Here is a 72,089-nt window from a genome sequence, read left to right on the forward strand (position 1 = left end):
AATCAATCATTTACTCACACTCAACTTGTTCCAGAAGTTTCTCTCTTCTGTTGAACACAAAATAATCTATTTTGTAGAATGTTGAGCCATTGACTCCTAAAGTATTTTTTGCAACCATGGATGCCAATTCCTAATGGTTTCTAACATTCTTCAAAGTATCTTCTTCTGTGTTCAACAGGAGAAAACTGGTATTTATTAAGAACTTTAACTACTTGAGGGTGATTAAATGGTATGTAAATGTTCATTTTTTTGGGTTACGCTGAATTCATGCTGAATTGTTCTCTGGCGTCCCACAAAGATTTTTAAGGACACTCTATCCCTTAAACTCAATGCCATTACATTGCTTGGACATCTTTATTGCAAAGCAATATTACATATTTATGCATATATTTAGAAAATATAATGGGGTATAATCAACAAAGCTCTGAATTTATCACTTACATACATGGCCAGAGTTCTGTATATGCCAAAATGAACCAATACCCCCTTGCATGTTTTAAACTGACAACAGTGATGAGTGATTTTAGAGTCCAGTGACAGGGAAGCCAAATTTCACTCTATTCCCAAATAACCAAAATATCCAAATCCCAGTTTGTGGCCTCAGTGCACATTTACGAGTTCCAATAAGAAATCAAGGGGAAATCCTAAAAACTCCCCAGATGTCCGCAAGATTGTAGTATATGGATTCCGCAGAGGTCATCAAATCCCTGTGGTCGGCAGGAGTCTCGAGAAAGAAATCTATAGTAAGCCACGATCTCCAAAAGAGTTGACCACGCTCATGCTGCCACAGTGAGTGTGAACAGAGAAAACTTTCCATTTTGTGCTTTCCAAAACTCAATTTTCCCACATGTCATTTCCCCACATACCAGGAAAATGACGGTTCATTGTAAATCATTGGTTTTAGGAAAGCATGGTACCTTGGAGTTGTTCTCGATTGCTTCCGTTCTTTGATGGATAAGAGTAAAACACATAGAGGAGGACAGAAAACATCATTTATGTCAATAGTTTGGGGCTGGGACTTTGGAATTGTTCTGAGAGTCTTTGACAGCCCTGCTGCCCGCTTCAGTTGACAGTGGGTACCTGGTTCAGGCTGTATTCTTTGGCTTTCAGTCTCAGGTTGGCAATACTGTTGGCCATATTCATGCCCTGGGCTGTGGTGTTGTTGGCGCACGAGGGAGAATAAGTTGCCATGGCACTGTAATAAAGAGGACAGACTGTCACGATCAGATTTCACACTTTAGTAAATAATTCAATGAATCCGAACATCAGAAGCACATGTTTTTTGTATCTATTCCTTTTTAAGAAAAGATGCATATATATATATATATATATATATATATATATATATATATATATATATATATATATATATATATATATATATATATTGTACTATTCTTGGTAGTTTCAACTTTATGCATATAGACGGCAATTTAAAAAAAATTGTTTAATAATAGTTTTTATAATTTCAACCTCCTCTTTTTGGATTCTTTTACATTAATGTAAACAAAAATGTAAGGAGATTTGTATTTTTTTATTTTTGGTTGCTTTGAGAACATGTAAGTGTACTTGCTTAAATGGGCTGAGGTTCATGGGTGAGTTTAGGGATATGGGTTAATCGATATGAGTTTAGGGATAAATAAATAAATGATCAAATAAAATATAATAAATAGTGATGGTCAAAGTTTAATCATATCTAAATTCAAAATTGTTTTGACATAATATATGTGTGTGTGTACTATGTATATTTATTACATATATAAATACACACATGCATAGGCATGGGACGATAACCGGTTTCAAGATTTACCATGGCTTGGTAAATTCATGGTTTTAAAATGTTGTCAAATACGATTTCATTTTATTTATTTAGGGAAACAGCATAAACAGCAGCAAATGAGCATCCACATTCAACAAATGTATTTATATCCACAGAAAAGAAAGAGATTTTTAAGTTGTAAAAGACATCTGTGTGTTTGAAACGTTTGACGTGTACTGTTCAAAAGTATTATAAATATTTCTTAAAATGTGTTCAATGGGGGAAACGTTGTTTATTACCACAACATTTAAAAAGAACATATTTTAGAGCAGTAATAACAATACCATGAAACCGTAAGATTTTTATCCAAGGTTACCATAACATCTTTCATACAATCTTGTACCAGCCCGCATGCATATATTAGATTTTTTATACATATTTAGACATAATATAAATATGCATATGACATAATTATCTAAATTAAAATATCTTTGTAACAAAACTGTTTTCTATAGTTGTGTTTTATGTGTGTATCATATATATAGTGCTCAGCATATATAAGTTCACCCTTCACAAATCTCTCCTTTAAATTGATATTTTTAATAGGAAGCTGTACAATATTATATTTGTGCATATACATTAGATTAGTCAGTACTGAAGCCAAATCTGGAGCTTATCTAACAAAATAACTAATGATAACGGCCCAGAAACTAGGACACCCAAATTTAAATGTTATAGAAGAATATTAAATACAAATTTATAAAAGAGGAAAAAGCAAGAGAAGGAAAAAAATGAAACATATAGTTGAAATTTTGTAGGTTGTAATTATTTTTTTTGCAATATTTTGCTTGAATTTAATTGTATTATCTTTCAATTTCTAAATGTATATATATATATATATATATATATATATATATATATATATATATATATATATATATATATATATATATAAATGTTTAATAAATCTGTTTTGTTTAAATGCACCATAATACATTGCCTTTATTCACTGAGAAATGGAAAAAAATATTCAATTTCAAAACGGGGTGTACTTAATTATGCTGAGCACAGTATATGATAGATATATATATAATTCACAGACATACGTCAAAACAAACTTTTATTTTGGATGCGATTAATATTTGCCCAGAACTAATAACAAAAGTATTTATAAATTACATTTTTTACATTTCACTTATGGTTTTTACTCAAGCAGTCTAAATAAACAAGTTTTCTAATTTATGTTTTTTGATGTAAGTTAAACAGAGCTTTATGATCATTTAAACAGATTTTCAGAATTATTAGGCCCCCTTTGACTTTTTTTTTCTTTTTTAAATATTTCCCAAATTATGTTGAACAGAGCAAAGAAATTTTCACAGTATGTCTGATAATATTTTTTCTCCTGGAGAAAGTCTTATTTGTTTTATTTCAGCTAGAATAAAAGCAGTTTTTAGTTTTTTTTAAACCATTTTAGGGACAAAATTATTAGCCCCTTTGAGCTATTTTTTTCGATAGTCTACAGAACAAACCATCGTTATACAATAACTTGCCTAATTACCTAACCTGCCTAGTTAACCTAATTAACCTAGTTAAGCCTTTAAATGTCACTTTAAGCTGTATAGAAGTGTCTTGAATAATATCTAGTCAAATATTATTTACTGTCATCATGGCAAAGATAAAATAAATCAGTTATTAGAGATGAGTTATTAAAACTATTATGTTTAGAAATGTGTTGAAAAAATCTTCTCTCCGTAACACAGAAATTGGGGAAAAAAAATAAACACGGGGGCGAATAATTCAGGGGGGCTAATAATTCTGACTTCAACTGCATATCTGCACTTTTATTTAAAGCTGCTTGCGCCACACATTGTTTAACACTTTACAAGAAAGTCCTGTTAAATACCAGTAGTTAAGCATTGGGTGAAATTAGAATAAGCAATACATTTGTTGTGTTTATTCCTCAGTGCATGTTCATTACGCATTAACAACATTTTTAATTCAGTAGTTTAGTATGTTAAATTGAATGTGAACTAAAATTAATATACTCTTTTTGTTGATAGTTCATGTAAACTCATAGTCTACCAATATTAACAAATGGAATCTTATTGATAATTTTTCCCAGTTATTATATATATGTTTTTAATTCAACCTTTGACTTTGAGCTGCAGGTTAATTTGTGTTAAAATACTTTGCACATTTTTCATTATGATATGATATGTTTTATACATTTATCCACAAGTACATTGCATTCACATTTTTCGTTAATATGCTAAAGTTGCTGTCCATTATCATACATTTATGAATAACCTAGGAAATCCAGCACTACAAATATTTCCACTGATGAAATAATGGCGAATTTAGGCAGAGTCATATAAAAAGTGTTGGATTTCCTACCTGTATGACGGTGAGCTTCCCCAGGACAGGTAGTCATTGGGTCTGGGTGCGGGTCGCGGGACAATGGGCTGCTCTATGGCTGTCACTTCTCCTGAGAAAGACTTGAGCAACGAAGCATTTTTACTTGCCAGCATTGCACGTTCATTTCGTCGAAACTTGGCTCGTCGATTTTGAAACCATACCTGGAAATTGAAGAAAGGTGTTGAGCTTGTCATGCATAGATGGAGATCTATCAATAGAGACCATCAGAAAGGAGAAGGTCGAACACAGGCTAATACAAATCTCTAACCTGCACTCGTGCTTCAGTGAGGTTGACCCGGCGTGCTAAATCCTCCCTGACGAAAGCATCGGGGTAATGCGTCCTCTCAAACACTCTCTCTAAGGCCTGCAGCTGACTGCTGTTGAACGTGGTTCTGTTCCGCCTCTGTTTACGCTTCTTTTTCTCCTCTGCGTTGAGCTGCTCGTCTGGAGGCACACAAACAGTCAAATATTATCATGATGTGAATATCCAAATTATACAGTGGGTCAGATTCTTACACTGTAAAAAAGGCTGGGTTCCACACAATCTGGATTTATGTTGAGACTACACAAGGAATTAAGTTAACTCATTCTTTTTAACAATTTAAATGGATTGAACATAAAACAATTAAGTTGTCCCAACCCCCCCCCCCCCCCCCCCCCCAAAAAAAAATTTTGTCCCAAAAATTGTGTTGTTGCAGCTCATTCTAAATAAGTATTTGAACAAAAGCAGGTATTCTTTTTTAAAATTCAGTAAATCCTAATGAAACAGTTTTTATGTAGGAAATTCAACCAAAAGAAACAAACATTTCTTAAACGAACTGGGAGTGTTTAATAATTATTAAATAGGCAATCAGAATTAGATTATACTTAAGGCAATATAAATGTGTATATACATGTATATGCTAGGTTTCAACCAGAATTTGGGTAAATTATGAACCCTACCACTGGGTTAAACATTTACATTTACACACACTATATTTTTCCTTTTTTAAAATAAATGAAACATAAAAATACTAACGAAGAAAAAATTACAACAAAGCACAAAGCAGCTGAGCTAATAATGCCTACAATCATTTTGTAATCTATTTTGGGTCCGGCCATAATCATTTATAAGCACATCAACAAAATTATTATTATAAGTAATTGTTTATTTTCTATCGTGATGTTTCTTGATTTTTCTGCAGAATTTTAGAGAGATTTAAAGTTCATGTTTATGATGTTTGCTGCTTTGGTCTGCAAAACAGATTTGATTGTACATGTAGACTACAAAATAATAAATAATTGATGTGTTAATATTTTATGTTCTACAGTCTTATGCTTCTCTTGCATAAATTAAATTGCACCAACAGAAATGGATCATAAAACGACGAAATTATACAGTTATTATTAATATACAGATTTTGTTAACTTGCAGTCTCTTATATAAATTGTCTTCTATACTTTTGCTTCTTTATTCTACTTTTTCTTTCTATACTTTTTAACTGAGGTAAAATGCCAATTATAATATCGAGGCTTTTATTTGGTGCAGGAAAACGCAACTCGTTGTAGACTCGCTCCTCTTTGGATGCATCAACCAGTTCTTAAATCGCCCCATAAAACCTCCCGGAGAGAGAGAGAGAGAGAGAGGGGGGGGGGAGAAAACACCCCAGTGACGAATTGATTCGCCCCATTTTTTCCAAGGCCGTAAAGTCGAGAAGTTGAAAGCAGAGGTTATCAGTACTGCAGGCCTAGAGCTTGAACAGCTCTACATTTGACAGCGAAAAACATTTCAACTTTATCGTCTTTTGCCAACTGATAGCCTATGCGCTTATAGGTCTATAAGGTGATCTTCAGCTAAATGGTTTCTCAGAAATCATTCATGCAACACATCAACACTCCTGTCTAAAATGTTGGCTAAATTATTTTACAAAATAACTAGGCAACAAGAATAAACATATTAATAAAATACAAACGCCTAAATACATTCGTTGCCTAAATCGTGTTGCTGGAGGCCTAGTCTGTATTGTCCGACGGAAAACACGCGTACAGCTCTTTTATTATTTAGGACACTTAGAATTATTTCGTTTTAATCTTAGTGGTTCGGTTGAGGCAAAATACCTTAAATGTGTGCTTTAACAAACAAAAACAAAAAAATCATGTTTACACAATTATAGTTTGTCAAACAAATAAGACTATTTGGTTTATTTCATGGATGCTCTCTTATTTGAATAAATTTCCATAAAGTTTCAAATAAAATAATGTCCGTTATGAAAGTAACGACATGGAATTATAGTTTTTTATATCTTATAAAACGCAGTTAAACTATTTTTATTGAATGTAATTCAGAAAGATATGCATCCATTGCAATTTACAGCATCGTCTGAAAACAGGCCAAAGACGATTTCAACTGTTTTATTATTGTGAATTTTGCAGATCTTCTATTGTTTTCTACACTGAGAAGAAATTATTAAATACATATAAATGGGCCTACTTCAATTTAACAGGCCCTCGTGACTTCCATACATACAGTAGTAGGCCTACTAGAAGTCTGCAGAAGTAATTAATATATACATTTATATTTTTAAAAGATATTTTATTTTATCAAGCCTAGAAATTGAAGAATATATTCGCTACGTTTTACGTAGGCTTATTTTAAACGTGTAGTTACAGTTTGAATAGTCTATACCATTTTGAAACACTTTTATTAATTAGTTAAATTGGTTACCAATTGCATATGGAGTAAACGAAGAAGAAGGTGTTGTAATTCTTACTGTCATTCAGTGTTGGAAATTGTGTCCCTACAGAATAGTGTATGCCAATAAAATGACCCTAATAATGGTGCCTATCATTCTCATGCATCTGCTAATGTGATAATCACATCTATTACCTCATGTAACATCTACACTAGATAACAATCAAAGTATATTAGCATGTACAAATTATTTGTAAATATTTCCTGTTTTTAGGAGATCATAAATTACATGCGTAATTTAAGAAGTGGCCACACTTTCTCCTATGACTTTTTGAAGTTCAAATCTTGCTCGGCTAAGTTAAAAATAATAATTTGGAAAACCCATTGACTATAATCCAGATTCTACTTATTTTAAAAGTTTGAGGCTCGTATTTTTGTTCTCCAGCACTTACTCTCCTGCTGCGTGGTGTCGCTGCCGCTGGTGAGTCCCGGAGACTCCAGCATACTCCTGCCCGCCTCTCCTGCGCTCTCCTCCGCTTGAGCTCCCACCATCTCCCGCGCTTCCTCCAGATCCAACAGGTGGCTCACGGAGAAGTTCTTTTTAGCCTGTAAATGATCCTGATTCGCGGTGATCGCAGTCTCCAGTCGGTTTGGTAGCGTGGCTTGTCTGTCCATTACATGAGCATAGCTGGAAGTCATGACGCAAGCTTACGAAACCCAAGATATCCTCTACCTACAACCAACATGGGTTACGTTTCGACCATAAACAGCCACTCTATACTCGACAAATTGATCGATTTCTGTTTTTACATCCGTAGATCGGCGTCTTGTGACTCCAAACAGGCGTATTTGCTAGCTCTCTTTTATTTGAAAATCATGCGTCTTCATGGGAAACTGCATCACAGAACAAACATCTCCAGTTCAAGAGCTCCAAAGTTTCCAAAGTTTTGCTGATGACTCCAATCTTAATTCTGCAGCAGAGACTTTCCCCTCTCATTCCCAGTGTGAGGGAATGAGTAAACTGGCGAGGAAGGTTTGATGGCACAGATGAAGGATTTACGCCCAATGGTAGGAGGCCGGACGAGCTTCTCTCAGCTTCTTTCTCCGGTACTTCAAACGGCGCACACTGGCTCTGAGGGGGGAGCCTGAGAGCCAAATACACGAAAATTTGAAGCCCTTGGGAAGGATGATACACACAAGAAGCCCTAATTACGTGGCGATGTTTTTGTCTGTGTTTTAAACGTTTAACGTCTCTTTTCTCCACCTCCACTGAAATAATGATGTGATATAAATAATTACAGAATTTAAGAAATATATAAAAAATGCGTTTCATGCATAAACTGTCTTGAATACAACAGCAAATATGATTTACATATTTCAGAATTTGTTTAACAGGCTATATAGTCTGTATAGAATTATTGTTTTAATAAGCATTATTGTTGTCGTCTTTCTTCAACCCAAACTGTAAAATAAACATTTTAAGAAGGCAATTTTTGGAAAATGAACATTAAACATTTGAAAATTTCACTATATTTTTTCACAGCCGTTTTCTTGTTTAATTTTTTTTGAATAGCCTAATAATATTTTTAAAAATTCTAGAACTTTTTTGTTATATGCAATTCTGTTGTTTCTTTGAATAAACAGTTTTAGAGGTCAAATTTTTTCGCACTGCTCACGCTGGGTTTTGTTGTCACATGACAAGAAAACCAGTAGGCCTACCAAGTAATTAATGGGTGAATGACGTAATACACTTTGAACGTGATAAACATTAGATAATTTTAAGTAGGCTAACTGATTTCCAATATAAGTTTATTTTATTTATTTCTCAATTTAATTGCTATTAGCCTATCAATATCACATACTTAAACGTCTTAATCAGATTCTGGAATTCAGTCATGCTATTATTATTATTATTAGGCTATTATTATTATTATTATTTTGACTTATTTTAGTCTAGCAGAATATCTGGAACATTATTTGTCAGTAAATCTAGTTGCGTTCAGCAGTTGCCCAAGCATTTTTTGTTTTTAAAAGATGTCTTAGATGTGTAGCCCAAATTTAGCCTTGTGTTATCCAATACGACTGTCAGTGAAACTCTATATAAGAATAGGCCAAAACTAGATTAGTCATCAAATAAACATAAATGAATGTCTACACATAAAGTCTGTCTAATCTGTCTATTTGACTAGTCTAGTTTTGGGCTATTCTTGCCCCTGTTTTCACTGACTGAGTTTAGCCTTGTTTTAGCCCGTCTGTCTACTTTAGATGTCTATTAGACGTCTATTAAACACAAAATTGTTTGCTGGGTGGGATTACCATCTAACTGAACATGCATTTTGTGTTTCCAAGCAGCATTCTTCCACTTCACCAAATCATGGTGTGGTGGAGAAAAGTTTGAATCAAGAAATAACGGCCTTGTTAGGCTCAAGTGATCTTAAGTAACACAAACCCTTAAAATGAGCAAAGTTATAAACGCTGGCGAAGCTCTCTTGAGTGTCGTGCGTTCAGCACTGGTGTCAGCTCATGATGTGACACTAAAATGTTGTTCTTTTTCAGTGGGTTTACAGAGCATTGCGTGCGTGCACTTTTAAAGAGCCTCTCGACAGGAGGGAATCGAGCTCCGCATGTGTCGCAATGACATGAGTTCAGGCTCCAGGCTGCATGTGTGCCTCTGTCAGCCTCCGAGGTCTGGGAAAAGAACACTTGATGCCATCAAAGGGGCGCAGATTGAATCCAGATGTGCAGAGCCTCTCTCCTTCTTTCCGTGCATTTAATTAAGGCGCTTGGATTGAGGAGATCTTTCTTCATCATTAGTTTTCCCCCAAGATCCCATTTCTTTCTCGAAGCCCAGCTCGCTGCCCGGTGCCAGCGCGAGACTTTGCTTTTATTATTATTATTTTACTCTGCCCATAAATCTGCCACATATCGAAACCCCGAGTTGTTGTGAAGAATGAGGGGTTTTGCCTTTTTTGAAGAACGCAAGGAAAAAACAGGCCTGTATATGGTAGGCTATACAAGAAAAGTTTTTAATCAGCCCATGTTACATGATTTTCTTTATGAGCTGGATTTAAGAGTGGGCTAATCTGTGAATACAGATAAAGCAATACATTTCTGCCCAAAAACAAAATTACAGTATAGGTTAATAAAACGTCAACGTCTAGCAAGCTATATTTTACTGAAATGTAGGCAATAAAATAAAATTGTAATATAGACTGTATAAAGTAATATAATCAGCATTGGAAAGGTTAAAGAGAAGCCTATTTGTTGGCATATGATAAAATATGACAGCGGTTGCTTTTAATAAGCCGTACTTAAATGCAGTGCATTATTAGGAGGTAAAAGAAATATTGGTCGTGTGGGAATGCTAATAACAGTTAAGATATAGCTAGCTATAAAAACAGACTATTTTTGTTCACTTCAAATAGGCTACATTTTGTATCTTGCCATTAGGTTTGTGGCAAACCGTCATACTTTTTCCTTGCATAATTGTAAAATTGGCTAGGCCTGAAAATCTGAATGAAGTGAAAACTTTGAAACACTGATCTAAACATTGATATTTTTAACGATATTTTTAATGACAATAACAGACACGTATATCAGACACAGACAATAATGTAAGTCGTAAATACTGATTTGATTATTGTTACAATTGTTGCCTCATAACTAACATTTCACGAACGTTGCAGTCAGGGTAAAGAAATATTGCTAGATAAACATATGAAATATTAACGTATTCTAGTTTTTTATATTATAGGCTTTCATATCTATATGAGTATTCTTTAATCAGTTTAGACTTTTCGATCAATCACACGCCTAGCCTACATTTAGGTTGGCCTAAATCATTTGGTATATTAGGTTACAATCTAGGCTCTTAATTAATGTTATTTAGCTAAATTACATTTTCATATTTTTTCCTCTTGTTTTTTTTTTTTTTTTTCTCTCAGCTTGATATGCTTTGTCAACAACACGGAGCACGATATGCTATCATAAAATCAAACCCGTTTTGTAGCAGTTCTGCGCAGATTATTTGTCACAAAGATCAAACTACACTCATCAAAATCAATTGGCGCTTATCATGATACCTAATAATTACGATCTCACAAGGATCCCGATGTAAAAGGTTCCAGAACTGTTTATAATAATTGTAATATTTAATAGGCCTAGTGTGCATTACAAAAAAGCCGATCTTATAGGCTATCCCGTTACTCACAACATGCTTTTATAGAATAGATGCACATTATATTTGGAGAAATGCATAACATTAAATAAAACAAGTGTATAAATTCAGTAGCCTAGTAAAAAAATAATATGGTTATTTGTTTAGCATTTTAGCCCCAGGCCTATGTAATCTTAGAAAATAAAAAATACTTTTAGGATTGTTATCTAATTTTAGACATTACTAAAACTAAATTCAAAGCACTTTATGAACCGCAATTACATTTGATAAATGTCTCGCCGTTTACATTGTCCAGCTGTCCTGACTTTAAGTCTTCTCCAAATGCACGTAATAAAGATGTAATTTTCCCTTTTAGCACGCGATGTAACTTGTCCAGTAGTTATTAATGATTTATTGTAATCCAATTATTTTAACTAATTTAGTTTACATACTGTGTCAAAAGCTACAATATATAACTAATGCGTGGCCAGCGGCGTTACTGCGCTGTATTTATCCCAGTATTTATCCCACAGTCTTTTTACGTCTCATGTTACACTTTTTTCCAAGTTGTCTGGAGAGAAAGCCGCTAAATTAAAACCAGATCTTGTAGAGTGCTTCTCTAAGAAGATGAAATACTGCTGCAGCAAGCAAATATCTCACACTTAATTTTAAAAATTTGAATAAAATAATGAAATAATTTTGATCAATCCTTTAAAAAGAACTATTTACACGATGAAATAAGTAAAGCAGTCTTGGAGTTGCCTCAAAAGCTTATGAGTTATGAATAATCAAATTTCAATTATGATTTGCAGAGCAAGTAGGTGATTTTATAAGTTTAAATCTTAAAACTTTAAATCTAAATTGAACATTTAAATGTATTTTTATAAAGGGCGTCTTATAACATGTTAAGTGATATAAAATGATAAATTAAAGTAGCATAAATTAACAACTACACTGGAAAAAATGACTGATTGGATTTACAAAACAAAATCCCCCTTTGTTTTTATTGATTTTAATTATATGGTGTACTATATAATAAGTGGCTTGACATAAAATAACAAAATGTAAAAAACAAAAAAGTGTTCATTGAAAAAAAAATAAAATAAAAAATATATATAAAAAAAGTAAATTGATGAAAAGTGGTCAGTGGAGAACCTCTTCCTTTCTACTGACTGAAAAGCATGCCACAAAAATAATAATCTTTATGAAAACAATACCAAATCCAAAACAACAAACAACATCTCAAATACAGAGATTGATCTTAATAATGTTTTGTTATTCTCTGACCTCAGTACTGCAATGTAGAGCAAATGGGCCAATAACAACTCCAACTGCAGAGCTGAAACACAGCAACAACGCTCATTTACTTTATATTATCCTCTCGACTGTCTTTGTCCATGATATATTGATCGTCTTGGCCTGGACAGCAACATTTAAGCATCACCTCTTCACATTCCAGATAGCTCACGGGACTTGAAGCTGTTTGGAAATTAGGCTCATTCTTATATTAACCCTCTGACCCTGCGGGCCGAAGGACTGAGGCCGTGAAAAGGCAGGCCAGGGTGGCTAATTGATGGCTGTCGCAGAGGGGAGAGAGCATGAAAAGATAAACAAAATTAAGAGCGATGATGAATATCACCTCTGAAGGAGCGAGAGGCCAGGAGGAGCAGTCATTTATTAATGGGAAGTGTTAGGCCATTAGCCCAGTTATTGAGTGATGAAGGCCGATGGCAGCGTGGAGGACTCAGATCACAGGCGGTGATACGAGCAGTGCAGTTTCCCAAAAACAGATGTAAGATGACTGCGCAGATTGCAACGCTAATCCAATTTTCCCTCATTTGTCTATTAAATTCTGATTTTATCAGCAGGCTTGGTTTCAAAGCTTTCCTCTTTTGGCTTTGGGTTTTTATGGTTTCAGGAGGAAAGCCTGTAACTTAGACAGAGATGCAAGACAGTTGTTGTGGATCAGGGTCAGAGAATTACTTTTCTATAAGTGGGCAATTTATGCCCCCTGGAAGTGATTTTTGGGGGCATTTTTTATTTTTGTACAATTTTCGTTAATATTTAAGTGTTTTCTATTAAGTCAAATACTATAAATTGTTTACAGAAAACTATAAACAGTTACAAATTCACTTTCCGGAAATACAAACAATAACATTCATTCATCCATTTTCCTTTGGCTTAGTCTCTTTATTTATCAGAGGTTGCCACAGCGGAATGAACCGCCAACTTATCCACCATATGTTTTACGCAGCGGATGCCCTTCCAGCTGCAATCTAGTACTGGGAATATACATACACACTCACTCAAACACATACACCACGGCTAATTTAGTTTATTCAATTCACCTATCGTGCATGTCTTTGGACTGTGGGGGAAACCGGAGCACTCGGATGAAACCCATGCAAACATGGGGAGAACATGCAAACTCCTCACAGAAATGCCAACTGGCCCAGCCAGGACTCGAACCAGCAACCCTCTTGCTGTGAGCCAACAGTGCTAACCCCTGAGCCACTGTGTTGCCCCAATCAACAGTGTTTACTAAACTAGTGCAGGTGGGAGATTGATTTATTGAAATATTGATTGGTAAAGCATTGATATATCCCACTAAACATTAAATGTCTGATCATTTTTATCCCAGTGGGCACCTTGACGGGTGCACATGCAAGCTGGGACTGCATGCAATGCTTTTAATTAATCCTGCCCCTAACAGTACCCCCTTACAGGGACATTACTAGTTCTATTGAGTGCATGTGTCTCAGCTTGCATGTGCAAGTTTGCAGCCAGATACTGTTGGCTTAATGTCAAACCGAGACAATGTCAAGCATGATGTCAAAATGCAAAACAATTTAATGTAGAACAATGACGTTCATATAACATCCACACAATGGTCTCCTGTTGATCACCAAAATAACAACACAAAAATCATTATAATGTAAGAACAATTTTCTGAAAGGTTCAGCTCCAGATTCCTAATGTACACTGGATTTTGTATCCTTACAATGCATGTAAACGTGGATGTCAAAACTATATTAAATTCACTGTCCAGTTTTGACTTCAAGTTGCTTGTTGGGATATTGCATCTCGCCATTCTCTTCTCCTCTTCTTTGGGAAGACTGGCATCACTTCTCTTGTTGCCCTTAAACCTGTTACTGCAATCGAATTGTACACAATGTTGTCCGTATTTATAAGTTTTTGATTTGTGTTGAAGTAAAAACATCAATATGTACAGTAACCGCAATAGATCACTGAATGCAATCATTTGGAATCAACGATGCAGAGTGTAACCCATGCCTACTAAACAATCGTGTCCCATTTAGTCCAAAATGTATAAAAGGATGATTTTTATAAAATAATGTCAATCTTTTATGTCTAATTCTACTAAATATTTCAGTAAGAGATTACATTTCAATTTATTAAGCCATACAAGACTTCCTTTTACGATGTTTGTCATTTCACACAGTTTGGAATTTATAATGTGGACACACTACCTGATTTATTTAAAACCAGAACTGAATAGTGTATAGTTGTGTGATCTGCAGTCAGTGTTTTAGGATGCTACTCAAGCGTCAAACCTAACATTAATGCAAATTGATTGATTGATGTTTCCCATTCAGAAGGATCAGAGCTGCACTTGAAACTGAGAAATGGCAGAGGCCTTTAAGTGTAAGCAAACTTGACTTTAAGGGGCTTTGATTCAATGAAGCTTAATTTCCCAAATGATGTTTAACAGAGCAAGGACATTTTCAAAGTATGTCTGATATTTTTTCTTCTGGAGAAAGTCTTATTTGTTTTATTTCGGCTAGAATAAAAGCAGTTTTTAATTGTTTAATTGTTTTAAGAACAAACTATCTTTATACAATAACTTGCCTAATTACTATATCCTGCCTAATTAACCTAACTTAACCTAGTTAAGCCTTTAACTGTGACTTTAAGCTTTAAAGTGTCTTGAAAATATCTAGTCAAATATTATTTACTGTCATCATCGCAAAGATAAAATAAATCAGTTATTAGAAATGAGTTATTAAAACTATTATGTGTAGAAATGTGTTGAAAAAATTGGGACAAAAAATAAACAGGGGGGCTAATAATTCAGGGGGGCAAATGCTTCTGATTGCAACTGTATGTATGTGTGTGTATATATATATATATATATATATATATATATATATATATATATATATATATATATATATATATATATATATATATATATATATATATATATATATATATACACACTACCTGCCTACAAATAATAACTGGACTTCTAGTTGATCATTTGGTATCAGAAGTGGCTTATATGAAAGGCAAAGGCCTCTAGATTATGCGTATTAATATGATTATGCCTTGATTTTGAATTATTTAATTAGGACAGTAAGGTCTGACTTTGACATTTCTGACAAAAGTCTTGTCACCTAAAGGAAATAAAGTACAGAATAGAATATAAAGTCATGGTGCAGTTGAAAAAAAATAATATTGTGTATGACTCCCATGAGCTTGCGGACTGCATCCATACATCTCTGCAATGACTCAGATAATTTATTAATAAAGTCATTTGGAATGGCAAAGAAAGCGTTCTTGCAGGACTCCCAGAGTTCATCAAGATTCTTTGGATTCATCTTCAATGTTGTTTTAGTCTCCTGAACTGGGTTCTCTTCATTTATTATTTTTTCCAACAAATGCCTCCTCCTTCATCTTACTCCCAGACATGTTCAATAATTTTCATATCTGGTGATTGGGCTGACCAATCATGGAGCACCTTGACCTTCTTTGCTTTCAAGAACTTTGATGTGGAGGCTGAAGTATGAGAAGGAGCGCTATCCTGCTGAAGAATTTGCCCTCTCCTGTGGTTTGTAATGTAATGGGCAGCACAAATGTCTTGATACCTCAGGCTGTTGATGTTGCCATCCACTCCACAGACGCCCCCATACTGAATGTAACCCCAACCCATGATTTTTTTCTTCACCAAACTTAACTGATTTCTGTGAGAATCTTTGGTTCATATGGGCTCCAATGGGTCCTCTCCAGTATTTGTGATGATTGGGATGCAGTTCAACAGATGATTCACTTGAAAAAAATCTACCTTCTGCCACTTTTTCAAATGATCAACAAGAAATCAAGTTATTATTTGCTGCTCTTACAACTGGGATTGACTACAAGACTTTTGTCAGGTATATTATATTTTATTTTATATATAATTATTATTATTACTATTTTTTAACAATAACACCTGCCATAATGTATTCATTGTGCAGGGATTTTTTTGCTTTCTTTTCTTGAATTTGTTCTTAATTTTTGTTAATTTTGTTGCTATTTTTGTAACACACCCAAATTAATTTGTATGGGATTATTTGGGAAAGTGAGCAGTTTTGAGCATGTTAGAACTTTGAAAAAACAGCTGACACCCAAGGTTCAACTTCACAGCGCTGCCTATTAATATCTAATAAAGATTCCTGCAGACAGAACGAGTGTTAGTCACAGTGTGAGGACTTTCTCTGCGCCAGACTGTGCTGGCACAATGAGGAGATCTGATGGAAAACACATGGCTCCATCAATGAAAATATGATAATTGTGTTTCTAAGACTGAATACATTACTAGTGTATCAAGACAAAAGACGAATTCAGGCCAAATCCATAAAGCCATATTTCTTTCCAAAATGATGCCTGGAGACAAATGTCAAATCAATTCATCATGGCACACTGAGAGGAAGCAAAAATGGGATATTAGGAAAGAAAGACTGTATTATTTATTTATAAAATATGACCAGGTGTAAAACTTGTCAAATTACTTTTACAATTTTTTGACTGTAATAGGTGACAAAACAAAAGTTAGAAAGGCTATTAGAATTGGAAAAAATGTACAGTATCTATTATCTATTTTAATATATTTAATGTCTTGTAAATATTAAACATTTATTTTTGTGATAATAAGAAATTGACTTGCATTATTCCGGTCTTCATTGTTCTGTGATATCAGAAATAAAATAATAAGACAAGGAAAAATGAAAAAAATCCAATAAAATGAAAATTATAAAGAAATCTGGTAAAAGACGCTAGACCTTAAAAAATAATACAATGAAATAATTGTATACATAATTCTAGTATATATATAGACAGTTGCGCCTCAGCACAATTCAAGGCAACCGTGCCTAGTTTGAGCACTTAGGTAATGTTATCAACTCAATCACCACCTCCACAAGTTTCTTGGATCTGACAATTTTTGTCAATGCTTCTTAAATAACTACAGTGCCATCACAACTATATTTTACTTCAAGGTTAGCCCAAGTCTCTATCCTTGTCCCATCAAGCTGAAAATGGCTTCAACACCCTCAAACAGGCCTCCCATCAAGACCTATTGTTCATTTGAACCCTTCAAAAACTTTCATTTGGATGTAGAGGCATCAACTACCAGAGCTGTGGTGTATGCCTAAACTCTATCCATGTACCTTTTACTCTTGCTAATTCAATGTAGAGATGATGTAGAGAAACTTTGACAGTGGTGATTGGGAGTTACTAACAATCAAAGTGGCATTTGAGAAATGGAGGCTTGAGGGAGCTCGAGGCAAGTTCATGGTTTTTACTGACCACATCAACCCCCAGAACCTCAGAGAAGCAAAGGATTTTTGTTCTTTCCAGTCTTGATTGTTGCAAGTTTTGATTTCCAGATTTTATCCAGGAGCAAAGAATGGCAAAGATGATGCCAGATTGGATGATCATTCATCTGAGGAAACAAATAAACCTATAGAGCTAATCCTCCACTCTAGAATTATTCTCAGCCTCATCCGATGAAATCCCAAGGAGTAACTCAGAGAGTCCTGCACAGGGTTGTCCTCCAAACCTCCAATATATATACACAGGAGTTGACACAAAAAAACTACGAGCCATTCCCGCTCATACCTCTATTGGTACCAACCAACCAGGGTGGCTCAGCATAAAGAGTGAGAGCGTCTGGGACTCAGCTCATCATAACTTACAGGGAGCCATTTGTAGACAGAAATGTTCTACCTACGTTGGCTGATCCAGTGGTCTCATATGTGGGCAGAGATGAAAAGGTTCAATCAGGAACATACGTTCGTTTCTACCCTGCAAGAAGTTTTGGATACATTGGCCGCTTTTGGATCCCAAAGGAGGAAAACCCAGAATCCTTTCATCTAAAACTCCCTGACAGCAACTCTTCCAAGGGTCCCAAATTGAACATCATCAAATTGTCCTTAATAATTTGAATAGTATTTTTAAAAACCGGCAAGAAAATTCAGAACATAGGAAAATAACAATTTAAAACAAATGTATATTAATTAAAAAAAAAGATAAGAACATAATCTGCACTGTGAATTGCATTATGTATCATAAATCATGTATGCATGTAATCATGTATCATAAATCATGTTCAAACTATTTTAAACACACATCCTTTGATACTTTTTTCTGGGAAATGCTTTTAATTTATAAAATCCATCTAATGCTGAGCTTGACAGAAACCTGACATGATTTATAGACAGGAAATTGCCAGTTGGGTTTTTCCCCAAGACAAGGTTAAAGAATATCAAGCCAGATCCAAGAACACAGCAGCTTGAGTTCAGAGGTCCTTTTGGTCCTCAGCTTTGATAAAAAGATATTGCATTATACTTGATAAACAAAGATGCGTCTTTCTTACGAATCTCCGATAGCTGCTTCGCTCCTGTTCAGTAAATGTGCTTTGATTTCCTTTGTGTATTTGCAGCCCTCAACATCTGCTGTGAGTTTGGGATGCAGAGACCTTCGATGGTGCTCTTTTCAACTCATGACCCAGGCTTGGACAGACCTACGTTGGGACTGGTGGCACTGACTAGAGACAGTCCAGCAAACATGGAACATTCTCTGAACGTTGTATACCTCGTCTAAAGGTATCAATTTTTAATGTTTGCTAACATCACTCAGAAGAGATCTGGATTCATCTGCTTTATAACGTTTATAACGTCAGTGGTCACTTATAGGACATCCCCGTTTTGTCTGCTTTATAATATTAACCGGTGTACTTATGTCTAGGGCTGCACAATCCTGGCTAAAATGAGAATCACAGTTTTGTTTTGCTTAAAATCAAGATCAAGATTTTCTCACGATTATGTAGATGTAAAAAAAGGTTAATATGAGTAGGCTATTATTATTGTTATTCTCAAACATATGGTAAATCAACTATAATATTAGGCCTATGTGTAGGTATACTGTTGGTTAAAATGCTACATTTTGTATAGACTTGAAACGGTGGACTTGAATAAGCTTTAAGTTTGTCATGATCATTAATGCCTGTAAAGAGGCTACATCAGAAAACAACTATTCATTATTCTGAAGTTGAGTTATTATGTTTGAGACATATGCTTGCAATCTGTCATTGAAAACATTGTTAGACCTTTTTTCACTGGTAAAATGACACATTTGTCATTATCAGATACCGTCTTGCATTATATTCTACATTATACAGGCTAGAGTAGTTATACTGATCCCGTAAACATTTATTTTTATGCACAACACTTTGTGTTTGCTATGAAGAAAAAAACATGCTTGTCGTAATCATAAATCGAAAATGCGATATGATCATTTAAATGATGTGAGCGCTTTTGGTTTCACTTTCACTGCCGAGCGCTCATGTCATGACTGCTGTCTCTCTGAGAAAAAACAGACATGCAAATCATACACTGAAAAAAAATTATTCAAAGATAATTCCTTGGATTTATTTAATTTTTTTACATTACATGGTTGTAAACAATTTATTTGGGCTGAATTTAAACAAACAAATTAAGTTGAACATTATTTAATTTAATTTGTTTGTTTAAATTCAACACAAATAAATTGTTTGCAACAGTTTTGCATGCAACACTTTTTTCAGTGTACTTCCCGTGCAAATGATCGCTCTGTGCAACAAACTGAACGTTATTTACAACTTTATTAGCTGTTATTCACAGCCTATGCAGGTTCTGTTCACTAAAGTAGAGATCATTCGTGCGCCTGGACGATTCATGATTGTGTCCTCTCGGAATTAAACAAACAGTGTGTCATCTCACAAGTGATTTCACCAAAATCCAACGTCTGATAGACGTGTCCACACAATGTCAAGCTGTAACATTATTAGACGTTGATATTTGGTTGATTTTAAGTTGGACGTTGGACAATAACGTTGGCCTGACATTGGGTTCTGACATCAACCTGATTTTCATTTCCGAACTAAATGCAACATTTCCAAGACATTGGGGTGCAATGTCAATCTGACATCAATCTGACATCCTGTGCATGCTAGGTAATACAACATGCAGTTTGGCTGTTGGGTGATGTTGATATATTATTCATTTAAGATAGTCGTGCATCACATGTGGTCTTAAACATTTGCCTATCCTAAGTAACTTAAAAAAACTGTTTAATAAATTACACCACATAAACAGGAGTCTTTTAAACAACACCACTTTCAGCATTTAGCCATTAACCCCCTACTGCACACGTTAAGATAGATCTATAAATAAAATATTTCACTGTTTTTCTTTTCTTTGAATGGCTTAAAATTGAAGTGCTGTAAAAATAAAATTGGGGAAAATGTTTTTTTTTTTTTGCGCCACACAAAATACTGCACGTCCTGTGACTTAACCAAAGCACATCATTGGCTAAACTAAGGTCTTCTCTTTCTGGCAAATAAAAAAAAAATTATGTTCATTTTTAAACGAAATAGTGGCAGGGAAATGAACAAAAATCATGTTGCCATATGGCAACACCATGCAGTAGAGGGTTCATTAAAATATATATATATACCATTATCATCCCAACGTAAACTACAAAAAGCTTATTTCTGTGAAATCAGTAACCACATTTGCATGTGTGTAAAGCTACTTGACAACCAAATCAGCAGTGGTGGACTACAGAACTTCATGTACACAGGCACAGAGTGTTTCTTTACAAAATTACATCGGCAACTTCTGGCCTAGCATGAATAATACAGCTTTTAGCAGTTTTCAGGGATGCATGTAAATGCAGATTGTTTTTGCAGAGAAATGCCTATATTTCAGGGGGAAAAGTAAAATATAGACTTACAGAGGTGGGATTTGATGTGATGTTGAAGTCATGTGACTGAGATGTAGTGTATTTATAGCCTATGCTTGGTCTTTTACTTTTGGTGATTGCATTTAGACTTTAGACTAGATTTGTTAAAGTTAAAGTGTTTTTTGGTAAAGAATATAATAAGCAAAGTGTGTAATAATCATAAAGTTAATCACGGAGTTGGTCACGGTACATTTGTTCTGCAATTATTCAAAATCCAGTGGAAAAAATGTAGCATTGTATATCAGTGCTGTTTAAACATCGTTCAACCAATCAAACTTGAGGACCAGAACTAACTGTTGTATAAACGCACTTTAAACACAGGGCTTTCATGAGCGGTTGGCCTTAGGACTGTCATCTGAGAATGAATTGAGCACACAAGTTAGTAGAAGCTGAACATTCTTCAGGGAGCGTGTTACCATCAGAGACTTCGCTCATGTTTTCAATTACCATTAGGAGCCATATATCTCCATTTCCTGTACAAAAGCCAGGTTTCTTGATACTTACTCATACATAATCAAACTTGAGTCATGGTCAGCTGCAGGATTTGTCAAAACCCTAGAACCCCTATCAATATCTGGTTCCCACTGGCCTGAAGTCACAGAAAACCAAAAGCAATCAAGTACCAGACTTGCATATGGCTTTTGAAACAGTAGCGACCTAAAGTGTGTATCTAGAGAGTTATATATGTACTGTATTTATTCTTATATGACCATGGTGAAGACAGGTTTGACAGGTGATTGAGGGGTATAATGAAATCAGTGAAACCATACTTTGGATATTAGAAGATCACTCAGAGGACTTGTCGAAGTGTCTGACAACCGTAACTGGGATATATTTCCCAAACAAAAGACATTCCAAAATTCATTCATTCATTCATTTTCTTTTCGGCTTAGTCCCTTTATTAATCCGGGGCCGCCACAGCGGAATGAACCACCGCATTCCAAAATGTTTGATGTAAAAAAAAAAAACTCAACATGACTTAATAGACTTAATAGAATTTATATTAATATTGATATAAAGACCAAATTGTTGGCGTTATTGGACATTAAGCAGTTTCTCAGTTTAGTATACATTTTACTATGGGAAAAAGTAGGTTTCCTGTGTAGAGTCCTGTGGTCCATATTTGTTGTTTTGGGTATTGTTTTTAACTGACCCTTCGCAGCAGTTTGATTGACAGGCAATTTGACTCATCATAACGCCAGTATTCATACCATCACTGTATGCCATTTTGTCAGACAGGCATCATAGTAGAGTAACATTGGTGGTTAGCATAAACAGATTTTATGGGATATTCAATCCAGATTGCATGTATCCAGAAAGGCTGGGCAATATACAATTGTATCCTTCATCCTAACCTCAACTGTCAATCAGTGGTACTGTCGTCTGATAAATGAACGACTCAGCTCAAGACAGATGTAAAAAAAAAAGTTTGCTGTTATTGGACTATTGTTGGATTGTTATTGGACATATAATTATATGCACAAGATCCAAACTTCCCATCACTATACAGTACCTGTAGGATATAGCTTCTATCTCTTTTTTTTCATAGTGAATTACATTTACATCCTGAATATATCCCTCGTATGCATATAGCGGATCTTTATGTCTGCTTTTATCTGAAATCCATATGTGTTTTTTCCAGAAATTAGTCACTATTTTCTTGGGGAGTGCTCAAATTAGTAGGGGAGTGCTACGGCTGATACTGAAAGCTTGTCAGACATATGGAAGTGGAGTGGTGTTTTGCTAAGGGTCAATTGCAATTACTACTTTATTAGGGACACCTTATTAGTATCGAGTTGGACCCTTTTTTGCCCTCAGAACTACCTTAATCCTTCATGGCATAGATTCAACAAGGTACTGGAAATATTCCTCAGAGATTTTGGTCCATATTGACATGATAGCATCACGCAGTTGATGCTGATGGAGACTGTGACTCTGGAGGCCATTTGAGTACAGTGAATTTATTGTCATGTTCAAGAAACCAGTCTAAGATGATTTGCGCTTTATGACATGGCACGTTATCCTGCTGGAAGTAGCCATCAGAAGATGGGTACACTGTGGTCATAAAAGGATGGACATGGTCAGCAGCAATACAATACAGCAACAAAATACTAGGTAGGCTGTGGGGTTGGTACTACATGATGCTCAATTGGTACTAATGAGCCCAAAGGGTGCCAAGAAAATATCCCCCACACCATTACACCACCTGAACGATTGATACAAGGCAGGATGGACCCATGCTTTCATGTTGTTGATGCCAAATTCTGACCCTACCATCGGAATGTTGCTGCAGAAATTGAGACTCATCAGATCAGGTAATGTTTTCCAATCTCCTATTGTCCAATTGTGGTGAGCCTGTGCGAATTGTAGCCTCCTTTTCCTGACAGGAGTGGCACCCGGTGTGGTCTTCTGCTGCTGTAGCCCCTATGCTCAAGGTTCGACGTGTCATGCGTTCAGAGATGCTCTTCTGCATACCTCGGTTGTAACGAGTGGTTATTTAAGTTACTGTTGATTTTCTATAGGCTCAAACCAGTCTGGCCATTCTCTTCTGACTTCTGGCATCAACAAGGGTTTTGCGCCCACAGAACTGCCACTCACTGGATATTTTCTCTTTTTCAGACTATTCTCTGTAAACTCTAGAGATGAATGTGCATGAAAATCCCAGTAGATCAGCAGTTTCTAAAAAACTCAGACCAGCCCGTCTGGATCCAACAACCATGCCATGTTCAAAGTCACTTAAATCACCTTTCTTCCCCATTCTGATGCTCGGTTTGAACTGCAGCAGATCGTCTTTCAATTTCGTCTTTATTTCTACAGCGCTTTTACAATGTAGATTGTGTCAAAGCAGCTTAACATAGAAGATTGAAACTGTGTCAGTCCAGTTTTCAGAGTTGAAGTTCAGTTTACTTCAGTATGGTTTAATTTTCACTGCTGAAAGTCCATCCATCGATGCGCAGCTCCACAATTCCTGAACCCATGCAAGCAAGTGGCGACACAGGCGAGGAACAAACTTCACCAATTGACGAAAATGAAGAAGAAAAAAAACCTCAAGAGAAACCAGGCTCAGTTGGGCACGACCATTGACCATGTCTTCATGCCTAAATGCATTGAGTTGCTGTCATGTGATTGGCTGATTAGTAATTTGCGTTAATGAGCAGTTGGACAGGTATACCTAATAAAGTGGCCGGTAAGTGTACCACCAATTTGTCTGGAACCACCTCCCATCTGCATTAAACAGGGTGTGCTGTCCTGTGGAAACTGCTTAGCAGAGGATATAACTCCAGCTGATGTGTCTGACCGCCAACTAAACATGTGGGGTTGAAGAAAACTTCCTGAGGCCTGTGGCTGGTCTGAACCCAGATACTGCTTGTCAGCATCAGTTGGCTTAGTCTTGGGTGATGTTGAACATGATTGGACGAACCACAGCCAAAGAAGGTGAATACAATCTCTGTTCATTTTCTACATAGGGAATTTGAACAATAACTGATTAAACTGTAAAAACAGACTCTGAGCTTTGCAGTTGATAATTTGTTTGATGTGCTTTTGTTGAACTCATCTATGAATTGTGCTGTGTAGCAAAATATCCTGTCAGTGACCTCAAGCTGAAGCAAATAGGGTTCCTCAGCAAGACAATGATCCTAAGCGTACTGGCAAGTCCACTTGTGAAGAAAAAAAATTAACACTTTGTAGTGGCCTAGTCCAATTGACATGCTGTGGCATGACATTAAAAATGCTTGAAAGCACCTCAATGTGGCTGAATTACAACAATTCTGCAAAGATGAGTGGGCCAAAATTCCTCCACAGAGCTGTAACAGACTCATTGCAATTTATTGAAAACACTTGACTGCAGTTAAGAGGGCAAAAACTGTTTTCTTTGATTTTTTTGACTAATATTTAAATTTGTTTGATGATCTAACACATTAATGTGTGACAAACCTGCAAAAAAAAAAGAAATCAGTAAGGGCAAACCATTTTTTTAAGTTTTAACCTATTCCCTAAACATCTGAGAGCATAATATCATTGACCTGCTGGTAACAATTCCTCTCGTATCATTTGCAATGATGTAATAATGTGTTCCCAACCAAAAACAGTATACCAAAATACATATATGTATAGGTTGTTTTCAATCACGCAGACAAAAACTGAATGGGAGAGGAAAGTCAGTATTTTTTTTTTATGTATACCATATTTCAAAGGAGATATAAATAGAAGATAACCACACATGTTGGGCATGATCCTTATATCATGAAGAGAGCAGAGATTTCTACTAAAATATATTTGTCTGTCATCGAGACAGAACATTGTGTAAGCTATTATGTTACATAAACAATACCATAGTAAATACTGTAGTGTTTGGAAGCATACTATAAATGATTACTTGAATTAAACTGTCTTAGTCATTTTAATCTTGCTGTGGTATGACAAAACTGTACTAATAAACAAATTGTTCAATAGCCTTCAGTTTTTTCCCTATTCAGATATCTTCCAGACATCACGAAATAGCAGATTTCAGCAAAAAAAAAAAAGCATGGACGTATAGTCTACATAATTATTTATTTATTTTTGTAAGCGGGAAAAGTGCTCCACAATAATAACCATCTAGTTTTGTCGCAGATGTTGCATTTCTTTTTGTTCTGTCGATGAAATTAACATCAACCAACATTCAGCGCTGCTGCGCATCTCGATGTTCAAGTTATTCTGCCTGTACGAAACGCCAGTCAAGACTTGGATTATTGCAAAACAAGATGGAGATGTCATTACAGCGATTACATGGCAGGGTACGTTATTTAAATCCTCCTGGATTTTGTATAAGTGTGGTGGCGTTTGTATTTTATTTTATATAACACATTAACATATTTATACACATAGCTAGACCTGTATATAATCTTTATTGGTCAAACAAATTATCGCATTCAAAAAAGTGTGTACACATGGATGCATTGAATGAATCTTTATCACATGCTGCCTTTTTTCAGATTTTCAGCCAGTTTCTTGAACTTTCCCCCCTTTATGAGCAAAAACTTTTGGAAGTTCATAAAAGCTGTTCTGCATTTATTATTTTAGCTGATTTAAACAGTTATATGAGCAATTCCATGCAAATGTCAACCTTTCCATAAAAAAAAAAATTAAGTTTTCGCCAAAATATCGAAACCGTTTCTACGTTTTTTTTTTTTTGTTGTTTAAGCAAGTATTTTACAGTGCTTTAAAAATAATCAAAAATGTCTGTTTATGTTTTCAAACAATTATATTTGATTTACCAAAATCACACAAGTGCCAACTTCACATCTGTCACATCCATAACAAAACTTTTTCCTGATAAATTCCAAAAATTTCAATAAAATAAAATCAATCGTTTTTGTTCTATAGAGAACCGACTCTTATCCTATTGATTAGCAATATTTATTTTGGGTTGTGCAGTTTAATTCACAGAATTTCTACAAAGTATGTTGTATACTGTAAACGTGCAGACTTTTTTTGGTCACATCCATAACGCATGTTTATCTTCCTCATTTAAAATCTAAAAAATGTTTACAGATTGATGTTTTTCTGCTCCCATAAGTCTGTGGTAAGTTGTTTTGGAAAACATAAACAGATCTTTCAATATAATGTAAACATATACCTTCCATATGAATTTATGTTTTGATATTTTATTGCAAATGTCACATTCATAACGCAGGCATTGCTCATAAACAACATAAAACAGAAACATTTTGATGTTCTGATTCCTATGTAGAAGAATCACTTCCTGCCCTCCATCTGAGTTTCACTCGTCATCAATAACGTCATGTTAAAACAACCTATGTATAGAGTGCAGTTTCAATATGAATCCATATTACAGGGAATTTTGCTCATTATTGACATCTGATGACCTTTTCTGACCATGAAATGTGACTAATGTGAAGACACCTTTCAGCTGACAAAAGCAGTATAACATCCACAACAACATCCATAAGCTTGTCACAACTATTTAACACCATTTAAATGTCACCATTTGTGCAAGTATCAGAAAAAGCAAATACTGGCTAAATCCATTAGTTTAAGTGGAGGACAGGGTTAATAGCCAGTTTATTTAGTTAGGCTCAAAATGTCCTTTTGTTTTCCTTCAGCCCAGTAAATAAACTCCTGCCCAGATAAGGAGCGATTACAGCTTGAGTGAGTCTCTCCGCCTCATACGGAGAGAAAGCGAGATGTTTAGAGAGGTAATTGAGTGTAGGGCTTCACCTCTGGGGCTTTCGGACAAACCTTCATAGCCATTCTCCTCGGTTTATTATGCTTTTCCCATATGTTTATTAGACATTATTGGGCCTCACCCAAATACACAACTCAGTTTGTCACAATGGTACACCCAGTATTAAAATGTACTCTTGGCATTCGTTTGCGTTCAGAACATGCTTTTACAATGCATCTCTAAAATAATTAAGTGTTATTAGATTTATGACAACATATGCTGCATTTGTAGTTGATCGGTAATATTGTGATGGCCTTGAGGTCTTAAATATCTGTGGTATCCAAGCCAGCATTTCAATGGGCTCACATCTGTTACCAATTGGATTTCTCCACTGCCCATCTGTGCTGAGGTTTGCCTAGGTAATCTCAGTCTATTGGGATCCCGAGTCTGGAGGGAACTGCGCAACGTTTATTATAACCCACCATTAGCATTACAGTCGCGTAATTGTTGCAATGCCCACTGGAGAACAAAAGAAGGCCTGAAGCAGAATCTGGGAGCAGAGACGATGGAAATCATTTCAAGTTTGGCGTCAAACAAGACTCTCTAACATAAATGCCTTCTGTCAAGCTTGGTGGGGCCTGTGGCTCAATAGAGCAGGATTGCGGATGTCAAGTATTGTCAGAAAGACTGAGGCGAAATACCTGAAGTCTCGAGATTTGCTGTTTTATTACTTCAGAAATGATTGCAACCGCTTGTCGTGTTTTTTATAACGCTCTGTCATTCACAAACAAGCTGAATCATGCATCGCTAATAGTCCAATTTGGTTTTTCAATTATATGTTATTTGCCTGAGGTTGGATGTGCTGTGAAAATGGAAAATGTTGGGTTTATTCTGAGCAGATCCAAGATAGGTCTAAATTTAGGTTAGAGCTGTTTTTTTCCAAGCCTACATCTAATTAGTAATGCGTGTAAACCTCATCCCTCACTTAACAATGCACAGTTGTTTTCATGTTTGGTTTGTATTAGGGAACAAAGGAAGTACATGGTGTTCTGTTGATCAAAACCATCGAGAGTGACTCAACATCACCAGACTTGTGCACATGAGGAGCAAATAAAGTGCGCTTTGGCACAGTGAAACCCATAAACCTGTGCAAAGCTCTGAGATCCTGAAGAAAACTGAAGAAAAAAAGCACAGCTTTAGAGTTAAAGGTGCTGCTATGGAGCCACATCACATCAGTCTTAAAAATAATACATTTACGAAATTAAATTCATACATGCAAAGCAATTGGATTTGATTATTTTTGAATCGTGTTTTGAATTTATGAATTAGATTTTTTTTGTATTTACGAATTTGAGCTTTGAATTTACAAATTTGATTTTGTAAATGTGAATTGTGTTGTGAATTGTGTTGTGGATGTATGAATTATATTTTGTACATGTATTATTTTTGAGACCGAAATGGCTCCATACGCTGCTTCTAGTCTTTTGAATTTAGTGTTTGGTCTAAATTATAGTTATTATTATACAGAACAGTAAAATCTCAAATCATCAGGTTTTAACAGTTGTCTATATAGCTTCGTGATTCACTGGTGTTTTTCTGTTCATTTCTGCTTTTTGATTTGGATTATGAGACTTTGAAATGTTGAAAACAATGTGGCTTTTATTTATATCTATATTATAAATAGTTTTGAAAAATACATTGACTGGGTTGATCTGTAAGTACTTCTGTATATAAATACGTTTCACAACTAAGATCAAATTGAGACAACCAGCCTGATCTCATGAGGAAATGTAACTATTTTGGAGTTGGTCAGTTTAGTGGCTAATTCGTCCAAATTCATACAGTTCAGTTCAGTTAAAAAAATAGACTTTAGAAGGAAGCGTGGCACCAAACCGTACCCCAAAACCGTCATCAGAGGATGAGCAAATGACATTGTATAAAATAGTATGAATTTGCCACTAAATAAAAAATGTTACGAATTGGCGTGCGATAGCATTAGGACAGCTCACAATTGTATAAATTTTGAGGTCATCGCTTAGTCCAATTAAAAGTTATCCTAACACAAGTAAAGCATATATACATATTTTCTGAAGCACAGTACAAAATGAACAGTTACGGAACTGTACCATCCCTCAGTGTTCATTTTACACACATAAAGCAGATATATGTAACCGCAAGTACATATTTCTTGGTTCTCAAAAATGTATCCCTGGGCACGCACTCCCAATGGGCCTGTGTTGCATTAATTCTTGCCTGTGTTTTATACATTAAACCTACAACAATAAATGCATGTCCCATTTGTCAAGTATAGTTATAATTCATCCTATATTTCACCCAGCTTTAGAGCACAGCTCATTAATATTCATGACCATTGAAAAATGGTCAAAACTGAGCATTTTATTTTAGGTATAATTCCTGTGGTTATAAATATAAATCTTATAAAACTGGTCATGGAGAATGTTTTAACACATCTAAACCACACACATATCAGAGCACACTTTGACATATTATCAATGCACCCTATGGTGTCTTTTAGCAACCAGTGTCACTAATAATAAGAGTTTCTGAAATGTACAAATACTATAGCTCCATTAAATGAATAATTCAGTTACTCATAAAAACCCTCACTTGCTGTCCCATAATGGTCCAATGATATAACCTACAAAAAGTCACTGGAAAAAATCCTGCTGATAATATACTTAATATAATTAAGTATTTAAGGTGAAAGACTTTAACCAAAAAACAGGTTTGAAATGTTTAATTTTCAAACAAATGATAAATCACACTGACTAGCCTTTTCATTTTACTTCTGAGGCTCTGTGTATATAGAAAGAGACACATTCAGTAAAGAAAATCCCAGTCTTCGTGGCATCCTACAGTAAACTCTTCAGACTTTGCTTTTTTCATATATCATTTTTCATAATTGTAGGGAAAGATAGGATTTTTTTGTTAGGGAAGCCTGCGAATAGCCTCCCTGTGGCGAGTGTTGTCCGTCTAAACAAGCCGGTTGCTATGAAGCCGAGCTGTCAGATGATGTGTGTTATTGCAGAGCTCTGGGCCCTTGGCACAGTGCAAGCGAGCCCGAGATCAGAGCGCGAATCTGGGCCGCCTCTCCACCTCGCTCCCTGAGATCTCTTAAAAAGCCATTAATGAACATCTGGTTGAGATTACTTCGATATTGCCATCAGCAAGAGAGCGCTGGCGAACACAGCAACCCACTATGTGTGGCTGCGCTTTTCCCATTTCTCCCCTTCACCCTGGGCTTAAAATAGTTTATGTGTTCTTTTGAGCATCATTTATGATAATGAGAAAATAAGCAGCTGGTTCAGACTGTTTTCCCTCGTGAAACCTGATCAAGTCAATCTAAAGACAATTTGTCATCAGTGTTGCATTTTCTGCAACAGAGGTGTTGTTTTTATGTCTTTAGTAAAAGATGTTTTTGCTGTTTATAAAATTTGCATCCTGTTTTGCACATTTCTCCCAGCCTATTCACTAACCAGGATGTGGTCCAGGCACTGCAAAAATGGGACATGGCTATTAATGAATGAGTAATTTCACCCAAACCGAGATTTCATAATATGGCATGTTTATAATAATCAGGTTTTAAAGTGGTCCAAAAAAAACACCACTGCGCAAGCCACAGGTGTCCAGAACTGATGTTAATTTGTACTTTTCATGTTCAGTTGATATATGATGACTGTGACTAAATGATGACACAAATCAGCAGACACTGTTCACAAATAACTCATTACTTGTTCATTAAAAGTTCCTTTAAACCCGTTGAGAATGGACACAGTATTTCATTTGAACAACCAATTTTATTGGTGTGAATGACTTACAAGTTGTCAAACTGAAAATCACATTGGTTTATTTATACTCATGGCTGTTGATGATTACGGTTATATTAAGCAAAATGAGTGGTCTGTGCAAGAAACAGAGGATTATTTATTGCCAAATTGACTTGAGTATTTCTGACTATCGAGCATAAATGCGGATTTAAGTCTTGTTCTAAATAAAAGCAACGGCAAACGATAAAAGGAACATTTTCATATTAAAAGAAGTTTTTGTCCTAACCAACAGCTGAATTTTATATTTTAGAAACGGTTTTTATTTTTGCAGCTGAACAACAGAAAACTTGATGAGATGATCACCTCAGGTACACCTCATGTGCTTTATTCAGTGTTAAATGCTAACAATGTGAGTTTGAATGCCGTTTTACATTACATTTATTGCCATACTACTGAAAGCAGCAGTAGATAGTTTACATCAGATCTTGAAAATAAACTTTAGAACTCTGAAATAATGCAAACCAACACATATCTGTGATTCAGCATCATTTAATAATGTTAAAGAGGTTTAATATGTATTAAATAGATTATAAACCTTACCATTTCATGAGTGAGTGCATATTCTGTGCTTCTGAATGGCTGTATTTAAATTTCTGTGGTGTTTCGTCTGGTGCAAACAGTCACAGACGCATGCTTTGAGGGCCTTTCTGAATGAATAATTGAATGAATGAATGAATGAATGAAAAGAATATGCGGCTTTCCAACGAGGCATATGCGGCTTTCCCCCGGGGTTCTGAAATATAATTGGCTAAACTGGCATTGGGAAGGTTAAAAGAACCAAAACAAGGACAGACATTCCGGCACGTAACTCTCACATTTTCAAAGCAGAATATCTGACTTTAGAATTGTTTTTTTAAGATAAATAAGTAAGTTCATGGCACTTGGCATGTTTCTTAAATATCTGCAAATATATTATGGTGATTTTATGCTTTAGAAGAGTCAAAAACGTATATACAGCACCTTTAATGCACTGTTTAAACTTCCTGTGGTAGTTACTAGGCAATGCCTTTGCATTTTCCTTACAAAGTCACATCATCTTATTGTAAGTTATTGTTATTTTTTAATATAACTTTTCATTCTGTAATGTTACATTTTACCATCAGTCACATTTCCTGTCTTGTGTTTTAGAAAATACTCTTTAATCTAAGCAAGACAACAACATAAAATATCTATTAATGGTATAGTTCACCAAAAAATGAATATTTACTCACTATTTACTCAAGTGTTATTCCAAACCTTTATGAGTTTCTTTATTCTGTTTTGAAGAACATTTTAAAGAAAGCTGAAAACCTGTAGCCATTTACTTCCATAGAATAAAAAACCAGCCCCTTTAATTAAAACCTTTTTACACTTATTTTACACCCTTGGATTGCAATTATGGAAAAAGATTTTACTTAAAAAGTTAAATAAAAGTTACCATCGCTCCTATAGTCAAGGCAAGTTTATTTATATAGCATATTTTTATTTATATAGCATATTTCATACACAGTGGCAATTCAAAGTGCTTTACATAAACAAGATTAAAAAAAGACAAGTATAAGATAATAAAAAAACAAATAATAAAAATGATCAAAAACAGATAAAAACAGATTAAAATGTGTTAAAACAGGTTATACAAGAATGAAAAAGAAAAGAAAGACTTAATAGTGCAATCTGTCGGACAAAGCACAGCTAAACAGATGGGTTTTCAGTCTCGATTTGAATGTGCCTAATGTCGGAGCACATCTGATTATTTCTGGAAGCTGATTCCAGCATAGTAGCTGAAAGTTGATTCACCCGGCTTTGACTGAACTCTTAGAATTTCTAGTTTATTTGATCCTAAAGATCTGAGTGATCTATTAAGTTTGTATTCAGTGAGCAAATCTGTGATGTATTGAGGTCCTAGGCCATTTAGATTTATAGACAAGTAATAATACTCTAAAATCTATTCTGAATGTAACTGGGAGCCAGTGTAAAGACCTGAGGACAGGTGTGATATGCTCTGATTTTCTGGTTTTGGTCAGAATCCTGGCAGCAGAGTTCTGGATGAGCTGCAACTGTCTGAATGTCTTTTTGGGAAGACCAGTGAGGAGGCTGTTACAGTAATCCACCCTGCTGCTGATAAAAGCATGAACAAGTTTCTCTAAGTCCTCACTGGAAACAAAGTATCTAATTCTTACAATGTTTTTGAGATGATAGTATGCTGATTTACTAACTGCTTTGACATGACTATTGAAACTTAGATCTGACTCCAGAATCACACCAAGATTCTTGACCTTATTTTTTTGTTATTTGACCTTTAGAGCCAAGGTACGCATTCACCTTGAGAACCTCATCTCTGTTCCCAAACGCAATCACTTCAGTTTTCTCTTTGTTTAACTGAAGAAAGTTTTGGCACATCCAATTGTTAATTTCATCAATGCATTGGCAGAGGGTGTCAATGGGGCTGTAGTCATTAGGCAGTAAGGCTAGGTAGATCTGAGTGTCATCAGCATAGCTGTGGTAGGAGATTTGGTTCTTTCTCATTATTTGGCTCAGAGGGAGCATATAAAGGTTGAACAGGAGAGGTGCCAGAATCGAGCCTTGTGGGACTCCACATGTCATGGGTGTCCACCTCGACCTATGGTCACCTATACTGACATAGTAACCTCTCCCTTCAAGGTAAGATCTGAACCATTTGAGGACTGTCCCAGACAGCCCAACCGAGTTTTCCAGCCTATCCAGAAGTATGGTGTGATCGACAGTGTCAAATGCAGCACTGAGATCGAGCAGTACCAGCACTGTTAGTTTGCCTGAATCTGTATTTAGGTGGATATCATTGATTATCTTTATAAGAGCGCTCTCTGTACTGTGATGTGGTCTGAAACCAGATTGAAAATTGTCTAAACACCCCTTGAAGTTTAAGAACTTGTTAACCTGGTTGAAAACAACTTTTTCTGTGATTTTGCCAATGAAAGGGAGATTTAAGATGGGCCTGTAATTGCTCAATATGGTGTTATCCAGGTTGCTCTTCTTCAAGAGGGGTTTAACAACTGCAGATTTAAGTGAGTTAGGAAAAATCCCTGAGAGCAGTGAAGCATTTCCACTTTTAGAAGATCCATTTCTAAACAGGTAAACACCGTTTTAAAGAATGATGTGGGGAGCGTGTCAAGACTGCAGGTTGATGTTTTCATAACTTGAATAATCTCTTCTAAGATTTTACCATTAATTGCCATGAAATCGGATATAATGTCTGACTTCTTAAGTTGTGGTTGAGCTAGTCTGACGTTGACACAACTTGGCTGATTGGATGAGCTGATTGCCTTTCTGAAATTATTGATCTTGTCAGAAAAGAAATGAGCAAACTCATTACATTTGCTTTCAGAAAGTAGTTCACTGGGAATCCTACTGGGGGGTTTGTGAGTCTCTCTATCATTGCAAAGAGAGTACGAGCATTATTTACGCTGCTGTCTAGAAGGCTTAAAAAGAAAGTCTGCCTAGCAGTGTTTAGTTCCACATTAAAAGCATGAAGACTGTCTTTAAAGATGTTATAATGGACTACTAGTTTCGTCTTCCTCCACGTACGTTCAGTCTTTTCATCATTTGAATTTCTGTTGATTTTCTCCAAGGTGCTTTCTGTCTGCCAGTCATCTTCCTGACTTCAACAGAAGCAATGTCATCTATGACAATCTTAACTTTAGAGTTAAACAAATCAAGGAGAGAATCAACAGAGTCTGCAGATATGCTAGGTGCTAGTGATATGGCCTTCATGAACTGCTCATTGGTGTTTTCATTTATGCATCTCTTTCTGACAGAGACCGATCTGCCTTTAAATGCTGGAGTGATCAATATATAAAAAAATACAGAAATTATCAAGAGTGTGTCCATGATCGTGTGTGAGCCCATGAACATGCTGAGTCAGATCAAAAGTGTTAAAAACAGTCATCAGTTCTTTTACAACATTGATTTCAGGAATTATCAATGTGAATATTAAAATCCCCAGCAATAGTAAAATAGTCAAATTCAGAGGTTACTAATGATAACAGCTCTGTAAAATCATCAATAAAAGTTGGAGAATATTTTGGAGGTCTGTAGATAATGATCAGTAAGATACGTGGAGCACCTTTTAGTGCTATACTCAGACATTCAAAAGACAAACAGTCACCAAATGACACTTGTTTACTTTCATGGACATCTTTAAACAGGGCAGCGATGCCTCCACCTCTCCTATTAGCTCTGCAAACACTCAAAAAAATCTAAGTTTAAAGGAGCTGTTTCATTCAGAACTGCTGCGCTACAGCTGTCATCTAGCCAAGTTTCATTTAAAAGCATAAAATCAAGGCAATTTGTGTTAATAAAATCATTGACTAAAAGTGACTTATTGTTAAGTGATCGGATGTTTAAAAGTGCTAACTCAACAGTTTTAGCTGTTTTCCCTACAGTAGTCTCAGATTTACAGTTAATAGACACCAGATTTAAATGATTTGCTATACGGCCTAAAGAAATCTTTGGTTTTCTGTCACGTAATATAACACATATCTGGCTAGAGAAAGCTACAGGCACACTGGGTTTCTGCTTGTTCTGTAAATATCTGATAAAGACACTGTTATCTAAGCAGGTACCCGAGACACATCAATGGCAGTTTCTATATACTGTATACAACCCCTTTCTATATACTGTATACAACCACTTTCTTGCCCAAAACAATGATTAAAAACTCCTACATGATTTGAATTCTTATAAAATTTTATTAAAATAAGAGCTAAAAACGAACAGGTTGAGAAAAATAGGCAAAAATGGCACCCAAAACACACAAACTGCTCTTTCTATATAAATGTGCAGAGTTTGTGCGTTGTGTTGCTTCAACCGAGTGTGAAGCAGTAAAGTCCACAGAGAATTAATAAAAAAAATGTCGTTATGGCTGAGCTTGCAAAGATGATAGATCTCAGCATTTCGCCATAATCAAATCCTCCTGCAGTAGTCAAATATATGTAGCTGACCACAGAGAGTAGAAGCGAGTGAGAGGCTTGCAGTGTGAAGCCCGCTTACCATGTGTTAAAGCGAGTTTAATAAGTGCAGCAGTTAGGAAGATTGAGTGATATATGTTCCATATGGAGCTGAACTGTCTGAGCCTGTCAAGTGTGAACTAGTGCAATAGCAGCAGGCCACTTCAGCGGTGTCATAACATTCACTCTAAACACATTCCCTATTAACTTATACATCTATCACTGCGAGATCTCCCAACAAGATCAGGTGCGAGTTCCTCTGGCCTACAAATTAAATGAACATGTGCTCGTTTTACTGTCATGTTTTTTTGCTTTTCTGCTAATGCTAATGCGTGTTCTTGTATACTTATTTATTCATGGAGTTCAGGTTTTAAGCAGAAGGATATGAGTTTATTTCACTATATTTGGTTGAATAGGGGATTTGATTCTGGTCACATATTTTTGCATAGTGATCTCTAAACTCTATATTTATATGTACAGTTGAATACAGAATTATTAGCCGCCCTAAATTATTAGCTCACTTGTTTATTTTTTTCCCCAATTTCTGTTTAACGTAGAGAAGATTTCGTCAACACATTCTAGTCATAATAGTTTTAATAACTCATTTCTAATAACTGATTTATTTTATCTTTGCCGTGATGACAGTAAATAATATTTGACTTGATATTTTTCAAGACACTTCTATACAGCTTAAAGTGACATTTAAAGGCTTAGCTAGGTTAATTAGGTTAACCATGCAGGTTAGGGTAATTAGGCAAGTTATTGTATAATGATGGTTTGTTCTGTAGACTATCGAAAAAAATTCAAGCTTAAAGGGGCTAATACTTTTGATCCTAAAATGGTTTTTAAAAAATTAAAAACTGCTTTTAAACTAGCCGAAATAAAACAAATAAGACTTTCTCTAGAAGAAAAAATATTATCAGACATACTGTGAAAATTTCCTTGCTCTGTTAAACATCATGTAAACATAAATCAAAGGGGGGCTAATAATTCTGACTTCAACTGTAAATATAATGCACAGGGATAGGCAGTATTTATGAATAGTATTTTGTAAGTTGTATTTGATAGAGTTGATGGAAACGACCTAGCTTGTATCAAAATACTTTTGTGTGTTGTATTTTTAAAATACTGAAAAATACTTTGTAAAAAGTCTACATGGTGACATCATATAGATGCACCCTCATATTGGTTCTTTGGACATTAACTATTCCATTTAAGAATAACTGAAAAAAACATTAAATATTTGGAGAAAGAGTATACTCTACAAATATTAGTAGTTTTGGATGGATTGCTGATGCCAAATGTTTGTCTTTAAAACAAGCAACATAAAAATATGTCCTACAGTGGCAATTACTACAATACGTCTTTGGCTGTTATATATGGCAGTATAGTTGAACATCAGGTATAGGTGCAATGTATAGTAAATAAAGAGGAAAGATGTCAAGGTGACACAACATATGAAACACATATATAATAATCTCCTAAAAATTAACTGGTTAAACAGCATGAGCAGGATATAGTATATGAATATGAGGTTATTATCAAAAATAGATAATTTTTTGAAGTTTTCAAAAATCATGTTTTTACATTGAGTGTTGAAGAGTCAGTTTTATGGTAAAGGGACTGATGTCATGCTTCTTTTTAAAAGTAATTTGTATTTTTAAAATGGCTTTAAATGTCGCTTTAAATTCAAATGAGATTGTGGCAGGCTGCTTCTCACTCAGGGCTGTTTATGCTAATCATCACTAATAGGTGGGACATCCCTCTTCTGATCACATGCACAAAGGAAGAAAGTCAATCAAAGTGTTACTGCAGACTGTTTTAATGAAGTGTGATTATAAAAAGGCTGGCTATATTCACACACTGTTACCACACAACATTTTAAACCCCTTATAAAAGGCACTTTAAGTACTTTTTCATTACTTTTTAGTAGGGCCAGACAGTATCTGCGCACATTTTTTGCTATTTCTGCAGAGAATTTTAATAAAAATCTGTGGATTTCTGCAGAATTATTTTGGGAGTATCATAACTAAAACCTTAATATGTGAAATAAAAAATAATATCTTTTTGACTTTTTATTTAATGTTTAAAATGCAAATCCAATTAGATTCACTTTATTTGGTAAACAAAGCAAGTCTTTCATATAAAATCTCTACTAAAATACAGAAAATATTACTTTACAAACTGCATTGTACATAAATCAGATGAACATTTTCATATTAGTCAATAATTATTACAGTAATTAATTAAAAACACTTGATTTACACACATTTACTCAAGTAAATAAACAGAATTAATGATGGGCTAAAAATCTGCGGAATTCTGCTGAAAATCAGCGGAATTCTGCGCGCGCAGATTCCGTGTGGCCCTACTTATTAGGTCGTATTTATTTGATACAGAAAACTAAATGGAAACTGGTACTTTTTCATTAGTCTAGTAACTCTTGCAACTATTCTGTTGCTGTTAGTGACAAATTAAAAATTGTATGTATTTATTTATTGCCGTTGATTTCTATGGGGATCTGCCATTTGAGGTTTCTATTGTTCAGTTTTGACTGGTATGTACTCAAGGTTGTATACGTCTAATAAATATTTAATATACATAACTAGTATATAAATACAGTCATTATCTATAAATATTATGTAATCAATAATAATAAACACTAGAATATGCAACATTAGTTAATGGAAAAGACCCCGTTGATCAAAGTTAATAGTCCATTATCTGTCACTTCTGACCAGTGTAATGCATCTTTCCTGAATATATCGATTACTTGTTTGGAAAAGAAAATCTTAATGGCCTCAAATTTTGGTAAGGCATGTGTATTTCTAATTGTGCAATACCATTATTCCTAATGTTTTATTGCTGCATCTTTAGGATTTTGCATTCATTTTTTGACATCCATGAAAATGTCTCATTTTGAGTCATGTTATTTTTAATAATTGTTTTGAAATGTTTTTGAAAATCCACCTGGCTCAGCTGTCAAACTGGTTTCGTAAGTGAAGCTATTATTTATTTTTAATTAAATTAATTGTAAATTATTTAAATAATTGTGATAAGTTCAACCTAAATCACAATTTCATGTCTATTTGGCATTTGTTTGGTATAATGTGACTTAAAAAATATTATTTTAATCATTTTTTTTTCAGGAATGTGTTAAATTAAAGCACAATACAAACAAATCTATTTCAAATAAAAGTTAAATGGTTTCCATAAAACATTAAAACTGTACAGTCAAATTCATAGGGGCTAGCAATAGCCAGCCAGCACAGTGTCACAATGAGAGAAGAAGCACTTTTAGATTACCTCACATATGGTAATAATAAAATGGTCATAATATTTCACTATATACTGAATTTTTGGTCAAATAAATGTAACATTGGTGAGCACAAGAGACCTCTTTTTTGCACAAGAGACCTCTTTTTAAAACATATAGAACCTAAACTTTTTTTTTAGGTACAAAAGCATTTGACACTTCTCAAAAACACAGCCAAAAACAGCTCACATGCCAAGACTCTTTTTATCCCTATAAAAAGTATTCCCTTTTTTTCTCTTGCAAAAGCCTGATTCACTTTCAGTTTCAATAAGACAACTCCTTTGTTCAAAGTTTTCACAGTGTCACAATAGAAGCGCTCCTTTTTTCTGCAGGAGTTCCTCCAGAGCCATTTGAATGGTTTCATATTTTCCACTCTGCATGTCCAGGACATTTACAGTTGGCGTCAGAATATCAGTTGGTCTGAGGGGAGGCACTTTGAAGTGTTTGTGGTATCAGCACATCTGTGGGCAAGATGTGCGCTCGGTGGGGAGGTGCTGCTCAATATTGCCTGTCTTCTCCCTCGTCATGTGACAATGAACAACATTCCTTAACTCATTCTGCAGCAGATGCATGTTGTGAAACTCTTCTCATGTTCATTTCAAATCGGCATCATCATAAATCTGCACACAGATCTATGATCAGTAGCCACGGCTTTTCCTCTGATTAAAGATTTAAAGACTGGGCTGAGATTCTTATAAGGCTGTTTTGTAAACTTTTATGTGGGAACATTCCCCAGATGTTTTAATTGTTCGTGTGTCATCTTTTATGCTATATTCTTGCATTTATTTAATACATGCAGTTAGAATAATATAACTATATACCGTAATAGACTATATTAGAATACATAATTTATTTAGGAATGAACAAATAATTGTCTATTTGAATGGCTTACCCAATTCATACCAAAATGCAGAAAAATATATGACAATATACTAAAATTAGAACACTAAAAACATTAGTGACAGATCAGATGTTTTAATGAATTGGTCACTGATTCCCTTTTTCAGCAGATTCATTCAAAAACTGTGAATCATTCAATGTCACAGTCTATATCAGTTGCATCTGAACATGCACTGTTTTTTTAAACACAGCAGTGGAAGTGAACATGATAACTGTTTTGGGCTGAAACATAGCAAGAAACACTTGCGTTTCACCTAGTTCTGCTTTGCATCGAGTGTGTGATAGGGGCCTGAATTGTTAAGGACTGAAACAACAGTTTATTGATTTTATAAATATAATTGATAAAATGATCCTTTAAATATTGTATTAATAATATTATAATTAAATTGGCAGTAGGTGGCAGTGAGCCAGTATCTTTTTGAATGATTGATTCATTATTACATTCATTGATCTGATTCATCCAAAATGGCTATGCAGTCTAGAACAATGCAAGTTTTTTTTATTCAAAATGAAAGTAAAACCACCAGTACGTGGCGGCACTTCTTACTTTGTCTTAATGAGTTAGTCATTGATTCACTCTCTAAACCAGTTTGCTCTCGATATATGAGCAACATCACATGAGTAGCAGTGCAATATAGCTGTATATCGGCACTGGTGGGAGGTGTACGTTGCGGTGAGGCCGCAGACCGAGTGCCTTAGTGTCCCACCACTGACATACACATCCATATCGCACTGCTACTCATGTGATATTGCTCATATATCGAGAGCAAACTGGTTTAGAGAGTGAATCAATGACTAACTCATTAATTCATCACTACAATATTAATATTAAGTCAAACACTACGATACTCATCACTTCAAGTGTCATATTGCGTTTATACAACAGTTCGACAGCATAATCATGTATATATAAAAAAAATTAAACACAGAGTCTAAAAACCCTTTTGGATGAGGAACTACTTTCTTTCGCCATTCCTTCACATCTGCAGCTGATGTCAAAACAGCAGAAACTGTTGCTACTTCTCCAACATAATTTTAGAGCTAGTATTTAAATGATTCTTAAGTGTAATATCTAAAGTGATGACAAAACAGGTAATTTTGCTGACATTTTAAGATTATAAGGCTTTACGGCATGAAATACCATCAGTCTATGTCCCAGTATTTCTCTGTTGCAATCAGGAGATCACAATAGTTAAGGCCAAAAAAGCCAAAGCAGCGCAAACAGATTACTGTTGTGTTTGCGATAAGGAAAAACGCTAAACACATGCGGGCATTTCTTCTTTCTTTCTTTTTACTGAACTTGTCTGCAGTAACGAAAACAGAAGACGCATTAGGAACAAACAGAAGGCCAACAAATAAGTAACTCAGGGTTATACAAAGAGTGGCCCACACAAAATACATACATTCCTGATATGCGAGTCCCATCTCAAACTCAATACATTACAATTATATGGTATAAATACAGCACTGCAACATACAAAAGAGAGAGATTGACCTAGAATGTCACTCAGCAGTTTAATAATGATTTGATCAGCTGTATTTAGAAATTATGCTGTTTTTATCCTCTAGGGCTTATTATGCGGTCTTTGTCGCCATCTTGTGGATGAACAATGTCAGCTGTCTTTGCTCTGCTCAGTATGACAGGCTGATGGCTGCCGGCACGCTGTCTCTCAGAAATTATAAATATTTAAAATAGGCACTATCCTTGTAAATCATAGTTGCAATCTAAACAACTACATTCTCGCCTGAAAAGCCTCAAAAGTACTTTATGTTGTCCAACAGCTGCAATATTTGTCGAACTGTAGGGAGTTTATTGACCTGCTGTTACTCTATGTGGGCGGAGTAGTACATTAGAGTGAAGAGGCTGTACAAGTTCTGATATTGCAGAATTCCGCATGGCTATCAGCCAATCAGATTCAAGAACCAGACAGAACTGTTGTGTGTGAATATATATATATATATATATATATATATATATATATATATATATATATATATATATATATATATATATATATATATATATATATATATATATATATATATAGTTGAAGTCAGAATTATGAGGAGGAGGAGAAGTGACAATACATCTCAAACTTCCAGCAGCAAGTGGAAATAATATTACAAAACAGCTCTGTCTGACATTAAATTGGATGGATGGCCACCCTAGAAGGAGGTTACAGTGAAACGTGTCCCATAAAGAGTTAAATTTCAACGGTTGATAGTATAAAAGCAAAGAAACACTTGAACATGCCTGTATGAGTGGTCTGTGTGCAGATGTAGCATGAGGGCTCCACTCTTTGATCCCATTTGTTCTGTTACCTTATGCATATTATTGGTGTCAGACGTGGCAGGCCGTTCACCTACGGGTCGTACTAGGCATGTGCATAAAACATGAGAGGGCTGCTGTGGACCAAACAAATGTCAAAGTAGCTTCTGAGGTGTAATGACTTCTGAAGTGAGTGCAATGACCCAATAGGTCATACAGTAGTAGTTAAAAAAAAGCTTTCTCAATGTTCTGGGCACAGTTTTAACAAGTATAATTAAGCTGCTTTGTTTTAATATAAAAAAAAATGTTTTCCATTTGGGATGATGTTTTTTAGTCTGTCAAAACAGTAAAATCTCTAAATATAGCTAAATACCTTATTGACGCAAATTGTCAACAGTAAAGTCACACTGTTATGAAGTAGCGAAACAAACAAGCTGGCTCGTAAACTGCAGGGCAGCACCAATCACATCAGCCCACTGGCACCACACACATCCCACAGTCTGACACATGAAAGCACCTTCGGCTCAATAACAGCACAACCACAGGACAGCGACTTCATCAACAGTTCAGTCTGCAAGAACCATAACAGTCGCACCACAGTCATTTTCACATTTCATTGATAACAAATGTGCTGCCAGAAATATGCCAAACACGCCGCCTTTTTCACAAGTTTCTACTCTCCTCTGCGTTTCTCAGACAGACAGCAACAGAGCCATTTGTATCCATTATTAAAGTCATATTTCACAGCTTTGTCAGTAAATTAGGCTGAAATGTTTCGAATTAGTTAGATTACTGTTTTACTTCGCTGTTGCTGCTGCAGTGGGTGCTAGACCATGGTAATGTTTCAGAGGGTGGTTTGCAGGGTGGGCTCGGGAAACAAGCATTACGTTTTGTGGTGGGACAAAAAAAAAGTTCTATAGCAAACGACTATGAGCAGAGTGTAGTTTATATAATTTATAGAGTCTTCAAAAACATGAGCAGCTAGTGAAACCTTTAAAGGTTATTAAACCGGTAATGCATTAAGAGATAAAAAGGTTTTTAAAAGACGAGAGCGATTAAAAAAGTGTAAAACACTTTTGAGTATGTCAATATGTGTTTACATGTCGGTTGGCTTTCATTTTACTGCAAAATAATACTTCATTAACTTTGTACTGCAAAACTTAGACTTGTAAATGCAAATGTTTATTTACCTTATCAATAATGCAATAAATAGTTTAACATTTGCTTAACAAAATGTTTATTTACAGTTAATTTAATAAAAATAAATAATATATAAAAGTCAAACATTATAATAAATCTAAAAAAAGAAATGTTTATACAATTTACACATTTACATATAAAGCTTTTAAATGCATGTTTTCACACTGATGACATTGAAGAATCACTTTATGAAGTTCTAATGTGAAGACAATTTTAATAATCTAAAGAAGAAAAATGTTTAAAACAAAAAAGAAAACTGTTGTGGAATGAAAAGCTTCCATGAATGTTAAAGGTTCTTCAGCCATTGATGCCAATAAAGAACCTTTATTTTTCAGAGTGTATTTGCTAGAAAGAAAGAAAGAAAGAAAGAAAGAAAGAAGAAAGAAAGAAAGAAAGAAAGAAAGAAAGAAAGAAAAAAAGAAAGAAAGAAAGAAAGAAAGAAAGAAAGAAAGAAAGAAAGAAAGAAAGAAAAAGGAAGGAAGCAAGAAAGGAAGGAAGGAAGGAAGGAAGCAAGAAAGAAAGAAAGAAAGAAAAAGGAAGGAAGGAAGGAAGGAAGCAAGAAAGGAAGGAAGGAAGGAAGGAAGGAAACAAGAAAGAAAGAAAGAAAGAAACTCTTTTTCTTTCTTTTATTTCTGTCTTTCATTTTTTCTTTCTCTCTTTTTTCTTTCTTTCTTTCTTTCTTTCTTTCTTTCTTCTTTTTCTTTCTTTCTTTCTTTCTTTCTTTCTTTCTTTCTTTCTTTCTTTCTTTCTTTCTTTCTTGCTTTCTTTCTTTCTTTCCTCCACAGTCCACAGACATGTGTTATAGGTGAACTGAATAAACTAAATTGGCCATAGTGTGTGCGTGTGTGTGTGTGTATGTGATTAAGTGTATATGGATGTTTCCCAGTACTGGGTTGCGGCTGAAAGGCTGTCCGCTGCGTAAAACAGATGGTGTATAAATTGTCGGTTCGTTCCGCTGTGGCGACCCCTGGTGAATCAGGGACTAAGCCAAAGGAAAATGAAAAAAAAGAAAAGAAAGAAAGAAAGAACCACATGAGTGCAACGTTAAACCTGAAAATATGCCTAAAAGCTCTGGCCAGCTGTCAAGCTCTGACCTGTCCATGGCTTTGACTGGATGATTCATTATGAGAAATGAAAACATTTCATTATGGTAAGCCGTTTTCGGGTAATGCTATGAATCACACGTGTGAGCCAGCATGGGTCATTATAGTATAGAGTAACTGGTAAAGGTCACTAGACTGAATCGGTGAGAACTCATGCAGAGAGAATATCCGCTTGCCTGTACTTTACACCGCTGAGTTTAGTAACACCACTAAATATAGGCCACCCAAAGCTGTTGATATTCTTTTCAATATCCCCAAACATCAGTCTTTTAAAATGTAACACGATCTGCTGGTGTTCAGCGCTGAAACGATGAGCCGATCAACAGTGTAAAAAGTAAAAATGGTTATTTATGCTACAGCATTTTTTATAACCGTCCAGTGATTTGTGTTTTTGAAACTTTTGCAATGGTAAAATATATTCTAAAATCTAAAAGTCTAGATCACAGGTGTCAAACTCTGGAGGGCCGCAGCTCTGCACAGTTTAGTTCTAACCCTAATTAAACACACTCAAACTAATTGAGTGCTTTGGGCTTGTCTGATACCTACAGGTACAAGTACAGGTACAGGTACAGGTAGGTGTGTTGAAGCAGGGCTGGAACTAAATTCTGCAGTGTTGCGGCCCTCCAGCAATTGAGTTTCACACCCCTGGTCTAGAGTTTGCTTTTAAGATTCAGCCAGGAATATTGAATGCCCTGAATTTAAAAAAAGAAATCTATATATATGAATATATATAAAGACACAAACAAACTGGATTTACCTCTCACTAAATGTAAATCCATCTATACAATAACCAAGAACATACAGTGGCTAGCAAAAGTACAGTATTCATACCCCTTCATACACTTTTCCACATTTTCTCACATTGTGACCACAAACATAAATATATTTTATTGAAATGTTATGTGAAAGACCAACACAAAGTGGCATACAATTGTGAAGTAGAAAGAAAATTATACTTGAAATAAAAAAGCTGGAAAGTGCAGTGTGCAAAAGTATTCAACCCCCCTGAGTCAATACTTTGTGGAACCCCCTTTTGCTGCAATTACAGTTGCAAGTCTTTTGAGATATGTCTTTACCAGTTTTGCACATCCGAGACTGAAGTCTACTTACAATTTTTGCCACTTTGTGTTGGTCTTTCACATAATCCAAAAAAATATATTTATGTTTGTGGTCATATTGTGAGAAAATGTGGAAAAGTTCAACGGGTATGAATACTTTTGCAAGCCATTATATAAACACATTTGATGGCCATAGCCAAGGTTTTAGGACATTCAATTAAGTGAGTGACATAGTGGCAAAAAAGATATCTTTATATTTTATGGGAATGTTCTGATTATGATAATCAAACCTTTGATTAGTGTGTTTTGTCCAGGTTTAGGTCTGTCATAGATTAATAGTTTTGGAAAAAAAAACTTCCAGTAAGTTCTGTGGTGATAAGTAACTCACTGAATATAAATCCATAAATGCATATGATGACCATAGCCAAGGTTTTAGGACGTTCATTTAAGTATATAGATATAAATATAAAAAAATTATGTAAATATATAAAATATATATATATATATATTTTATGGGAATGTTCTGATTATGATAATTAAACCATTGATGAGTGTGTTTTTGTCCAGGTATATGTGTGTTGTGTAGTTTGGGGAAAAAAAGCTTCCAGTAAGTTCTGTGTTAATGAGTGACTCACTGAATCATTAACTCTAACAGTGTGTTATTGATGGCTGATTAATTAAAGCATTAAGCAAGTCATTAACTGCAAAATCGCATATCTTCCATAAATAAAATAGAGTGTGTGTTCATAATTTTGGCAAAAACAAAAAACTACAATGACAACACAGTGAATTTAATTACACACTAATAAAATATGGAAATATTTTAGAGGTTGCAATGTAACTATTAATAGGTAATTTCGGATGCAGCCTCAGATTTGAGAATGAGTAAATGAATCACTGGCTTAAAAAATTTGTTCAAAAGCAGATTCGTTCAGGAAAGTATTTGTTCGTAGAGTCACGTGTGAACTCTTCTCTAATGTAATGTAGTTTTCTGCAACTATATGGTATATTATTACAATACTACAATGCACAACAGTTTGCAGTAGTGAAAGTTAAAGTATACTACAAGTATTTACATTACATTGAACAGACGATTTGATCTAAAGTGACTTACACCCATGAACACACCTATTAATAGCTACTACAATATGCTGTAACAAATATACATTAAAAAAAAGATTTGGAAATTCTACAATAAATACAGTATACATGTTGTTATAGGATGGTTCAAAAACACTACAGTATTTAGCATAAATTACTGTAGTATTTTTTCATCTGGGTAAGCTCGAGCAATAAATAAGTTCAGTCAGGGGCGTAGCAACCAGGGGGGACAGGGGGGGGGGGGTATTTAGATATGTATTTAGAAACAGACCATTTAGAAACACGTGATTAATAATTATATGAATGTATGATCTCATATAGCCGTCCCCCCACTTTTAAAATGTCGGCTACGCCCCTGAGTTCAGTAGTTCAAATTTGGTTCGAATTGATGTTTTACAGAGTAGATGTTTTCTATAAATCATGAATAAAATGTTTGATTAATTATCAAATTAATGAATAGATTAGTTTAATTGAGCAGTTGCATGTGTGCTTGTTTGTTTGTCTGTTTTGAGTAACTTCCAGAGAAGAAAATTTTATTAACTTCTTTGGACACTCTATTTTAACTCTAAAGATACAAATACTGCAATTACGTCAAAACAACAATCTTTGAGAAACGAAATAAACACAGACCTTTACTTTATTGGACTACGTTTGATCCAGTCAACGTCCTTCTCATCCTTCTCCGGGCCTGCAGGTGGCGACGGCGCGCAGCTCCGGCTTCTGTCTCTCCGCGAGCCGTCAGCTGTGACCGCGGATCAGGGAGAGCCGAGCGGATGAGAGATGCTTTGATTCTCATTCATGACAACAATTTGAAGATCAGCCAAAAATACATCTCGCTCCTTCACATGACCCGGATAAAATGCAGCCGGACGAGACGCAGTATTTGCAACGGTAAGCAGCGACTCTGCATTTGGCATGAACTAACGTTACATCTCAGTATGACAGCCTTTATTTTGAGTCAGTATGTCTGTTTATACAGAAAGAGACACCCCAAATAATATACGTCTATCATATTCCATATGTTAACCCTCGCTGGTTTACTTTCCATCGAATTATTTTATTATAATATCTATAGTCAGTGTAAATCTGGGTCAAATACAATCGCTCCACTTGCTGATGGGCGTGGCCTACAGAAAGCGTCCCGTTATGATGCCAGTGTGTGTTTTACTGTTGTATTTTTGGGCGCGTCCCAAGTCAGGTGCACATATGATGTAATCTCACAAATGTTGTTATGCTTAGCAGCTCTCTATAGGGTTTGAGACACAGCCTGTAATTAAAGCAAGACACTGCAGAATAGCATATAATAGCCATATGCCTTTACAGATGATTGATCAAATTATAATTGGGACTTGTGGAGCTGCAGATCGATGGATTTGCTCTTCAGTGTTTGCAGTTTCAGCTGTGAAAATCAAACCACACTGAAATGAACTAAACTGAACTTCAACTCTGAAAACTGGATTGACACAATTTCAATTTACTATAACCCCTGGCAAAAAGTATGGAATCGCCACTCTTGGAAGATGTTCATTCAAGTTTAATTATTATTATTATTATTATTATTATTATTATTATTATTATTATTATTATAACCTTTATTTTGCCAGGAAAAGTACATTGAGATTAAAAATCTTTTACAAGAGCCTCCTGGCCAAGATTAGGCAGTACTCGTCACATGGGTCTAACAAATAACAAACAAAAAACAATTAACAGTTAACATGAATCATACTGACAAACTGTTCAAAACATCTACAAGCCTGTGTTTCAACTTCTAAATCATTTAAAGTTTTTTTAAAACCATTTAGTGAAATAAACTCTTTAGACTGCAACTTTGTTTGTAGATTGTTCCATGCAATAGGTGCTGCGTATTTAAAACCCTTTTTTCCCATTTCAGTCCGCACTTTAGGAACAGACAGTAAATAAATATCCTGTGACCGAAGGCCAAAGTTCAGAACAGGTTTTTAACAAATGTAATTCTGTAGATATGATGGGAGTAAACCCAGTATAGATTTGTAAACAAGGATATGCCAATGCTTGAGCCTACGAATGGACAAAGCAGACCAACCTACCCTAGTATACAGCACACAATGATAAGTAAGGGATTTAAAATAAGTTATAAATCTTAGTGCACCATGGTAAACAGTATCCAATGCATGCAGACTTTGAGACGAAGCATGCATATAGATAACATCACCATAGTCCAATATCGACATAAATGTTGCATCAACCAGATTCTTTTTAGCATCAAAAGAAAGGCAGTTCTTAATTCTAAAATAGAAGCCTAAAATCACTTTTTATGTATGTGAGAATTAAAAAAAGTGTATCATCAATTAAAATTTCTAAGATATTTGTACTGGAACACCAATTCAATCTCTGTACCATGAGAAGTAGTATTAGAACCTAGCTTTTGCTAGGTTTGTTTTGATTTATCAGCGTTTAAAACTAGTTTTAACTCAGTTAAATAATGTTAAAGTACATTAAAAGCTATCTGTAGTTGAGAACGGGCCAGATTAGGTGTAGATGCTGTTGTGTATATGACTGTATCATCAGTATAATAATGAAAATTAGCATTTTTGATATTTTGATCAATATTATTTATATATGTATAGTAAAAAGAAGAGGCTCCAATACTGAACCCTGTGGAACTCCTTTAGTCACATTCAAAGTACTAGAAACAAGGCCATCCACTTGCACACATTGATTTTGATTTGTAAGATAATTTTTAAACCAGCCAATAGCATCATTAGATAAACCAATACTTTTGAGGGGTTGTAACAGCAAGGTATGATCCACTGTATCAAAAGCTTTGGAGAGGACAGGGCTGCACAATATTTTTGAGTGTCCACAGAATCAATAAAATCATTTAATACGTTTAAAACCGCTGTAATAGTGCTGTGTTGCTTACTGAACCTGATTGAAATTTAGACATAATACTTTAAGAAAATGCTTTAATTGATTGTTTACTAATGATTCAAGAACTTAAGCCAGGACAGACAGCTTAGAAAGGGATGGTAATTATTTGTTTGTGTGGCTTTGATTTCCATATCGCTGGGAGTTAATTTGTTATAAGTGAAAGATTAAAAATATGAGTCAAAGATTGTGTAGAAAAACAAACAAACACATACATGCCACAAAACTGTTTTCATTCAAAATTCCAGCCTTCTAGCTGTATGAAACACTTAAAAAAGAAAAAGAAAGAACACTGTAGTCAATTACCATTGTTTTTACAGATCAAGCAGAGGAAACAAATATGGAATCAAAAAATCTGAGGAAAATGATATGGAATGACCAAATAAAAACACCACCATAATAGTACTTTGTTGCACCACCTCTGACTTTTATAACAGCTTGAATTATCTGAGGCATGAATTTAACAGTATTGTTCATTAATCTGTCTTCAACTTTATCTTATTGCAGTTGCCATATCAGCTTTTGCAGTTTGTATCCTTGTCATGGACCATTTTCTTTTATTTCCACCACAGATTTTGAGGTGGATTGAGGTCTGGACTATTTACAGGCCATCCGATTGACATTATAAGTCTTTCCTGTAGGAAAGTTTTCACAGATTTTGCTTTATGGCACGATGCATTATCATTCAGAGAAAAATGTGTGAATTCAATTCAATTCATCTTTATTTCTATAGCACTTTTACAATGTAGATTGTGTCAAAGCAGCTTAACATAGAAGATTATAGTAATCGATATGTCATCATCACCAAACATCCTTTCATTTGATAAAATAAGAAAAGTGTCCAAAATCTCAATATAAACTTTCATTTATATTTATTTATATAAAATATTGCATTTATAGAGGATGTAATGACAGTCATCTCACCCATACCTTTACCTGACATACAACCCCATATCATTTATGATTATGGAAATTTGCATGTTTTCTTCAGACAGTTGTCATCATAAATTTGATTGGAACGGCACCAAAGATTAACCTTCTTTAAGAAGCTTGATAATCTTCTCCTTTTTTTAAGTGACATCTCTCATGTTGGAGCCATGAGTTATGTCAATCATCTTGGTTGTTTGTTTTAAAACTGCAAAGTACATGGTGATTCCATATAATTTTCCTCATATTTGTGTGTTTCCATATTTGTTTTCTCTGCTTGATCTGTAAAAACAGTTGTAATTGACTACAGTGTTCTTTAATTTTTCTTTTTTTTTAAGTGTTTCATACAGACAGAAGGTTGGATTGTTAAATGAAAATAGTTTTGTGGCATGTATGTGCTTGGGGTTTTTTCACAATTAAACATTTGAATGAACATCTTCCTAGAGTGGCGATTCCATACTTTTCACCAGGGGTTGTAGATCTTCTATGTTAAGCTGCTTTAACAATCCACATTGTAAACGCGCTATATAAATATATATAAATATAAAGATGAATTGAGTTATTTTTATATGTTTATATTTTTTATGTGTTTAAATATGCAAACACAGTATTATTTAATATTTGCTAGTTTGCAAACGTTTATAGAACATAAATTTGTGCATTAGATGAAAATATTTTCTAAATTGTTGTTCAGATTTTTAGGTGTTTTTTTCATGTTAGAATTTATTTATTTTTTTTACATTTTTACAGAGATTTTTTTTTTTTTGTAGATATCCTTTTTTGTCACTCCATAATTTTGAAAATATTGAGAGAGAACAAAAGAACACTGAGCAAAAAAATAAATAAATTGTAGAGAAAAATTGTATTTATCAGATAAATTATATCCCTTTGAAAAAAAACCTGAAAACAGATGTGAATAAAAGTAAATATGTGAAATTTGGTTTATGTAAGAGCTGCTTAAAAGGAGATTTAGGACCAAACACATTTGAAGAAAATAGCCTTTAAAAATAATAATTTACAACTTAAATTAATTATGTCAATTTATACAGGGCTAGTAGTATACACAACTGTTTCTACTGATACACACTCTGGTATCGGTGTATATCTAGGTGTTGGCGATACACTGAGCTCAGGTATAAGTATCGGGAAGGGAAAATGGTATTGTAACATTCCTAATTAAAATTAAATTCAACAATCACAAATAGATAATGTGTGAAAAAGGAACATTTAAAAGTGTCTTTTGGATGTTTTCTTTTACATTATACTGAAAAAGAACACTGCAAAAAGCTAAAAATCTCAAAGCTGACTTCTACATAAAAAAGCAGTGTTTTTGCCTGCAGTGATTCAGTCCAACTCTACCCACACTGTCACATCTAATCTTGATCTCTCCTGTGTCTATTAGGAGATGTAGGATTGGTGATATAGATGTGCATCCTACAGAGAAGGCTCTAGTTGTGTATTATGAAGTGGAAGCATCTATTTTAGGGGAGACGGGCAATGCAAGGCATGAAGAGAGGAAGGACTGCCAGAAAATGTAAGCAAATAGACTATCTACGCTCTCTTACCATCCATTCAACCCTTCATTCAATTTCTTTGGCTTTTGTTTTTTTAGCATCCGGCTGAGAAGTCTGAACGCCAGCACTGACATTTCCGCCCTGGCCAAGAAGGTGGTGGAAGAGTGTAAACTCATTCATCCATCAAAGCTGAAAGAGGTGGAACATCTGCTGCTGTATTTACAGAACCGAAAGAAACCCAGCACTAAATGTAAATCCTCTTTAAATGGATTGTTCGCTCAAAATTATTATTTACTGTTGGTTAGGCTATGCAAGATATAAGTTTCTTTTAGTAGTAGAACATTGAAGAAGATGTTAAGCTGATTTTAAGGTTGACATACATTCTGAAAGTAAAAGTAAACATGTACAGGTGACAGAATTAGTATCAGTGGCTCCTGATGACACATTGAGGTCTTGAGAAGCAATAGATTCATTTTTGGTTTATACTGAATGCTGCACCCTGTGTAAAATTGTAGATTACAGGTAATAATGATCATTTACATGCAATGACTGATTGATTAAATTCATAATGTATTATCATGAGCCGAGTTTTACAGTATGTTTTTATTATACAAATGCAAGATGACTTGCATTTTCTGAATCACCAAAGACTACCATTTCAGTTAAAAACCTTCTTTAATGTTCTGCTGATGAAAAAAAAACCATCTTGGAATGCCAGATGGAGGGTTTAATAGTAAATGTTACTGAAATCATACTTTTTGGAGGTACTTTTATTTGAGCAACTCACTTATTATTGAAGTAAATGTTTCTATTTATGTAATTTTAGGTCTTATACCACAAATGAATAATGAAAGTGTTGTTTCCTGTTGTCTGTCTTTAGTGGAGAAGAAGGAGAAGAAAGCTCAGAAACCCAGAGAACTCCTGCTGTTTGAAGGGATGGAAGTACGCCTTGTTTTCGACTCAAACACATTTCAAGACATGTCTAATTAGGGCTGGCAAACAAAAGAAAGCGTTACCACATGTGATTAATTATACGTGTTAAATGTTGCTCATTTTTAATGCTAGCTAGGTGTGTGTGATATTTTCATCTGTAATAACATTGTAGGCGTTGTTTTAATGATGTGTGAGCTGACATTATCCAGTATATCACTGACTTTGCAAGAAACAAACAGGGAAAAAGAAACCTCTAAATCTCGAGAGGCCTAAAGCATTGACGTTAACGGTATCTGTTTTTTTAAAAGTATGTGATAAAGTAAATGTCAGTCAAACAAGAATCCCATTTCCCCAAATATCAGCAAACGTAATATTAATTCTATACAACAGCTGAGCTCGACAAACATGATTCGCATTTTAGACACAAAATTGTCCCTTTTTTTGCTAATGGATATTCTTCAGATGACACCAGAGCAGAACTTGCCAAAGCAACACTGCAGTGTTTTTTCCTGAATTATTTATTTTCGGTGATTCAATGATCTATTCGTTAAGATTCTTACAGTACTTTTAAATAAAGAAGCCATTTTGTACAAAAGAATCACTCATTAAAATAGGGATTTTCCATAATTAGTGTCAAATGTAGTATTATATTTAATTTATTTTTTCTGACACAATTAGCTAAATATTATTTAATCATTGTATCAAAACCCCTATCTATCATGCTGGGCAGAGATTAATAGTGAAAATTCATCCAAATAAAAGTTTGTTTTGACATAAGACGTGTTTGTGTTATGTATATATTTATTATGTATATGTAATATACACACACACGTTTAAGCAAAACTATACAAAACTTGTTTTTTTGCATAGATATAAATATGCACAATACACCCACATATTTTACATCAAGTCAAAACAAACTTTTATTTTGGATGTGAATAATCATGACCAATCTTTGCCCAGCACTAATATACAGTCAAGCCCGGGCAAATTCTGACTTAGTCACTTTTGTTCAACCAGCAAGTTTTTTTGACCGGAAATGACATTTTCCTAAAAGATAATAAAAAACGATGTACAAGAGTCATCATCGTGGAGACCTTTGAATAAAAAGTGGCAGTCAGACTTTGCCAACGGTATGAATCATATCTGGCTTATCTATCTACATATACATATATATTTCATCAAATTTGCACACCTCTACTGCTAGTGCATTTATCTGCTTTACTTAAATGATTTTGCTTAGTGTTACTTTTACCAAATAGTTTGTGACAGGAGTTGATATGAAACTTTTAAAGGTTTCTACTTTCCATTTATTTATAAACCAATCAGTGATGGGACATAGCAAAAGTAAAAGTAGATTATTTTGTAGTGTAGCTGAATTATTATTGCAGCTGAAGCAATGAAATAACTTCCATGAATTTAAAATATGTTAATAATTTAGAAAGGTCTTTACAAAATGTATACAAAAAAAATGTATAAATAATTTAGAAGTGAAGACTGTCTTTATGTAACATTCTACTTCACTTAAATTTTTACTTAACTGTTACGCTCTCTGGAGGCATTAGTTGTCATGAACAAATCACATCCAAAATAAATAGTTTTAGTTGAATGTCAAGTTTACATTTTCGTAATCCTTTTCTTTTCAGATTGATGAGGAGGCAAATATTAATAAAATTGAAGATTACGTAGAGCTCTTGTATGAAAGCATCCCTGAGAAGATCAGAGGCTCAACTCTCATCCTGCATTTGGCCCGTAACCCTGATAACCTAGAGGAGCTCCTGCATAACGGTACTACTGCAGCTCATTTTTCTCCTTTATTCTCTGTCAACAGTGTTTTTATTCTTAATAAGCATGAAAAGTCGCCAGCTGTCACACAACAGCATTGTTTTCAGTGGTTATTATTTCTGTTACAGGATAAGATCATCTCTTATAATATACATTTAGGTAAATTTGTCAAGTTGAGCTTGTCATTCTGCTACAGTACATGTGTGGACATATAGTAGAACCAAATGTCTTGTCGTACAGGACTATGGGCCTAGTTAAATATAAATATACAACAATACAGTATAAGAAAATCACTCTGCTGCAAAAGAAGCACATTGACAAACCCCAGAATTTGTCCTCTAACTTTTTTGTATCTAAAAGCAACAATTTGTTCATGCATTAATCACAAATGGCAAAGAAAATTGGATCTACCCACAAATAACACATTTCATGAAAGCAACACTAATGTTGGTATAAGAAACTTTTATAAATACATTTAATCAGTTGTAGAATCAGTTGTAGAAAAAGCACTTTAACTATAAAGCATGTTTTATTGGATTGTATTTGTTTTTAATCCTGTGAGGAATTTATTTTTATTTAGTTCATTCTTTTGAAGTGGTTTTTAACAGTCCATATCCATTTAAAGTTAGAAAAAAAACTGTAAAATACTAATATAATTTATGCATTGCGTTAAGCTCAAACAAACACACAGTATAAGACAAAGAATTATAGAGCTTTACAACAGTTAACATCTAACTATACAGTACATATACTATTAATACTTTTAACTACTATAAATAGTTGACTACAATGACGAACTGAGACTGTACAGAAACTCCACATAAATGCTGAACCTAAAATTGTGGAGTTTGATTAATTGTGAAGGATTGCCACAGTGAAGAATGAATTTATGATGCTCAAATTTAGGGTAAGGTTCTATTAAAATTGGGATTTGTGAAAGTGACACATGAAAAGTATTGTTTTTCGTAAGTGAATAAAACAGTACCTTCTGTGAACTTCTAAATACAAAATATTCTGGAGCCAGTTATATACTGTATGAAGTGTCATTTGGTGTCAAAAATAGGATTTTCTGTTAAAGGTGCAGTATGCTGCAGTGATTCAATAAGTTAAATTGCTCTATGATATCTACATAATAAGGAAGTAAGTTAGAAAAACTTTTTGTTTTTATATGCTCATTTCTTACTCCAAAAATGCCCCTAGAATCAGAAACTCTAAATTAGCCATATTTGGAATAGTTGTGAACATTAATGAGTTCTGCTCTGATGCAGCTGTCAGTTCTCTGTCTTTCCCCCTCTCTAAAAAGACCTACATGGAGGGAGTGAGCTATCTAATGTAAACCCATCAGAGTAAACTATTTTGCTCGTGAGTTGTGTTGTGAATAATATAGACCAGGGGTCACCAATCTTGTTCCTGGAGGTCAGGTGCCCTGCAGGGTTTAGCTCCAACTTGCCTCAACACATCTGCCTGGGTGTTTCAAGTATACCTAGTAAGACCTTGATTAGCTTGTTCAGGTGTGTTTGATTAGGGTTGGAGCTAAAATCTGCAGGACACCGGACCTCCAGGAGCAAATTTGGTGATCCCTGATGTAGGCCATTAATTAAACCTTTAAAGAACCTTTATGACCGTTAAATAACACCATTTTTATGCATATCAAAATGGCCTTGAATACAAAAACAGTGTACAGATTTTGATTGTATTATGAGTGTATAGGTTTAATGTGTGTCAGTGATTATTATGTGGTTAATGTATTTCAGAGACTGCACTTGGAGCTCTGGCTCGCGTACTGAGAGAGGACTGGAAACACAGTGTGGAGTTAGCAACTACCATCATCTATGTATTTTTCTGCTTCTCAAGGTACACAATTTCTTTACAGTTTATTGCTCTTTTGGCAACAGCCTTGTTTTTTGTTGTTGTTGTGCTTTAAAGGAGCAGCTTGCTCATGAATGCAGATTAAAAGTACTGTCAACACTGTGAACTCGCTGAGAAGTGATGTCTATAAATTCAACAGTTTCAAAACATAATTTCTACAGCCAACAAACAGCTTCAAACGATATTTTGATTGTTTATGAGGACTTGCGGACTGTGCAGTAATAATTCACAGATATGTGTTGATTCAAAATATTAGAATGATAGGATCATGTGACACTGAAGTAAACATGCTTAAATTTTCATTTTGTTATATATTTCTAAAAAAGTAAAAAGAAATTGATATTTTAAAGAGATATTTTAAAGAACTCTTTAAAGAGTTCACTCAAAAAATACATTTACTGAACAAGATTTTTTTGTTCTGCTGAAAGATATTTAAAGATAGCTAGAAACTCCCTTTAAAATTTCAGGCCATCGTGACAAACCTGTTACTAGGGATGCTCAGATCAATTGGCTGAAGATCGGTATCGGCCGATAATCACATTTTATGACTCAATCGCTACTCGCTTATCTGGCCGATCACATTACAGGTTTAGATGAATATGCATTTTATTTTCTGATGCATCAAAACTGCACTCCAAATTTTTTCATGTTGAATTATTCTTCCATCATTTCAGTGTTTCCAAATTGCATTGATAAGTCATTTTTCTTACCCATTTTTTAAAATCTGTTTAATCCATTATTTTCGCTATAGGTGCTTCTGGCGATTACATGTCCACACTAAATGGTTGTAAGAGACGTGTTTAAGGGAGTATATGCAACATCCTTCATTTGTTCTTTTAGGAAAGGAGAAAGCTCCACTTAAGTATCATACTTGGAGGGAAAATGTGCTTTATGCAATGTTAAAGTTATATAAACCTTGAAGCATCAGAATCGGTACCAGGTATTGGCCGATCACCATGATGAGGAATTGGTACCCTTTATTGGCTCCAAAAATCTTGATCGGGGCATCCCTACATGTTACCACTGACTTCCGTTAAATTTGTTTTTCCTACTATGGATGTCAATAGTAACAGTTTTCCAACATTCTTCAAAATATCTTCTTTTGTGTTCAACAAATCAAAAAAGTTTTGCTTTGTTTCTGCTTTGGAACAAGTCATTGGTGAATAATTCATGGCAGAATTTTCATTTTTGTGTGAACTGTCTCTTTAAATTAGTATAATATTTATGATAATATTTTTTCCACAGTTTTATTACTGTTTTAATTGATTTTTGATCAAATAAATGCAGCCCTGATGAGTACAAAAGCCTTTTAAAACAAAACAAAAAATCTTTTGAACAATAGTGAAGTGAGAGAATTAAACAGCATATTGTATTTCAGACCTTAAGTACGATTTCTCTATTTAGCATTTTTCTTTCTCATAATCATTCTCTTTTATAAGCCTTAAGAAAACTGTCATATATTCTCAAAACATCTTTAGTGGCCGCAGATCAGGTTACTGCTTTTACTGAGATAGCTGTCAGCATTTATTTGAGCTATGCAAGTGTGCCTTCTCATTTGAAGGTTTTCCTTGGCCCTCACCATCAGATGGCTAATGTGGAAATTTCTTTCCTCGAGTGAGAATGACTTTGACGTTTGAAGGATGTATTTGAAATGTATGATGAGTTGTTTGGCCTGATCTTTCAGCTCTGTTTATGCACTAATCAGAACTAGAGTATGAAATTCATCTGGCACGTCCGTCTCTGCATACTAGCCGTTGTCTAGATTATATCTCTGAATGTGCCAGGAAAGGTCGAAGAAGGACAGGCCATCATGACTTTGTCTTCCTGCAGTTTTTCTCAATTTCATGGGCTCATTACACATTATAAGATCGGAGCCCTGTGTATGAACGTCATCGAGCATGAGTTGAAGAAATATGACCTGTGGCAGGACGAGTTGGAGAAGAAGAGCAAAGCTTATATCCTTTCTGTCAATCTTTTTTTTTCTTTTTAGCAAAATGTCAAAAAGGATTGGTTCAGACTAGGCAGGTTTGGTTGGATTTATAGCAAACCCTTGTGTTTTTTTAATAAGTATGAATGCTGCAATCTGAATCTGGGGTGATTCAAACAAGCAGATTTTGACCACTGAAAAGATGGGTCTTGGTTCTGAAGCAAGCTTAAAAACATGAATATAGCATGAACCAAAATCATCTAAGTAAATAAATTAATAATTAATTAAGTAATTAATTAATTATTAATAAATGAAATACAATATGAGCTATAAGCAAACCGGGATTAAATGCATTATTTTCTTGTTTGGTCTAAACCAAATGAACAAGAGATGTGAACTTGTGAAGAAGAGCCTAAATTATTCTAAACTAATATTACGCTTATCTAGCACTGGGTGATATAATAACATCTCAGTATTATTATAACTTTTATTAGGTATACAGATGAAAGGTGAAAATGATTAGCCCTCCTGGGAAATATTTATTCTTTTCAAATACTTCTCAAGTGATGTTTAAGGAAGTTTTCACAGTAGTTCCGATAATATTTTTTCTTATGCAAAAAGTCTTATTTGTTCTATTTCTTTTTTTATTTTTTTTTTTATTTAAGTTTTTATTGCGGAGAGATACAGTTCATAGCATCAGTAGACATATGTCACTTTTACAGCTTTTCCAGTTTAAATTCCCCAATCAGGGATCAAAGAGGAAACACAAATTTCTTCATGACAGCGACAGAACAACATATCCCTTTGCCTTATTTTACAACATCCTTATCAAAACTATAAACGGAAGAAAGAAAACAGGTGGGAGGCGAGTGAAAACAATATTACAGTAAAAATAAATCTTAAATTCTATAGGAAAAAGACATTAGGTTGAATAGTAGTAATGTACTCAATCCATTTAAACTACAAGTCAACAAGTGTATCTTTTTGGTTATGCACACTGTATGTAATTTTCTCCATAACCTCTTATGGCCCAAGGTGTTTTTTACATGCATTTTTTATTTCTCTTTGCTATTTGGGTTTATTAGAACCTAATTAGAACAAAAACCTAAGTATCATCTTTTGATACAATGTACTTTTAGAGAAAAAGGATGTCCATATATGTGGACTCGTGGTCCGAATTTACATGAAACGCTTTTTCCTGAATTTTTTTTAATGCATATTTAACATAGAAATTTTTATTTGAACTTGCTTTGACTATCAGAGAGTAAAAACTATTTTTTTTCCCCATTTTGGACAGTAAAAATATATATTTTTAAGGCAAGTCATTTCACTTGGCGGCCATCTTTGAAACGCCTCTTGGGCAGTCTGTTTGGGCATTCTTTTTGAATGGTGAAACGTCAAATTCTCCAAAATTGCTTGCCAAGTTTACAATAAAACTTCATATTAGGAATCAACAATAATATTAAACAACAATTGTCTCTTTAGTTTTATTTCTAAACGTTTGAATCACACAAAATCTGCAGAAATTAACGTCTGGTTTGAGCCCCTCCCCTAGAGAATCGTCAGTCTATAGCGATCGTTGATTGGCTCCTGTACTAGAAGACGGGGCTTAATTTGCCATATTGACCGTTACACTTTTCCCCATTAAAAACCAGTGACATGTCTTGTGTATTATATTCATCTTATTCTTCGTGTACGAGCAGCCATTTAAATCTTTTTGGCTGGAGACTTCCGGTCTAGTTCATCTCCATTCATTTTTGGACATTAAAAACAGCTCGTTCTGCTGCTTGATGTTGCAAACTGATACTTTCTTATTATATTATTCTATTTTGTCTGTATAATCATGGCCACACTTGTTAGTAGAGCAAGTAGTTTGACCGTTTTCTGACGTTTATTATTCCTAGTAATTTCTCCCATAGGGAGCTGAATCGGAAGTTCTAAAACAATCGCAAAAACGAGCGCACTTCCGCATTAAAGAATAAGGTCAATAGTCTTTGAATAAACAGAACTTGGGCAAAAAATATAAAAGAATTTAAATTTAACAGGAGGGCTAATAATTCGTATAATAAAACTGTACATGCTGTACAATTTTGTCTAATTAATTTGGATTTGTTTCAGATTTGACGAATTTGATCGAATACACCTCTGCAGCAAAATGGAAATAAATTTGGTAGATGTCTAACATTTACAGATGGAGAATATATCTGTATAATATCTGCCTGAGCGTCTGACAAGACAAACCACTACTAACGATACGTGTTAACTGTTTCTTACTAGTTATTTTAAGGACCTTAATATAAATCATAACACCTGTCTAGGACAAATTAGGTCATGCACTTTATCCCCATAGCATCTCTACTTTTTTTCAAATGTGCTCCAATCAAGCTGCTGCCTCATTTTATTCTTCATTGTTTACAAAAAAACTCAATGTACTGCCCAGTTCTGCCCTTAACATATCCACGCGATGAAGACCCCGATAACCATAGTTTGAGGAAGGAGCACGAGAAAACCTTCAAGAAATACCAAAGCCTGCTGGTCAAACAGGAGCAGCTGCTGCGAGGTACAGCAAGTGAATTATTCAATAGATTTTTTTTTTTACTCTGATTTGTAGCAATCGCCCATGAGGCCATGTTTTTGAGTTTCTCCTCCTCCTCTAGTTGCGTTCTACTTGCTGTTAAACCTGTCTGAGGACACTCGCACCGAGCTTAAGATGAGGAACAAGAACATTGTGCATCTGCTGGTCAAATCTTTAGACCGGGAGAACGAGGAGCTTCTGGTCCTGGTGGTCTCCTTCCTCAAAAAACTCAGCATCTTCCTGGAGAACAAGAATGATATGGTGAGGCTTTTTTATGTTCTACATACCACAAATGTCTTCCACAAGTGCCCCTATTATGTTCAGGGCTTGCAAAATTTCTAAATTGCTGGTAGCCCTTCGGGCAGGCTTCAGTTTTTGGTAGCCCGAATATAAATTTAAGTACCCCAAAAAGAAAATGCATTATTTAATAAATAAAAACAAAAACATACATTTACTAAATAAAAAAGATATAATGGCATTTGTTATAGGCCATATATTAATTTTTAAATAACCAAAAAATAATGTTAAGTGAACATTGTTTCAGATTATTTTTTGCAGCTATAAAGACATTTCAATATGTTACAGAGTAGTTATAATTTGAATAGATTTAGTAATAGATTGTGGTAGCCCGACTAAAAAAACAATAGCCCCAGTACGTTGGGCTACCGGATTTTGCAAGCCCTGATGTAATTTTAAAGGTTGTTAATTGTATTTTGTAGGTCATGTTTAATAGGCTTACATTCATCAGAGGTCAAATAAACTTTTCTTATAATTAGCATTGTAGCTTTGGCTCTTTTTAACAAATGTTTGTTTAAATGTTAGTGCCTCTTTAAACACTTTCTTTCAGAAAGTCTTTTCTGTTCTGCATTTCCCAAACAACGACATAACTCATTTTCCATATTAATTGAAATGTATAAACAGCACATACAGGGCCTATGTTTCTTTTACAAATAGTAATGAGAATATTCCATATTCTATTCTAAAACATGAAACCAAAATTAAAAATAAACTAATTAATAAACTAAAGCCATTAACCTGTGCTATATATTTTTGTTTTCACAAGCTTTGGAGACGTAACGTAAATTAAAATTAAATAATAGGTCACCTATAGCTTTCGTCATGAGCCACGGCTGCATTCAAAATGGCATAAATGTTTTCTAAGTGCACTTTGAAGGGAACATAATTGTCAATATAAAGATTGCTAAAACTGAACTGTAAAAAATACTTTTTCAATACCAAATAAGCAAACTACACCTAATAGAAATGACTTTTATGTTTTTTTTTAAAATCATTTCATGATTATATGTTGAAAGGTGTGAAAGGAATAGTGCATATGGGGGTAAGTGGAAGTAGAACACAGCCAGGAACTATGCTTCTAACTACAGCTCTATAGGTGTAGTTGCAAGCCTACAAGTTTGTGATGCAGTTTGCGAATGTTCATTGGAACAATGGATTTGGGAAATGCCAAATCAACTTACTATGTTTGCAACAACGAAACTTGCGACCTTAGTTGGCTAATGATGGTTTCCGAAAACGCACCCCTGGCTGGTTGGATTTGGCTGATTAAATTGCGATTAGTCGATTTGTATTGCATATTACCTTGTAAACATGATGATATTAACATTAATGATGGTGTTGTTTTTCCATATTAATTTACACCCAAGCTCTCATCCTTTCTAGCTACCAAAGGCTATCAGCATTTAAAAAAAAAGAAATAATAACATACACAGGCTAAATTAAATTAATTCCCATGTCTCCTGATGATACATTGAGATCTTATGAAGAGAATTTGTTCAAATAAACTAAGAGAAATGTTTCATCTTTGGTTGAACTCTTTGAAGTATTTTTGGGAATACAAATAAGAAAAAAAATCGGTATATCGGGATGCATCTGTCATTGCTGTGAAGAGTTTTGTCCTGCTTATTCTACATGACTTCACGTTCAATCCACCTGGAATCAATCCACTCTGGCTTTGAATGAGCATTTATCAAGACAGAAGTTGTTTTTATGCCTGTGTTCCTTAACAAAACCCTTGTCGTAGATAAAAGGAGTGGACTTTGGTTTTAAAAATCTTTCATCATGGTCGTACATGAAAACACATGTGGACATAAGTCTGGCTTTGGTAGAAGCAACTGAGAAAAGAAGATGATTATTTTTGCTGTTCCAAGTGACTCTTTTTTTTTTTTTTTTCAACGGGTTGTTTAAATAATTTGATGTAGTTTTTTTTTCAGCTTTTAATTTAAAATGGTTTACATGTACTTGTGTGTCTGTGTGTGATAGGCTGAGATGGACGTCGTGGAGAAACTGGCTCATCTGGTGCCATGCGAACATGAAGACCTGATGAATGTGACTCTGCGGCTCCTCCACAACCTCTCTTTTGATACAGGGCTACGAACTAAGATGGTGCATGTGGGACTACTGCCCAAACTCACGGCTCTACTGGGTAATCATTGTTTCTAAAATTACCTCAAATTTGGTCATATCTGTAGAAGTATTAATAATTACACTACAGAGCTGTTGAATGCTTGATTTTGATTGGCTGATGAACCTTCCAGTAAGTGCAATTCATTTTAGATAAATGCACACGGTAAAACCAAAATCACATGAAAAAATGTGTTATGATTTTTCAATTTCACTCACTCCTACAGCTGAAAGTAGTTCCAGGCAGATCTTGACCGCATTACTGTTCCATATCACTACATCAAGCAATTTCATTTTTCAAATTACACAGCCTTCAACTAAAATAAAAAATCTAATCAAATTATAACAAAAGGCTTTGGATCTAATGCTAAAGAAACTAGTGCCACACACTAAAGCATTTTGAGGACAAAAACTCAAACAAATGCATTGTGATAGAGCATTTGAACAGTGTCGTAGGTTTGGTAATCATAGTCAAAGCGGAATCACTGAATCTGGTCCAGCATTGAATTATTAGAAAGTAATGCCCATTAGTCAGTTACTCTGCTTTTACTATGCTCAAAATAACCAAATATATAAACGTATATACACTCCCCGGCCACCTTATTAAGTACATCTTTCCAAATGCTCATTAATGCAAATTTTTGATCAGCCAATCACATGACCACAAAATGCATTTAGGCATGTAGACATGGTCAAGACAATCTGCTGCAGTTTAAACTGAGCATGAGAATGGGGAAGAAAGGGGATTTCAGTGACTTTAAAGGTAGCATGGTTGTTGGTGCCAGACAGGCTGGTCTGAGTATTTCAGAAACTGCTGATGTACTGGGATTTTCACGCAGAACCATTTCTAGGGTTTACAGGGAATGGTATGAAGAAGTGAAAATATCCAGTGAGAGGCAGTTCTGTGGGCACAAATGCTTGTAGAGGTCAGAGGAGAATGATCAGACTGGTTCGAGCTGATGTAAAGGCAACAGTAACTCAAATAACCACTCGCTACAACTGAGGTATGCAGAAGACCATCTCTAAACGCACAACACGTCAAACCTTGAAGCAGATGGGCTACAGCAGCAGAAGACCACAACGAGTGACACTCCTGTCAGCTAAGAACAGGAAACTGAGACTTCAATTCGCACAGGCTCAACAAAATTGGACAATAGAAGATTGGAGAAATGTTGTCTGGTCTGATGAGTCTCGATTTCTGCTGCGGTATTTGGACGGTAGGGTCAGAATTTGGTGTCAACAACATGAAAGCATGGATCCATCCTGCTTTGTGTCAATGGTTTAGGCTGGTGGTGGTGGTATAATTGTGTGGGGGATATTTTCTTGGCACACTTTGGGCCCTCTAGTACCAATTGATGCATTTGCTGTATTGTTTTGTTGCTGACCATGTCCAACCCTTTATGACCACAGTGTACCCATCTTCTGATGGCTACTTCCAGCTGGGCTGCTTGATTATGGGAAAAACCCTAATCACGATTATTTTGGTCATAATTGTAATCACGATTATTCAGAATGATTACTGTTAAAGTCAAAATTATTAACCCACCTGTGAATTTTTAAAAAATAAAGATTTCCTAAATTATGTTTTATTTAGGCTAGAATAAAAGCAGATTTAAATATTCTGAAACCTATTTTAAGGTCAATATTATTAGACCCCTTAAGCTATATATATTTTTGATTGTCTGCAGAAGAAACTACTGTTATACAATGACTTGCCTAATTACCCTAATTAAGCCTCTGAATCGCATTTTAATCTGAATACTAGTGTCTTGAAAAATATCTAGTAAAATATTATGTACTGTCATCATAGCAAAGATAAAATAAATCAGTTATTAGAGATAAGTTATTAAATCTATTATGTTTAGAAATGGGTTGAAAAAACTCTTTCCATTAAACAGAAATTGGGAGGAAACAGGTTGCTCATAATTCAGGAGGGCTAATAATTCTGACTTGTGCGCTGTCACTTTAGAAGCAGTGCGGATCTGATTTATGGTTTCACTTTCACATGTCTTTTGATTCTCAACTCGTTTGTTTATTACACAAATGAGGGTTAATATGAATAATCACTAAACACCGCGTTTTGACACAAGTTTGCATGTGTTTGACCATTAAACACAACAGTACATGATTCAAATGTACATCAATGAATGATGCGCATCCCGTGCTACAAAAGTCACATTACAGTACATGCTTTTAGTCATTTTCACGTGAAACTGAGCTTTGCAGAGCAACAAATGTGGACAACTGGAAAGGGGGCGGTATAGGATGGAATAAGGGTTTTATCTCGATTAATGTTTTTTCGTAATCAGAATTTTCAAAATAAGAAACCAAAATCAAAACCGAATTTTCGATTAATTTCACAGCCCTACTTCCAGCAGGATACTGCGCCATGTCATAAAGGGTGAATCATCTCAGACTGGTTTCTTGAACATGACAATGAGTTCACTGTACTCAAATGGCCTCCACAGTCACCAGAACTCAATCCAATAGAGCACCTTTGGGATATGGTGGAACAGAAAATTCACATCATGGATGTGCAGCCGACAAATCTGCAGCAACTGCTTGATGATATCATATCAGTATTGACCAAAATCTCTGAGGAATATTTCCAGTAACTTGTTGAATCTATACCACGAAGGCAGTTCTGAAGGGGGGTCCAACCTGGTACTAGTAAGGTGTACCTAATAAAGTAGTACGTTGGTAAGTGGGCTTGACAAAGACACACTCTTTTCCTCTTCATGTGCACCAGACACTTTCTTATAAACACTCTGTGTTTCTGGGAAAATATTGTGCAATTCTGAGTGTGCCTCACACAGGTGAGTGGGCTTGACAAACCACCTTTAGGAGACACGTTATTTCCTGTCTGTGCGCATATGTGTGTGAATAATCTAAATATATAGGATGTGTCTAAACATTTTGAAATCTTTGAGTTGGAAAATCAGTAATGTCTGAATATTTGACTTTAAACCTGCTGCACACAAGATGTACATCTGATTTTATTTCCAAGCTGCAGAATATAAAGTTACAGCGAAACTAAAAACCTGCTTTGGCAGAAGCTGGTGCACTTGCAGATTAAACTTAAATTATGTCTATTTCAATCAGATATCCTGAATCGAGTAAAGCCAAATACATTTACCAAATAGACCCACATTTACATACCATTGAAATATAATTACTCTTTGTGTCTGTTTTCATTTAACACAGTGCTTTTTTTATGCAGTATCAGGCATCGAGCACAATATTTCTGCTCATTTGAGGCATGTGACACGCTGCTCTTTTTTTAACCAGCTCGAATGTCACCTCTGCAACAAAATGAAGGAAACACTGCTTTGTAAATCATTCTCATGATTAGATGGAAGGGCTTAATTGCTGCCTGTTTTTTTCCATGTGTCAGCCATTCACGCTTCAGCAGTTATAAGTAAGTTTAAAAGGCTGCCTGGCTGCCATTGTAAAACCTTTGGTTGAGGTGAGGCAGAAACACGGTCCGTAACAAGAAGCACATGCTCCAGCCAGCGACGACCTGCCCAAGCCAACGCTCGCATACTAAAGCCACTAAAATATAGAGTATGCTGTCTCAGATACATCTGAAAGATTAAAAAAAATATGCAATGATAGTGCCACATTCTGTATAGGTATAATTTAGATGTCTTTTGCTGCCTGTAAAATCCCAAAATACTGTCCCACAAAAAAGACATCAAAAAGTTGCTGCTGATAGTCAGTTTGCAAGTAAACTAAATCAAATAAAAAATTATGTTTTGTATTCTGTAACTAAACAATGAGGAAATACATATAAAAATGATAAATAAATAAATATAATAAAGTGAACGAAAGAATGAAATAGATAGAACTTTTTATAAATAAAATAACAATGAAAGAACAAATGAAAAAGAGAACAAAGAGGAAACAAAAAAAGAACAAAAAAGTTGAAAGATATTTTTAAAAAGTTGAAAAATAATGAAAGAACAAAAACCAAAAGATTGGAGGAAATTTTATTTTTTAAAAATAACAAAGAAAACAATTTACCCAATGATAATGAAAGAAAGTATAAAAAACAAAGGAGAATGAATAGATGAATAACAATAGTTTTCCTATTTTTAAAAAACCAAAAGCATAATTTGATTTATATTTTTATATTACAATAACATGTTGTCTTTGTTTTTCTGTGAAGCAAGAAAATAAAAGTCTATTAAAGTAAAAGATTATTAAAGTAAATGAAAACTATTTTTGTTAACTGAAGTAAAAAAATAAACAACAAATGAATAGCTAATCGAAACTAACAGCCGTGAAATAAAAACTAGCTGAAAAGAATATTTAGCACAAATAAAAATAATTTTCTAAATTAATAAGCACTCGTTCTGTGGCAGATTTTAGGGAATGCCACACAACACATCGGTCAAAGCACATTTATACTTTATGTATAAAATATATTGTCTATATGAGCATAAACATGTTCCATATTTTCATCAACCACAATAAAATTTAAACTAGGTCTGTTAAACCATTTCTTATTATCTTATTATTCTGATTATTATTTCTTACAATCTACAAATATTTTTTTTTACTTTCATTCAAGTTTGTATGAGGTTTAGTTCATCGCCTATTCAAACAATGGTTTAATTTTATTACTAAGAGTTTTGCTCAAGAGTGCATGTAAGCTGCTCAAACCCTAAACTTAGAGACTAGAAATGTTCTTTTCAAACTAGGGCTACACGATGTTGGAAAAATCAGACATTGTGATATTTTATTTTTCTGAGATAAATACTGCGATATGAATACAGTTTCGCAAGGTAGTTTGAATAGCATCATTTGACAGTTTTCTGGGGAGCTTAACTGTGTTCAGGTACAGAAATTGAATAATCACAATGCAAAAAATGCTTTTCTTACTTTTAATGGTCTCGTTTCTAGTCCAAATATCTAAAAAATCTTAGTTCAAGTAAAAAAAAAATGGTTTTGTTTTCAACTTAAGAAGAAATAAGTCAAAAATTAGGAGTTTTTCCTTAAAGCAAGCAAAATGATCTGCCAGGGGGGCAGTAAAATAATCTTTTTTTCACTTTGAAATGTAGATATCAAGACTACAAACGAGATAAAAATTCTAAGTAAGAATTACATTTTTTATGCACAAACTGTATATGTCCCGTATAAATACAGTAATTAAATACAATTCTGTGGCTCCTTATCAACTATAATTCAGACTCAACATTGCATATCTTGTGATAAGACTATTGCAGATGCGCACATTGCGATTTCGATGCTGAAACGTAGTTCAAACGTAGAAACGTACACAAACAAACTAACAATACCATTAATAAAACTAATTAAGACTAAACTGAAATTCACAGCAAATTTAAAAGTAATATTGAAATAAAATAATTAAACCAAAAACGAATTGAAAAATGCAAATCTATAATAACCTTGCTGTGAAGTCACTTTCTTATTGATTTGTTTTTTTTTTGGAAACATCCCCCGTGTCACTAATTAAATAAACCAAGTAAACCTCTTCTCTCCTTTCCTTTACCTACTCGGCTTTCCCTCACATTTTTTTTTCATCCCAACATCCTCAGCAGTCACATCTGTTTCTAATCCACGATGTGATAATGTGTTTTAGAGTGTCTCAGGTCCCGACTGCAGCGCTCAGACTCATTATGAATGATTACGCCACTGATCTGAGTGTGTTTCCTATCACACAAGGGAGGATCAGTATTAGGAAAGAAGAAGAAAAGAACAGAACAGAGCAAAGTGTTATTAATGAGAATGTGTGTGTCTGTGTCTGTGTGTCTGTGGTCTTTTTCTCCCTTGCAGAATGAGTTTGGATTGTAATCACATACCACACATGCTCTTATCTGCAATCGTTGTGATAAATGACTCGCTCTCGGCACGAGCCAGTATAAATACATTATCTAACCTACCATGACTGATCAATTTAGATATGGCTGTACATGCACACTGATTTCTTTTTATTTCTTTTTTTTTTTTTTTTTTTTGAAGGTGACGACACACACAAGCTTGTGGTGATGCGCATCCTTTACCACATCAGTGTGGATGACAAATCCAAATCCATGTTTGCGTACACTGACTGCATTCCTCAGGTCAGCAACCTTTTCTCTTTTCTTCTCTTTTAGGAATGTTGAGATTAGGGCTTTTGATAAGCAATTCATCTGTTGTTTGTTTCTTAAAGAGACAGTACATCCAGAAATGAAAATTCTGTCATTATTTAATTATACTCCACTTGTTCCAAATTAGTTTGCTTTTCTTTTTTCTGTTAAACATGAAGATATACTGAGGAATGCTGGAAAGCAGCAGCCATTGACTTCCATAGTATTTTTTGTTTGTTTGTTTGTTTGTTTCTATCAATCGATCAATGGCTGTTTTTTCCAGCATTCTTCAGAATATCTCGTCTTGTATTCAACAGATGAAAGAAATTCCTAAATATTTAGAACCATTTCAATCAGTTCTTTTTAAAACACTATTGGTTGGGTTTAGGGTAGAGGGATGGTCGGTGGATGGGTCAGTTGGTCATTAAGTCAGTCAGTTGACAGCGCAGAGGCCTCTGGTGGATTTACGTGAGAAGAGCAGGTGTGAATGGCACTCGTGCATGAAATTTGAGATCTGAAAAAGTGTACACATCAGCCTCTGGTGAATTCGCGAAAACAAAAACTGCAAAAAAAAGTAGCTCCTGGGACAATTTGGTGCTCTCCAGAAATGTATATAGGGGTACGTAAATAAAATAGTTATCCATTTTATTGAGAAGAATACACATAACCCGAGAAGCCTATGAACTACAGCAAACTTTATTTATTTGCCAAAATTGCAAGCAAATTGTATGTGCACTTTAAAAAAAAAAATTGTATTACTGACTGACCATGCACAATATAAAACGGATCGTTATTGAATATTTTCATTATCAAGCTCATCAGCTGTTTACATTTGTCGCATTCAATATAATAGTGCAAATATGTGATTATTTGTATAGTTTGTCACACAAGAGGCAGATCAAATGTGTTTTGTTGATTGTGAAGTGCTGATTGTGTTTGTGGTATAGGCAATGGTTGTAAATGAAATTAAATAGAAGTCTAAAATGGGTTGCAGCAGCACAGTATATACTGGATCGTCTTCCCTAGCTAAAATCATGTATAGATTTAGTATTCATTCAAGTATATGCCTACTGTACTACACTACGAGGTTAACTTCACTCTGCCATTCCAAACCTGGTTTTGGTTCTGCGGTGTGTGTCATTCATGTATCGTATGTGTTGTAAAGTGTGCTAATTGTAGTGCTGTCTTTCTCTCACATTGCGTTAATGAAATAACAGAGCTAATTTAATAGAAGGGGGCCTCAGCGGGGTCACCGGCAATTGCCTGGGTACAATTTCTCTGAAACAACTTGTGCCCGAGCGAGTTGTCATCTTTAAAATGCTTGTCTTCTCTAATTGGGTGAAAATGCCTACCAGATGCTTGTTAAAAAATAAAAATTCCTCAGTCTAATCGCTCCACCAATCCGCCTGGAGACGCTCAGGGCATGATGTCAGAATAGCAGTGGGACTCTTTAGGGAGGTGTACTCCTTTCTCTTTTGTTTCTTTTTTCCTTCTTTCTTTCTTTCCTTCTTTTTTCTTTCCTTCTTTTTTCTTTCTTTCTTTCCTTCTTTTTTCTTTCTTTCTTTCCTTCTTTTTTCTTTCTTTTTTCCTTTCTTTTCTCTTTCTTTCTTTCTTTCTTCCTTCTTTCTTTCTTTCTTTCTTTCTTTCTTTCTTTCTTTCTTTCTTTCTTTCTTTCTTTCTTTCTTTCTTTTCTCCTTTCTTCCTTTCTTTTTTCCTTCTTTATTTCTTTCTTTCTTTCTTTCTTTCCTTTTTTCTTTCTGTCTTTCTTTCCCCTCTTTTTTCTTTCTTTCCTTCTTTTTTCTTTCTTTCCTTCTTTTTTTCTTTCTTTCTTTTTTCCTTCCTTTCTTTCTTTCTTTCTTTCTTTCTTTTTTTTCTCCTTTCTTTCTTTCTTTTTTCTTTCCTTCTTTTTTCTTTCTTTACTTTTTTCTTTCTTTCTTTCTTTCTTTCTTTCTTTTTTCTTTCCTTCTTTTTTCTTTCTTTACTTTTTTCTTTCTTCCTTCTTTCCTTCTTTTTTCTTCTTTCCTTCTTTTTTCTTTCTTTACTTTTTTCTTTCTTCCTTCTTTCTTTGTAATTCTTCACTTTTTTTCTTTCTTTCTTTTTGTTCTTCTTTCTTTCTTTCTTTCTTTCTTTCTTTCTTTCTTTTTC

General features: G+C 34.7%; 2 protein-coding genes across 3 annotated transcripts in view; one reads left to right on the top strand and one right to left on the bottom strand.

Annotated features, from left to right (window-relative positions):
• Positions 1-335: 335 nt before the first annotated feature.
• Positions 336-7,984, bottom strand: prrx1a (paired related homeobox 1a). Of its 2 annotated transcripts, none has more exons than XM_056475227.1 (4): positions 7,298-7,984; positions 4,443-4,618; positions 4,154-4,254; positions 336-1,195 (listed from the first exon to the last, which is right to left on the bottom strand). In XM_056475227.1, the coding sequence occupies exons 1-4, from the start codon at positions 7,542-7,544 to the stop codon at positions 1,063-1,065; spliced, it is 657 nt and encodes a 218-aa protein (XP_056331202.1). In that variant the 5' UTR covers positions 7,545-7,984; the 3' UTR covers positions 336-1,062. The 2 variants fall into 2 exon arrangements, with proteins under 2 accessions (XP_056331202.1, XP_056331195.1); XM_056475220.1 differs by having other exon boundaries at positions 4,154-4,335; positions 7,298-7,982.
• Positions 7,985-47,734: 39,750 nt separating this feature from the next.
• Positions 47,735-72,089, top strand: part of kifap3b (kinesin-associated protein 3b) — a 70,401-nt gene continuing 46,046 nt past the window's right edge. The window contains exons 1-11 of the mRNA XM_056475251.1: positions 47,735-47,885; positions 52,231-52,362; positions 52,441-52,592; positions 53,223-53,284; positions 54,922-55,063; positions 56,815-56,914; positions 58,760-58,884; positions 61,318-61,416; positions 61,514-61,692; positions 63,712-63,874; positions 69,838-69,938. Of these exons, the coding sequence (XP_056331226.1) occupies positions 47,854-47,885; positions 52,231-52,362; positions 52,441-52,592; positions 53,223-53,284; positions 54,922-55,063; positions 56,815-56,914; positions 58,760-58,884; positions 61,318-61,416; positions 61,514-61,692; positions 63,712-63,874; positions 69,838-69,938 (1,287 nt within the window). The 5' untranslated portion in view covers positions 47,735-47,853. The remainder of the gene's footprint in view (positions 47,886-52,230; positions 52,363-52,440; positions 52,593-53,222; positions 53,285-54,921; positions 55,064-56,814; positions 56,915-58,759; positions 58,885-61,317; positions 61,417-61,513; positions 61,693-63,711; positions 63,875-69,837; positions 69,939-72,089) is intronic.

Source organism: Danio aesculapii, chromosome 2, assembly GCF_903798145.1.
Source record: "Danio aesculapii chromosome 2, fDanAes4.1, whole genome shotgun sequence".
NCBI classification, from domain to species: domain Eukaryota; kingdom Metazoa; phylum Chordata; class Actinopteri; order Cypriniformes; family Danionidae; genus Danio; species Danio aesculapii.

What these genes read in the sequence shown, in the direction of transcription:
- prrx1a (XM_056475220.1), bottom strand. Translation starts at nt 7,544, where the DNA reads ATGACTTCCAGCTATGCTCATGTAATGGACAGACAAGCCACGCTACCA. An exon ending in TCACTGAAGCACGAGTGCAG is followed by an intron (nt 4,336 to 4,442) that starts GTTAGAGATTTG and finishes TTCAATTTCCAG; the next exon opens with GTATGGTTTCAAAATCGACG. An exon ending in GGAAGCTCACCGTCATACAG is followed by an intron (nt 1,196 to 4,153) that starts GTAGGAAATCCA and finishes TCTTTATTACAG; the next exon opens with TGCCATGGCAACTTATTCTC.